Consider the following 69,320-nt stretch of genomic DNA (forward strand, 5'->3'; position numbering starts at 1 on the left):
AGAAGGGTTTTTATTTGCCCAGTTGGCTACAGCAAATAAAGGCAATCACTGAGAAAAGAGCAGAGAGGGAGAAGCGGGGGAAAGGTACCTCATCCTGGCACCTGCTGATTCATGCGGCACTCCAGGACGGTGCGCCACTTGATACAGGCTCCGAAAAGCCACTGCAGGCAGCAGACCAAAGCCCTTTGGGTTTGCCCAGCTGGGGGAGGGCGAGCCCCTCCTCTCTCTTGTGGAACACCAGAGACCCCCTTTTCCCATGTCAGATGGTGACACCGGCTCTCTCCAAGGGACTGGCTTTTTCGGAAACCCACGTGCCAATCTCCCTCGGGGCACAAAGAACCAGTTTGACAGGGGCTTTTATGGATCTTGGCCATTAAGTGGAAGGAAGATATAATTCATGCGGATGTCAGATTTCCCCACCTTTCCTCATTTACATGGTATTTGCATAATGCCAGCAATGCTAGGGTTGCCAACTCTGGATGGGGAAATTCCTGGCGATTTGGGGGTGAAGCCTATGGAGGGTGGGGTCTGGGGATGGGAGGGACTTCAGTGGTGTGTAATGCACATATATTCTGCTCTCTGGAGCATCCATCACCTCCAGGGGAACTGAACGTTGTCGGTTGGCCACCTTGGCTGGCACTGGGCAGGCCAAGTCAAGCTGACTGTTATTTCCTTATTGTTCCAAAGTGTCAGGCTGGGTCTCGTGAACTGCGAAGGCTTCTTTGGCAGGCAAAAGGACCTTTTAGAGAAGCCAGGTTTAAAAAGAGTTATCCTCTAAGGAAAGCAAATCCAAAGGCACCTCCCTGCACAGAGGAGTCTCAGACGTGGCTGGAATCTGTGGGAGAGGAGAACTCCTTTTACAGAGGGTCCCTTTGGGGTTGTATCCTGGGGGCACTGCCCACTCGGCCTGGGCCAGTTGTTGAGAAGGCCAGAAGAGGGGAGAACAGCTGGAGCCATCCTGAGCCATTGGCAGGAGAGAGGAAAAAGAGACAGGCAGAATATCCCGGTTTTCTCTGAGCAGGTCCCCGAGTTCTGAAGTGGATCTGAACTGGGCACCCTTGGGTGGGTTCATGAATACATGAACACATGAAGCTGCCTTCTGTCCCCTTAGGTTCATCAAAGTCAGCATTGTCTACTGTGACCGGCAGCGGCTCTCCAGGGTCTCCGGCGGAGGTCTTTCACATCACCTACCTGCCTAGTCCCTTTAACTGAAGATGCCGGGGATTGAACCTGGGACCTTCTGCATGCCAAGCAGAGGCTCTACCACTGAGCCACGGCCCCTCCCCATCGAATGCACGTGGTGGTCAAGGCATCATGTGCATTCGAGCCGTGATGCCTTGACCACTGCATTCACATCGTGAGTGGAAAAAGTTTAAGAAGCCCTGTTGTAAAGACTGCTTGTGAAGGATGGAAAGGGCACAATGTGCATTGTAATCAGCTTGATTAGAGCAGAGGGGAGGTGCTTTGGGGCAGAAAATGAGCATCTGCTGAGTAAAGATGACAATATGCTTTGTACCTTTGCACCCTTTACAAGCATTCTTTACAACACCCCTCCCACCTTCTAACTGGAATATAATCTCCATTCCTACTTGTATCTGATGAAGGGAGCTGTGGCTCTCAAAAGCGGATACCTGAAAATCTTGTTCTGGACTCGAACCTAACTGTCCGGACAAACACCGGTCAACTTTCCAGAAGCAGGAAAATGCTTCTGCTCCAAGACTACTTGCCGGTCATTCTGCCCCAACACAGAAGAGGGCCCTGATCCAATACCTTTACTAATCAACGGCATCCTTCCCCTCCGGTTTCCCCTGGGATTTATCCACCAGAGCTTGGGTTTCTCGTCAGAAAGCTGGAGATTGCTTGGCCCACAGATGGCTCTGCAAATACTGATCAATATGTTTTTGTCTCCACTCGTCTTCCCCAGCAGCAGAAGGCTTTCCTTCCCGTAAGCGAAGAGGACTCCTTGAGTTGGCGGGGGCCATTGGGTGCACGACCGGACGCACCCCACTTGCCTACTTGCGCTACGGCTGCTTCTGCGGTCTGGGAGGCACCGGCTGGCCTGCCGATGAAGTAGACTGGTAAGAAAGCCAGGTGATGAGTGAGTGAAATGCCTCCTCCTGTCTTTCCCTGGAGAGCCAGTGTGGTGTAGTGGTTAGAGGGTTGCATTAGGACCTGGGAGACCCTGGTTCAAATCTCTGTTCTGCCACCGAAGCTCGCTGGGTGACCTGGGGCCAGTCACACACACTCAGCCTAAACCCTACCTCACAGGGTAGTTGTGGGGATAAAATGGAGGAGAGAAGAACACTGTAAGCCACTTGAGTCCCCATTGAGGAGAAAGGCAGGGTATAAATGAAGTATGGTACAGGTGGACTGTAAGTTAAATATGAGCAGCCAGTGTGAAGAAGCTAATGCGAAAAAAGCTAATGCAATCTTGGGGTGCATCAACAGAGGCATAACATCCAAATGACAAGATGTCATAGTCCCGCTGTACACCACATTGGTCAAGCCGCACCTGGAGTCCTGTGTGCAGTTCTGGAGGCCTCCCTTCAAAAAGGATGTGGACAGAATGGAGCGGGTGCAGAGGAGAGCGACGAGGATGACCTTATTGTTCCAAAGTGTCAGGCTGGGTCTCGTGAACTGCGAAGGCTTCTTTGGCCTGGAGACCTGGAGACCCAGCCCTGCGAGGAAAGGCTGGGGGACTTGGGAACGTTCTGTCTGGAGGAGCTTGAGGGGGGACAAGATTGCTCTCTTTGAGTATTTGAAGGGCTGTCATTTAGAGGAGTGCAGGGAGCTGTTCCTGTTGGCAGCAGAGGGCAGGACTCAGAATAATGGGTTTAAATTATGGGCGGAATAGTACCAGTTGGATATTAGGGGAAATTTTTTTTTTACAGTAAGAGTTGTTTGACAGTGGAATTAGCAACCTAGGGAGGCGGTGAGCTCCCCCCTCTCTGGCAGTCTCAGACAATCACTTGTCAGGGATGCTCTAGGCTGATCCTACATTGAGCAGGGGACTGGACTAGACGGCCTGTATGGTCCCTTCCAACTCTTATGGTTATAAATAAATTCACCAGATTAGCCTCTGCCACTCGTGTGAAGGAGTGGGGAATCGAACCCAGTTCTCCAGATCAGAGTCCACTGCTCTAAACAACCGCTCTTAATTACTGCACCACGCTAGTAAATGTATGTCCAGGAGGTAGAAGAATGGATGGATAGATAGATCAATAGATGGTCCACGTTAAGCATCTCCGCTTTCTTCACCTTTAAAACAGTTGTATACAGCCCTGAGATATAGGTACCTTTTTAAAAGAGTTTTTATACTACAAAAATGTTGTGTTGAATCCTGCTAAAAGTGTCTTAAATAAATTGTCCCTTTCATTTACAAAGCGTAAGAACCCTTAGCAGTTAATGCACCTCTGTGGATGGTGGGAATTTTAGCTTTAAAATGCAGTCCATGTAAGCCTTGAGGCCTTGTCTGCCACCACCCTGGAATGGACAGATGTGTGGAAGAACGGTTCTGATCACATTCCAAGGGGAAGTGAAGAATACGCACCAGGCAGCCCTATAAAGAGACCACATCCTTAAACTGCTTTTCTGTAGATTCCAAAAATACAGGCTTCCATGTAATTTAATGACCGTCTGGCTTCTGCTATTTTAAGTGTTCGTCAACCCAGTTTCCGATCCTTTCTGTGGAATGAGATTGCTACCCTTAACTGCTACGCCGAGAGCGTGGCGAGGCCTTTGGCGCACAAACTCCGGCCACTGTATTTGCAAGCCTAATTACGAGCCAGCTGGAGAATGTGGTGTCCAAACCCGAGATTGTGATCTGGGTCAGGAGGGCAGCTTCCTGTTTTTAAGGTGTGGTGAAGGCCAGCTGGGAATGCCAGCCTCCTCCGGTTAAGCTGTTTGTAGCCAGCTGTTCCGGGTGAGAGTCGTAAAGAGCACGGCCTCTGTGCATACGTGGAAGTTCCTTCTCTGTGGGCATGTTTCCACAGCCTGCCAGGTGTCCGCCTTTAGCACACTCATAACCTGGCACGTTCACTCTCCTTCAACACTTTGGAATAAAAGTCTCTTGCTTGTAAACTTCAAGTCTGAGGCTTTTAACCTGTTATTTTAACCTGTAATAACCCACCCCATCAAAAACAGGAGGGAAAGCCATCAAGGCTCAAGGTACAGCCAAACTCCCACCCCCCACTACGAGTCTTGTATTTTCTGAGAATCAAAGCCAAATAGCAGCAATCCTGAATGCGACCTGGTGCTCAAGAGTTGGCAAAGGCCACAATCCTTGCATCAGCCCTGCGAAAGCCGGCAATGCCCACGCGGCCAGACTACGTTGGCCGAGCCAGTTCCCGGCCGCGGTGAAGCTGGGATTGTGGATTCCGCCCCGGCTTGCCCATTACCAGCTCCTCAATTCAAGGGGTTAATTTTCTATTCAAGAATCAAGCCCGAGACGAACCGAGCTTGAAGCGTTGCGGCACTCCTCCTGCTGCTCACAGCTAGAGGAATTGCATGCGGCTGTCTGTCCCTGACTCCCAAGGGTTCCTAAGGGTGACTGTGTAGGTGAGTGCGCTTGGGGCAGCAATGATGATATGGATGTGCTAAGTGACACTCTTAAGTGAGCTGTATAATAAAACCATTTACTCCCCGTGTGAAACTCGTGCGGCTCACTGACCCCAATCTAGCAGACAGTTACACACAGCCACGTGCCTGCCCCTGGTTATCGAGCAGCAGGGCTGTGCGGAAAAGCTGCCCGTCACCGCACTCTCGTAGACTGAAGCAGGGCTTCAGGTTATGCACTGAAAACATTTAGCAATTGAGGTGCAGATAAAAGAACGCCAGGGATCTTGCGTGGCAGAGTGGGCGTTTGCCAAAGGCAGTGAAGTGGGCCAAACTGCAACTTGAATCCTTGGCTACTAAAATTATAAGATGCTAAAAATAAAGTTTGGCCTGCCTCTTGTCTAGACTACATGCAGCACCTAAACATCTTTCAGCATTTTGGAACCAGCATGATTCCATTTGCCCAAATGATTCAGATGCTTGGCGATGCCTGATTCCGGGTTAGCTGGAACGCTTGGGGACAGTTTTTGTTTTGCTGCTCGGCAGGTGCTGCTTTAAGCATGACTGCTGTTACGGGCAAGCGGAGAAAGCTGGCTGCGCCCCCAAAATGGAGAAGTACCAGTGGGAGTGCGAGGACAACGCAGCCAAGTGTGGTGAGTAAATTCTCTGCTAGAAGAAGACCAGACACTGCCAACATGGGTGACCTCTGGCACATGCGTCTGCCCACGTCAGTGCCTGTTGCGCCTTTGTTCAGATGAGCATCTCCCAGGACACAGGGGCAAAGGTCATTCTCCAAACTTGGGCCAGATTGGGCTGTTGCAGAGGGGAGGGCAGGGCAAGAACTTCACACTACGTGGGCACTAGTCCATGGGGTGGTGGTGGAAAGTGCTGTCACGTTGCTGCAGGCGTACGGCAACCCTCCACCCTTTTTGGGCTCTTGGGCACCTTTGAAATGCTGACGCCGGGTGGTGGGCGTAGCCACAAAATGGCTGCCACAGGAGGCGGAGCCAGCCACAAAAAAAGGTTGCTGCAGGAGGCAGAAACAACCACAAGTAGTCAGGGAATTACGTTATGCATAACTCTAATAGTGACCCAGTAATGATTAAACACCAACCCTTCGATGGTTACGCAAGGCAGAATTTTGAATTTACCATACTCGGAAAGGACTTGTGCCGGCTTTTCTGGCTCCATTGACTCACTAGCTCCTGTGCTCTTGGAATGCCGTTTCTATGAGGACCTGGGAGCACGGTCTCTCTCTCTCCTCTTTTAATACATAAATCCAGTGCCTCTGTGTCTGACATAATGCCTTTTTTATTAAGTGATAGGGATTCCAAGGCTACATTGGCAGTGGCAAGATTTATCTCAGTCCTTATATCCCCCAAACATTAGATTCAAAACTATGCTGCTCAAGATCAGTGGATCAAGGAGCTTCTAAGGCAGAGGGTGGGGAACCTTTTCTCCGCCAAGGGCCATTTGGATATTTATAACATCATTCATGGGCCATACAAAATTGTCAACTTAAAAATTAGCCAATCAAGCCCCAAGCAGGCAGCTGCCCCAGATGACCCCCCATGCGGACAAGCAGGCAGGCATCCAACCGGTGGCGCACTCGCCCACCTGGTGGCACAGGATGGTCTGTTGCACCAGCCGGGCATAGCCATCCAGCCACCCGGCGTCAGCGTTGCTCCTGCTCCGCACGGTTGGGGCCGGATTCTACAGCCAGCTCCTGCTACCTTTGCCTGCAGGGATGACATGAGGACACGCTGGCTAAGAACTCGTCCCTGCCCCCCGCACATTCTGGCCCTGCCCCCTTTAACCCCAGCCCTCTTGTAGTACAGAGGGAATACGTTTCTCCACGGCCCGGGTGGGAAAGGGTTAACAGTTACTTGGGCAGTCCTATCAGCTCCATAGCTAATGACTCTTCTACAAGGGGGGAAAAGGTTCCTTTTCTCTGCAAAACAAACTCACACCCACCTTGAATAGAGGCTATTCCTGTCCGCGGGAGGGGGCGGATCACCAGTCTTAGATCCTTCTGAGCTAGAGATCTGCCAGGACCCACGAAGGGCCAGACCAAATGATTTTGTGGGCCTTAAACAGCCCCCGGGCCTGACGTTCCCCACCCCTGTTCTAAGGGATAAAGGAAAGGAACCCAGTAATGCTTCAACACTTCATGTAGCAGATCTGTTTAACAGGATGCCTTTTCAAATGAACATACTTGTTTTTTTTTTCAATACACACAGCTTCTCTTCCCTCACACAGTGAAGATCCTTGTGCTGTGGTGGCAGCGGCTGCCAAAACGTCATCTTTAAAAAACTGCAGTCGGTCAGATCGCCAACAGCCAATCCAAAGCCTTGCTGGACAAAAGGCCCATCTGGTCCTGCCCATTTTCTTAAAACACTTGGCGGGCGCCAGGAAACATGTCAGCAGACACCCTGGCACTTACAGGCATTACGTTGGGGACCTGTGCTGTAGGGTTTTCAAGCCAGCTGACGAACAGGGGTGGGTTTGGCCATCGCCTGCCTCTCTGTTGCAGCCCTGGACTTCCTGGGTGGTCTCCCATCCAAGGACTAACCTGGACTTAGCTGATGAGATCAGGCTAGGCTGGGCCATCCAGGACAGGGGTGCCCCTGGTCCATAAAAATGCCACAATGCGCTTGCTCGTTGGTTTTTAAAGGTACCCCAAGTCATGCTGGTCCTCAGACGCAGGCAGATTCCCAAACACTCTTCTAAAAATAGGGCCATAAAATCTGCCCAGCAGCCAATTAGCGGCAACCTAACCGAGCGGCCCGATTCAGCTACATCTTGCTCTCGCTTTTCTTTCACAGATGACATCGAAGACGAATGCAAGAAGATGGCTTGCAAGTGTGACCGCGAGGCAGCCAAGTGCTTGGCGAAAGCTCCTTACAACGCCACCCACATCTGGTGGCCGGTGACTCGGTGCGGAACGTCCAGCCCTCCCTGTGAAGACGATTGAGACAGATCACCGCTCGGGCTCGCTGTGGGGGAGACGGGGCTGGATAAAGACTCACTCCTTTGCAAAACAAATTTTTTAAAACAGTACCAGTTGTTTTTCCTATAATGGGACGGCTGTTTTCTCGGCACCTGCAATTCCTGCTTTCCTGGCACATTCAGCCATTCTGAAGAATCCTCAGGCCTAACATCGGAAGAGCCCTGCTGGATCAGACCTGCGGTCCATCTAGTTCCAGCATCCTTTTTCAACCACCTGCCCTGGAGAGCCAACGAATGGGGCATAGTGCCTTCCCCTGATGCTGCTTCCCAGTGCAGCGATTCAGAGGTTGAGTGCCTCGGACTATGGAGGTTCCATTTAGCCACAATGGTTAGCAGTTATTGATGGACCTGCTCCTCCAGTAATCTGTCCAACCCCCTTTTAGAGACATCTATGCTCTGTGCTCATGGCCATCCCTGCGTTCACTTGCGGGGAATTCCACAATGTAAATTACTTGTTGAGTAATATTTTTGAGTAATAAATATTTTTTGTTTGGCACCTGTAGCCCATCGACTTGGGTAAAGAGAGAAAATCTATGTACAGATCTGTGCACATGAGGAAACGCTGAAGGTGCTGGGTAGGTTTAGCCTGGGTATGTTTAGCTTGGAGAGAAGACAGAGGGGATAGGATGACTATCTTCAAAGTACTTGAAGGGCTGTCATATAGAGGAGGGTGCCGACCTGCTGCCTGAGAAGGCTGGACCAGAACCAACGGGCTGAAATTAAATCAAAAGAGTTTCCATCTTAGGAAGAACTTTCTAACAGTTAGAGTGGTTCCTCAGTGGAACAGGCTTCCTCAGAAGGTGGTGAGCTCTTCTTCCCTGGAGGTTTTTAAGCGGAGGCTAGATGGCTGATTCTATGACCCTAGGCTGATCATGAGAGGGAGGGCATCTTGGCCATCTGGACATGAAGTAGGGGTCACTGGGGGTGTGGGGAGGGGGAGGTAGTTGCGAACATCCTGCATTGTGCAGGGGGTTGGACTAGTTGACCCTGGTGGTCCCTTCCAACTCTATGATTCTTTGATCTCTTTCTCCACTCTATGTATAATTTTTAAAAACTCTTATCAGCCCACGCCCCCAGTCATATTTCTCTACACTGACAAAGCACCAGGCTCTGCAGATACAGCTTGCAGGGAAAGCGTGCAGCTGTTTAATCATCCTGGTTGCCCGTTCTGCACTATTTCTAGCTCTGCAGAATCTTTGAGGTATAACAGCCAGAACTCTGCACAGTATTCCCAGTGTGGCCACACCGCAAATCTATACAGGGGTATTACAACACTGGTCATCTTTACTGCCCTTCCTAATCAACGTATCTGCTCACTGAGTTGACATTTTTATCAAACTATCCACGCCCATCCCACCATCTCTTTCCTTTTCAGTATCTACCTGTACTGTTATTAAAGACAACTCGGAAACTCCAGTGGGAACAAATGCCGCAGCTTGGTTGCTCTCGGGAGGGCTACGCGGGTGTCACACCCATTTTGAAGTCACTCCACTGGTTGCCAATCAGTTAGCAGGGAAGATCTGGAAGCCCCCCGCCACTTCTATCACTTCGCAAAATGGAAACGATCAGGACGACATTTTCATGCAGGTATAAGGACTGCTGTCTAATGCAACAGCTCAAGAGGTTGCTTTTATAAATGAATGGGGACTGTAGTCTAATCACAATGTTTATTATATGCACCACCTTCCTTTTTCTGCATCGTCTTCTACCTCTCTGCAGCCCATTTTCTGCATCACTGCATGCCGTGCCTGTTTTGTTTGCATTGTTCTCCAATCCTATTAATATCCTAGCCCTGTCACACTGCTTGCTGGAGGTGTTGTGCTGTATGACTGAATTGTTTTTTTAAAATATATTTTGTAATCCACCTTGTGCCTCAGCAAGAAAAGGCTGGCTGTATAAATGAAATAAACAAAAACTCCCAAAGGATGGTGAGGCAGGACTTTCCTTGGCAGAAGCCATGCTGATTCTTCCTCAGAAGGCTTTGTTTATTCAATGTGTATAATAATCCCATCTTCAATAACAGTTTTTACTTAGAATCACAGAGTTGGAAGGGACCACCAGGGTCATCTAGTCCAACCCCAGCACAATGCAGGAAATTCACAACTACCCCCACACCCCCAGTCACCCCCCACCCATGTCCAGAAGATGGCCAAGATGCCCTCCCTCTCATGATCTGCCTAAGGTCATAGAATCAGCATTGCTGACAGATGGCCATCTAACCTCTTCTTAAAAACCTCCAGGGAAGGAGAGCTCACCACCTCCCGAGGAAGCCTGTTCCACTCAGGAACCGCTCTGTTAGAAAATTCTTTCTAATGTCTAGATGGAAACTCTTTTTATTTCAACCTGTTGGTTCTGGTCTGACCTTCTGGGACAACAGAAAACAACTCGGCACCCTCCTCTATATGACAGCGCTTCAAGTACTTGAAGATGGTTATCCTACCCCCTCTCAGTCTTCTCTCCAGGCTAAACATCCCCAGCTCCTTCAACCTTTCCTCATAGGACTTGGTCTCCAGACCCCTCACCATCTTTGTTGCCCTTCTCTGGACGCATTTCAGCTTGTCTACATCCTTCTTATTTGCCTGGAACAGATGTTAGGCAAAGAAGAAAAAGAAGGGGCTGTTGAGTTGCAACCGACTCATGGCGACTGCCTCCACAGGGTGTCCCAGACAAGAGTTAAGCAGAGGGGGTTTGCCATTGCCTTCCTCTGCACAGCAACCCGGTCTTCCTGGGGGGGTCCCCTATCCAAATACTGACCGTAGCCAGCCCTGCTTAGTTCCCAAGCTCTGAAAAGACCAGGGCTATGCTGGGCTATCTGCTGATGCTCAGCTCACAGACATAAAATTCCTTGGATCTGCCCTAATTTAAAATAATTAAGGTGACATTTGCTACTCTCCAGTCTTCTGGCAATTTTAGCCACACGTTACATATACTGGAAAGCAGCTCAACAATTAACACGTTTCAGTTCTTGAAGAGCCCTCGGGCACCACACAGAGAGACAGCGTGGTGTAGTGGTTAAGAGCCGTGTGCTCTAAACTGGAGAACTGGATTCGATTCCCCGCTCCTCCACATAAAGCCAGCTGGGTGACTTTGGGCCAGTCGCAGTTCTCTCCGAACTCTCTCAGCCCCACCTCCCTCACAAGGTGTCTGTTGCGGGGTGAGGAAGAAAAGGCGATTGTAAGCTGCTTTGAAACTTCTTAAAGGTAGAGAAAAGTGGGGTATAAAAACCAACTCTTCTTCTTTATATGCCATTGTGGTGCCAGACACATATTCATCTTCAGTTTGCCCAGCAGTCCTAGAACATCATCTCACATCCCCTCGGCTGGACTCTGTTCTTCCATCCCAGGGTGTGCACACCCACACATTCCACAGTGGAAAGAGATGAAAAGCATTGATTCAGTTTCTCTGCATTCTTGCTGCCAAGCTTAGGCTGCTCTTCCCATCCTTTGTCATTCAACGGGCCAACTGTCTCCCTGTCTGCTTTCTTCCTTCTGATATATTCCAAGAAATGTGCATCGTTTGCCTTAGGGACTTTAGCAACCTGCTTTTCAAGTATTCCTTCCGCTCGGCCTTCCTGTCAACTTACACTGTTTTGCCGCAGAGCCTATGGCTCCTCTCTGTCCTCCTTTTCCTGAGGGGGGGGGATCCTGACCACACAAGTGACAGCAAGCGACAGCCTAGCCCTTCTTCCTGAGTTATGTGGTACCCCCCAGTCCTGACCAACCTTGGTGCGTCTCATTTCAATTTGCCACTAAAGCTTGCCCTTACTCGAAGCAAAGTATGTTTTCGGCCAGGTCTTCTTTAGATCTAGACTCGTGAAAAGTGATCTGTCCCTGGGTCAACGTTTGTCACAAGGCGTTTTCAGCCTGCTGCGGCACACAACCCACCAGGAACGTGAGGCGACTACCGGCCCAAGGGAAGCCACAAGAGAATACAGAGAAGCAGCCCGAGCCAAGTCAAAATGTCACATTATGCCTGTCCTTATGACCTGGAAGTTTATGGACAGAAATGTTAGAAAAAGAAACAACCCTGTTTAATTCTCCAAAAGGCTCATATGCAAATCAGATCATATTACTACAAATGCATAATCTAGCTCCATTTGTAGGGAATGAGCATTTAAAACAATGTGAAATGAGGTCTGGCTGACATTTGAACAAATGGCAAAGACAGGCGTGCCACTGGAGAGACAAAACCACCACTCCACAGTTGGCTATCTGCATGCAGGGTACCCTTTTTGGCTTAAAATAAGTGATTGTAATTGGAAGTGGACTTAGAAAATTAATATGGCAACAGAAATATCAGGTTGTGCCTTCAATTCATAAAAAAGGTGAGGGGAGGAGGAAGCCCCAAATCAGGTTTGAAATATTTTTTTAAAGTACCCCTTTAGGTGGTAAGTATCCCTTTATGTCTACAAATGCCCGAACGAAATACACAAGCCTTTTTCTGAAACCAGAACCGAGCAAAGACTTGAACACTTGGACTTTTGCCAAGGTTTCCCGAATGATCCTTCTGGAGGCTGCAAAAAATCAGACACCCACCCTTAACGCAGCTGGGTGCTGGGCTGGCCCGAGAACCCACGGTCCGGCGACAAGCCAAGCCGGCCTCCCTGGAGAAAACGGCTCCCCAAACGCTGCTCAGACCACAACAACAAAAAAAGAGACTTCCCCCAAAAGCAGGTAAAAGCAAAAGGGAAAAATCAATGCAGGTTTTATCACCGTAGAAAGAATAAGTCGCCCGCCCTCCCCACAAGCCTCTAAGTCGGCTCAAGACACGGCGCCGCACAGAGGAAGAGTCCGGAAGCTCCCTTGTCACAGCAGCACCTGCGTTTCCAGGCGGCGCACCTCTTTCACCACGAGGTCGATGTTTATAATGGGGTTGAAGTACAAGGCCCAGTAGAAGAGGCAGTTGCAGACAAACTGAGGCATGAGGGGCCAGAAAATGGCCACCAGGAGTCCTTGGGTGGACACCTTCCAGAAGTGACTCCACATCCGGTGCGGGATGGTCCTGTGGAGGGAGGGAGGGAGGGAGACAGAGAAAGCACAGACGGGACATTCGCACGGGATCGACGCTCTTGCCATTCCTACAGCAGCGTTCACCCCCTTGGCCCAAGCCGCTTCCTTTAAGGGAGAATGGCAAACTTGCCCTGAAGAGGACCTTCTCTAAAGAACTTTTTCTTCCCTGAGTGGGAAGAGGAGAGACATGAAGCTTGGCAGACAGTAATGGAAACCGTTTCATGATAACCATCTTCAAGTTCTTGAAGGGCTGTCATGCAGAGGAGGGCGCCGAGTTGTTTTCTGTTGCCCCAGAAGGCCGGACCAGAGCCAACGGGTTGAAATTAAATCAAGAGTTTCCATCTAGACATTAGGAAGAACTTTCTAAGAGTCAGAACAGCTCCTCAGTGGAACAGGCTTCCTCAGGAGGTGGTGAGCCCGAGGTTTTTAAGCGGAGGCTAGATGGCCATCTTTCAGCAATGCTGATTCTATGACCGTAGGCAGATGATGAGAGGGAGGGCAGCTTGGCCATCTTCTGGGCATGGAGTAGGGGCCACTGGGGGTGAGGGGGGGAGTGAGTTGTGAGTTTCCTGCATTGTGCAGAGGGTTGGACTAGATGACCCTGGTGGTCTCTTCCAACTCTATGATTCTATGAAACTTGCCCTGAAGAGGACCTTTCTCTAAACAAAATTTTCTTCCCTGAGTGGGAAGAGGATGGGAGCTTGGCAGGCAGGAACAGAAGCCGTTTCAGCAAGTAGCCAATGTCAGTCATCAGTAGAATAGCTAGATTTGAGTTCGGGGGCACCTTAGAGACTGGCAACATTTCCGGGAGACAGATCACGATGGGTAGCCATGTCAGTCTGTCCTCGCAGTAGAAAAGAGCAAGAGTCCAGCAGCACCATAAAGACTAACACCATTTCTGGCAAGGAGAGCCAGCATGGTGCAGTGGTTAAGAGTGGTGGTTTGGAGTGGTGGACTCTGATCTGGAGAACCAGGTTTGATTCCCCACTCCTACACATAAGCGGCAGAAGCTAATCTGGTGAACCAGATTGGTTTCCCCCACTCCTCCACATGAAGCCAGCTGGGTGACCTTGGGCTAGTCATGGTTGTCTCCAAACTCTCTCAGCCCCATCTACCTCACAGGGTGTCTGTTGTGGGGAGGGGGAGGGAAGATTATTGTAAGCCGGTTTGATTCTGCCTTAAGTGGTAGAGAAATTCGGCATATAAAAACCTAATCTTCTTCAAGGTATAAGCTTTTGCGAGTCACGGTTCACTTCTTCAGATTTCCAGGGTGATTTTCCTTTGGTGAAGGGAGCTGTGATGCCCCAGAAATCTCGCTTGTCTCTAAGGTGCTGCTGTACTCAAATCTAGAAAAGGGAGTAATAACTGCTACATTCAGAAGAAGTCCTTACTTTGATTTAAGCAAAAAGGCCACTGAAAAAGAAGAAAAAATAGTTTCTTAGGAGTTCACGTCACCTGTGACGTTTCTCCAAAGGATCTTTTACAAACGAAGGCAGCTGCTGACCTAGAATCAAAACCAGGCATGCAGGAAAGAGTAAGCCAGCCCCTGCCAGGCCCACCTGACTCGGTTTTGACCTGCAATTCAACATTAAAGATGAACAACAAACACCTGAGGCTGCCTTCAGACCACCTGGGGCCTCCCTTCCTGGGGCCTCCGGACCAGTCCTGGTCATGCCCACCTAGCACCAGAGGCTTTTTTTAACTTGGAGAAGCCAGGCTCAGATTCCACAAAAGGCAGCTTCTTGTGTTCCTGTGTGACCCAAGCCTGTGTCTCCTCCCTGAGCTTCCGGCTCCCTCTGGACACCTACCAAAGAGCAGGCCGGAGACCCCGGCCAGAGAGCAGGCCCAGAACTTACTTCAGTTCCCTCCTTGACCACAGCCTCCAAAAGGAGAAGAGCTCCAGGACAGAGAGCAGCATGGCATTGACGATGATGAAGCGGGATGTCCAGTAATGCACCTCTAGCCAGTCCCAGGCAAACTCTGCAATCAGCTGGTAGGGCAGGAAGGAGTACTTGAACAGGAATTCCCGCCACTGTTTCCACGTGGGCTCCTTCAGGTCCTAAAGAGACAGGATTCATCACAAAGGACACAGCCCAGCGCCTCACACAGAGCAGGCTGACGCTGCTGTCAGAAGCTGCTAACTGGTACTGAAAGAAGGGGCTCTCATAACTGCCCTGGGACATTCGAGAGGTTAAACAATTCCACCAGCCTCTTATTTATTTATTTATTATTTTCAATTTCTAACCTGCCCTTCCCAACCACAAGGCCAGGTTCAGGGTGGGTAACATCACTTAAGCTATACGTCAATAACAATTAAAACCAGTAAACATTTAACAATAAAAACCCATAACTTAAAATCCAATTCAAAGATGGCGCCCAATTTCCATCACATAGAATGAAACAAACTAGCAGGCCACCCTCCCTACACGAACATAAGAACAAAAGAAAGGCCGTGCTGGATCAGACGAAGGCCCATCAAGTCCAGCAGTCTGTTCACACAGTGGCCAACCAGGTGCCTCCAGGAAGCCTACAAACAAGACGACTGCGGCAGCATTATCCTGCCTGTGTTCCACAGCACCCAATAGAATAGGCCTGCTCCTCTGATCCTGGAGAGAATAGGTATGCATCATGACTAATATCCATTTTGACTAGTAGCCATGAACACCCCTCTCCTCCATGAACATGTCCACTCCCCTCTTAAAGCCTTCCAGGTTGGCAGCCATCACCACATCCTGAGGCAGGAAGTTCTACAATTTAATTGCATGAAGAAATACTTCCTTCTACGCTCTCCATACCATATCCATGCAGAGTTAGTTTACAAGGAAAAGGGGTAGGGAGGCCAGCCAAGATGATACCCACGGCTGCCCTAGGCCTGGCCGAATAGTTCTGTGTTATAGGCCCTAGCAAAACTCTGTAAGGTCCCGCAGGGCCCTGATGTCACCAGACAGAGCCCTTCCACCAGGCCGGAGCCAGGGCTGAAAAGGCTCTGGCTCTCGTCAAGGACAGCCGCACATTCTTAGGGCCAGGGACCACCAGTAAGCTCTTCCTCCCAGCAATCAAGAAACGTCCCTCCATCCCACCCAGGAACTGAGCTACCTCCATAAACAGTCAGATGATGCAGGGTGCTCTAGAACAGGAAACACCAACAGCTGTCCGTCAGACAGGAGAGGTTCCAGGCAGCTCCAGGGCGATTCTGAACCCTTGCGCTTTCCCCAGGAATCCTGTTTCTGTCCCCACACAGTCAACGAGCCAGCCTTTTCAGGATGGGTAACAAAGCCCTGACCGGGATGGCCCAGGCTAGCCCGATCTTGTCAGATCTCGGAAGATAAGCAGGGCCAGCCCTGGTTAGTATTGGATGGGAGACCGCCAAGGAAGCCCAGGGTCGCTCTACGCAGAGGCAGGAAACGGCAAAACCACCTCTGAAGGTCTCTTGCCTGGAAAACCCACCGGGGTCACCATAAGTCGGCTGTGACTGGACAGCCCTTTCCACCACCACCACACACAGAAATTGATTGTATCACCTAGTTTATTTACAACCACTCACATGGTGCTTTTCGAAACCTCAAAGCCGCAATTTTTTTTGCCGGCAAGTCACAGATGACTTATGGAAACCTCATAGGTTTTTTCAAAGAAGGGACGTTGGGAGGTGGTTTGCCATCGCCTGCCTCTGCGTCACAACCCTGGTATTCCTTGGAGGTCTTCCATCCAAACACTAGCCAGGGACAATCCTGCTTAGCTTCTGAGATCTGACTAAATCACACTATCCTGGGGTTCTCCAGGTCAAGGCAAGAGGCAAACAGAGGTGGTTTGCCAATGCCTGCTGCTACCTGGTGTTCCTTGAAGGTCTCCCCTCCAAATACCCGCCAGGGGTCAGGGCTGAGTGTGACTGGCCCAAGGTCACCCAGCAAGTGTCCGTGACACACAAGTGGGTACCTGAACTTACGAGTTTCCCAGGACCTGGCTTAACACCTTAACCACCACACCACTCTGGCTCTCCAACGCAACACAAAACCCCCACATCATACCCTACTTAGTGTCTTTTTTTAAAAAAAATACACGTACCATTAAAAGTGAATCCAGAAAGACTGGAAACCTTTGCCCTCATCTCTGATAGAGACAATGGCAGGTGCTGGGGCAACTAACTGGAGATTTTCCTCTTTTGGGGGGAGACGTTTCGGTACTTCCCTCCCTCCCTCAGCCCTGTGCCTGCTGCTCAAGAGCAAACAGCGACGACGTCCCTTCCTAGAGCCCCCCTTGCAGCCGGTCCTCAGCCAGGTTCCAAACCCTTACCAGCAGTTTTGCCAGGACGTCTTCCAGCTCCTCTTCCTGCTTTGGACAGATGGTGTGGATGAAAGGGAGGAAGAGATCCGTGTAATCAAACAGGTACAGGTAGAGCATGGTGAGCCTCGGGGAGCTCTTCAAGGCATAGAGCAGGAACAGAGACTTGCCCGGATGCACTGCCTGAAAGGCAAGCACAGCAGGGAGCATGACCCACACGCGGCGGGGGAAGAGGGAAGGCGGCAGCTGGCCAGAACAAGTGGGCATGAGCAAAACCAAAACTCCTGGCAAGGGGGTTTCGGCGAACACAAGCTCCGCATCACCCGCCCGCTGATTTCTTATGAATTATGCAATTCAACAAGGATAAATGCCGAGGTCTACATCTGGGTAACAAAAATGAGGGACACGCATACTGGATGAGGGATACACTTCTGGGTCAAACTGTGTGTGAACAGGATCTTGGGGTACGGGTGGACCATAAGTTAAATATGAGCAGCCAGTGTAATGCTAAGACAATAGAGGCTAATGCGACCTTGGGATGTACCAACAGAGGCATAACATCCATATTGCAAGATGTCATAGTTCCACTGTATACTGCATTGGTCAGGCCACACCCTGAGTCCTGTGTGCAGTTCTGGAGGCCTCACTTCAAAAAGGATGTGAACAGAATCAAGCGGGTGCAGAGGAGAGCAATGAGGATGATCAGGGGCCTGGAGACCAAGCCCTGTGAGGAAAGGCTGAGGGAGTTGGGCATGTTCAGTCTGGAGAAGAGGAGGTTGAGGGTGGACAGGATTGCTCTCCTGAAGTCTTTGAAGGGCCGTCACTTAGAGGAGGGCAGCAGAGGATTATAGGACTCGCAAGAATGGGTTTAAATTGCAGGCAGAGAGGTACCGGCTGGATATTAGGGGGGAAATTTTTACAGTAAGAATTGTTCGACAATGGAATCAGCTTCCTAGGGAGGTGGTGAGCTCCTCCTCACTGGCAGTCTTCAAGCAGAGGCTGGACAAACCCTTGCTAGGGATGCTCTAGGCTGATCCTGCATTAAGCAGGGGTTGGGATTGGACTAGATGGCCTGTATGGCCCCTTCCATTTCTAGGATTCTATGCAGGCCCCTTCATGGGACAGCACAGACCACCACATGATCCATATGAAGTATGAGTCATGTGAATCCAGTGTGTTGAGGAACAGGCTCTGGTCTTCTCCTACTTTGCCATTTGAGGCCAGAGGGGCAGGTTTGGGGACACTGATATGAACGGCAGAATGAGTAAGGCCAACAGATCTGCCCCACGGGCACCTCCTGCTCTAAATTGAACATATGGTCCTTGTCAACTTCAGCAGGGCCGTGAGAGTCAGCAGGAGGGGGAACCGCTCTTCCGACTCCTCCCTCAGGCTCTCTGAAGCGTCTCAGGCCCAGCCTGCTTGAGGCACCACCAGCATCTTTAACTCCACCTTCAAACTCAAATGTGGGGAGGGAGAATTAGCCAATATTAAATCTGATTGCCAATATTTAAATGAAATTCACACAGCTCAGCAGCCTGTACACGGGGGCGCTTGTGGAGAAAATTCCGTTAGCAACGGAAAGAAGCGGGGGCGATCCCCTGCCGGCTCCTCCACCAAGCTGCTTCAAGCTGGGAGCTGACGCAGCCTGCAAAGAGGGGACCAGAGCGAAGGTTCAGCCAGACGAGACGCTGAAGTTTCTGTGTCAGGGGTCTGTGCTGTTTTTTAAAAGCCACCTACAGGGTGCGCACACAGGTTGTGTGTGTGTGTGTGTGTGTTACGCCTTCCCTTCTGTGTAATTTCCCCAATCTAGACTGGCCCCAGAGAGCTGCTATTTGCTCAGCAAGGAAAACTGGCGTGTGCTGGTGCCACATGTCCATACCAGGTTTCCGAAGGGAGTGGACAGTGGCTGCTACTTTAGATAGGGAAAGAGCTGGGACAGAGAGTTGAACCCCCACCCCACCTCATGCTCCTGATCCAAACTGGTCACCCAAGACTTCCTCAGGAGGTGGTGAGTTCTCCTTCCCTGGAGGTTTTTAAACAGAGGCTAGATGGCCATCTGTCAGGAATGCTGAATCTATGACTTTAGGCAGATCTTGGGAGGGAGGGCATCTTGGCCATCTTCTGGGCATGGAGTAGGGGGTCACTGGGGGAGGAGGTAGTTGTGAATTTCCTGCATTGTGCAGGGAGTTGGACTAGATGACCCTGATGGTCCCTTCCAACTCTATGGTTCTATGATTTTATGACTTTTTAAAAAAGGGCTGGGTCCTTCTGATGTGGAACTTCCGGCATTTCCCCTACCCCTCGGATCCCAGAGGCCTCTTCTCCATGAATCTGCTGGCAGAGGCAGCTCGAGGTATCAGCCCCCCCCCAAGCTAGAGGCTTCTTCTGCACACTTATGTTCTCTCACCTTGTACTCCCAAAGGTTCTGTGGCGGCTTCACACCCAGCGCCTTCACCCGGTCCAGCTCCATCATGATGGCTTTTCTGTGGCTGCTGTTCTCTATGTAGTACGGGGCCTTGGCAAAATCTTCATCTGTTAGCATCAGGAGGAGCCTGGAACATCAACCGCTCCTGTTACAGAAGAATGGCCCCCTGCCCAACTTTGAACAGCTCATGAACCAGGAACCGCTTAGCAGTAAACATAGCTTTCAGGGACAGCAAGCGTCCATCGCACAAGCAAAAGGCAGCCGCCTAGCTCCAACAGCGCTCTAAAAGTTCCACTCGTTCCTAGTAAGGTGACCAGCAGGGGCCTATCACTAACAGGGAAGCTAATTGTGGAGACTTACGTTCGATACAAACACTTTTGCCCCAATGTTCACATCACCTGAGGGACACAAAACCTGCGATAAGCTAGGTGCCGCGTGCAGGGCTCTCCGCACGGCTCTGGCCTCACTGGCCGGGCCTTCCTCACCTGCCGTTCACTCTCTCCAGCAGAAACCTCTCCTTGTAGAGGGCAGCCCAGGGGCCCAGCTGTCCAAGCCAGTGAATCACCTCTTCGGCCCCCCACCGGACCACCGGCTTGTGGACGAGGAGGTCGTCTTCCAGCTCTCTGCTGCTCCAGTGATAGCCCAGCAAGACCACCTGCACAAGAGAGTCCCAAAGAGGCTTGAACGTATTCGTTCATTTAAAACGTTTTCCTGCTGCCTTTCTGCTCAATTGCGGCCCACGAGGCAACGAAGTTAAAAAAAAACATTCAACCATTCAAACAATTAAAAGTACTGCCCTGGATCAGGGCCAAAGCTTTTTCGGCTCTGGTCCCGGCCTGGCGGAAGTTTAAAGTGAAGGATGGCTTTTCCAGGCCAGCGATCCATTGAGCATAATCGATGGAAGTTTAATTGCAAGCGAGATAGGTTAAAATCCAAGCAATCTGTTTCAAAGCTTTCTTCAGTCTCTTTTTACTTCTAATGAGGATCATCATGCACTAAGTATGTGCCAGCAAATTTGTTGTTTCCAGTTTAAACTGAATCAAGCAGTTGTGGTATCTGAGTCATGTGAAGGAGGTGCACAATTTGCAGCCTTCACACGACTCTTGTACTGAAGTACATAGTGGGTTACATATTAGTTATAGGCTGTTACCGCACTTGTATTCCCAGAGATGTATTAAGAGTTTGAAAACGTTATAAAAAATACTGTTTGCACTTTGTTTGGCCCCTTTAGCTGTGAAGACGTCTTCCAACCATTTATAAGCCGTGGTATCCAAAAACCCTTTTAAAGCAATGTTTTTTATAACATTTTCAAATCTTAATACATCGCTGGGAATACAAAGTGCGGTAACCCCCATAGTGATGTTTTTCTACAAGGCCTATGGTTGAGGCAGCAACAGTTAAATTGCAGCTGACCTCCCTACCCTTAACCCTATGTTTATTTATTCTTCCTTATGTATTAGCTGGGTTTTGGGTTTTGCTTCCCCTACCTTTTTTCTCCACCCTTCCCTGTTTGATTATGACTTATTGCTGATTCTTATTAGGGCGCCTTTTGAATTTCAGCATGTATAAGGTTTTAACTTTTATAACGTGTATTTACATTGAATTTTTCTTCCTGTTGGTAACCACCCTGAGCCTGACTGTAGTCAGGAAAGGGTGGGGTATAATAAAAGTAAATAAATAAAAATAATGCAATTAAAACCCATGCACAGCACTAGAAGGAGGGCCAGTCACCATTATTGGGATTATACCAGATGAAATGAAACAGTCTTCCCCTGCTGATGAAAGACACCGACAGAGGGGCAGATGAATCTCCCTGGAGAGGGAGTTCCCAGGAAAGTGTTTAAGGGAGAGTGGGTCTTGTAGCCTAATTGGAGCCTGACTGTAGCCTTCTAAAGAGGGGTTTTTGATTGGTGCTGGGTGGAGCTTGTGTGTGAGAGACAGGGGCTGTGAGTATTTAACTTGCAAACGCTCCTCTTTGCCAGAGTAAAGATGAAACCCAGCAACTGTCATCCTCACCTTTAGGGCCTTTAAAACAAAGGAGGAGGCATTAAAGGCAAGAAATCCAGGAGAGATGGAGAAGTGCAAGACTGCTGGCTCAGCTGTGAGCATTTAAATTGCAAACGCTCCTCTTCGCCAGAGGTGTGAGCCTTTGGCACAAGCCAAAGGGCCAGAACACGAGGGCTCTTGCCCTGTGGCTCTTAGCCTGGGGATTGGGTCTGGGGACCCCATAGGGTGGGGAGTGCCAAAGTTGCAAACGAACAGCAGGGACTCCTGGAGATGACATTTGGAGGCAGCCAAATGTCAGGTGCCCCCGCTAGTGGAAAGGGCAAAGAGAAGCTGGCAAGTGGGCCCAGACCGTGACCTGCCTGGCTCTACCTACCCTGCTGAAGGGGCTACGGCGGAGGGCAGGATTGCGACCCTGGCAAGTCTGATATTTCTCTCCTCCTGCCACTTGACGCTCGGCCCGACTCTTCCAAAAACAGCCAGCAGGGCACTGACTGAAAGGGGCAACGTACCGCCACACAAGTTAAAGCTGTCAGGACTCCGGAGAAAAATCCCCCTCCTCGAGGATTAATCCTTCCTATGTTTGGCACTGTGGAGGCCTGGTCATTCCCGTACTTCTGAAATGCCGCAAGGCTGCGGGAGACGTCGCTGTTTTGCTGGATGTCATCCTTCCGCTGCTCAACGGCGTCTGGGAACAGCTTCTCAATGGCGTCCCTACAGAGGGAAGAATGGCTCAGCGAGGTGCCTTTCAAGATCTCTACGGCCGAGGTGAGAAGACCGGCCATCTCTGCACGACAGCAGCCTTAGGTGCATCAGCAGGACAGCTGGGAAGGGTGTGTATGGCTGACAGGCAGAAATGGGGAGCCCTTGGCCCAAACGTCCACGGCGCCAAGGAGCTCATTGGGTGATCTCCTCCTCTCTGGCAGTCTTCAAGAAGTTGTCAGGGGTGCTCTAGGCTGACCCTGGGTTGAGCTGGACTAGATGGCCTGTATCGCCCCTTCCAACTCTGATTCTACGATTCCTTCAGGTCTCTTGTGAGGACAAGACAGAGAGGAGCCTTATGTGCCCTGGGGTTCCTTGGAAGAAGAGGGGGCAGCTCCAGTTAAAAAGGACCAGGTAATTTTTTTTTGTTGCTGTTAAGTCACAGCTGACTTATGGCAACCCCACAGATTTTTCAAGGCAAGAGACAGAGGTGGTTTGCCATTGCCTGCCTCTGCATCACAAACCTGGACTTCCTTGGTGGTCTCTCATCTAAATACTAACCAGGGCCAACCCTGCTTAGCTTCCGAGATCAAGCTGGCTGGATGTGATATGAAAGACCTCTGTACATGAGACCCTGGAGAGCTGCTGCCAGTCTGAGTAGACAATCCTGACTTTGATGGACTGATGGTTTGATTTGTTATATGGCAGCTTCATGGGTGTTCGTGTGGGGAAGGGAATATAAGTGTGCCACAAACTAACTCATTCTGTTAGCTTCAAGTCCAGCAGCACCTTAAACACTAACAAGGTTTTTGGGGATGTGAACTTTCGAGAGGCAACACTCCTTTCATTTAAGGTGCTCCTGGACTTGAATCTAGCTGTTCTACTGCAGACCAACAGGGCCTGCCCTCTGAAACTATTATTCTGTTAAATCTTTCTCAACCTACTAGAGCCAGTGCAGATAGGAAGGCTAGCTCAGGTGCTCCTTCTAGACCGAGTAAGAAAGGTGGTCCCCGGCCCTCAACGAGGGCCAGGGCTTTTTTGGCCCTGGCCCCAGCCTGGTGGAATAGTCTTCCTAGCGACATCAGGGCCCTGCGGGACATTAAGGAGTTCTGCAGGGCCTGTAAAACGGAGCAGCTCCGCCAGGCCTATAACTGAGGGCAGCCGCAAGTGGATCCTCCATCACTGGCCTCCCCATCTCCCCTCACCACCTTGTTACCTCTGGGGGTTTAATCTGCTTGTCCAGTTCCATGTTGGCTATTACCGTTTTATTCGAATGCCATCTTCTTTTTATAGTTGTTAGGATTGCTGTGTTTTAATCTTGATGTTTTACGGTTTATTTTTAGAGGTGGTTACCCACCCTGAAAATGTGCTGAAAATCCAAGAGCCAGCAATGCCAAGCTAGCCCACCTTTGAGCTGTCTAGGGGGGGGGGGGGGCATTAAAATAAATAAGCAAAGCCATGTGTCTTAGAAACACCAGGAGGCTCCTTGTCATACCCACGCAATCACCTGAGGAGGATGTTGACCTTGGGGAAGCCTTCCCATTTCTCCCTGCACTCCGGGCATTCGTTCTTCTTGGAGGACGCCCACCACAAGGCGAGGCAGTGCCGGCAGAAGCTGTGCCCGCAGTTCAAAGTGGTCGGGTTGATCAGAATGTCATAGCAGCAGTGGCAAGAGAACTCGCTCACGGAGATCTGCTGGCTGAAAGCGGGAGCAGCGGCTGCCCCCGGGTCCAGCTTCTCTGCTCCGCTCTGCGATTTTACGCCTTCCTCCATATTCTATCTTCAAGCAGCCTGGGCAAAGATCTTTTAGATCGTGTGGCACGTTACCAATTCTGGAAAGTGGTAGAGAAAGGTAATTTTAGAGAAGAAGAGTTGGTTTTTATACGCTGACTTTGTCTACCACTTAAGGAAGAATCAAACTGGCTACAATCACATATGAAGAAGAAGAGTTATTTTTATGCCAACTTTCTCTACCACTTAAGGGAGAATCAAACCAGCTTACAATCACCTTCCCTTCCCCTCCCCACAACAGACACCCTGTGAGGTAGGTGGGGCTGAGAGAGCTCTTAATAGAACTGTGACTTGCCCAAGGTCACCAGGCTGGCTTCGTATGTAGGAGTGGGGAATCAAACCCAGTTCACCAGATTAGCCTCTGCCACTCAAGTGGAGGAGTGGGGAATCGAACCCGGTTCTCCAGATCAGAGTCGACCGCTCCAAACCACCGCTCTTAACCACGACACCACACTGGCTCGAACCTGGTCTGATTCCCCACTCCTCCACATGAGTGACAGGCACTAATCTGATGATTCGGGTTGGTTTCCCCGCTCCTCCACATGAAGCCTGCTGGATGACCTTGGGCTAGTCGCAGTTCTCTCCGAACTCTCTCAGCCCCACATGCCTCATAAGGTGCCTGTTGTGGGGAGAGGAAGAAGAGTTGGTTTTTATACCCCACTTTTCTCTACCTTTAAGGAGTTTCAAAGCAGCTTACAATCGCCTTCCCTGGAGCCAGTGTGGTGTAGTGGTTAAGAGTGGTGTAGTCTGATTAAGAGTGGTGTAGTGGTTTGGAGTGGTGGAGTCTGATCTGGCGAACCGGGTTTGATTCCTCACTCCTCCACATGAGTGGCGGAGGCTAAACTGGTGAACTGGATTTGTTTCCCCACGCCTAGACATGGCCAGCTGGGTGACCTTGGGGAAATCACATTCTCTCAGCCCCACCTACTTCACAGGCTATCTGTTGTGGGGAGGGGAAGGTGATTGTAAGTCGGTTTGAGTCTCCCTTAAGTGGTAGAGAAAGTCGGCATATAAAAACCAACTCTTTTTCCTCTCCCCACAACAGGCAGCTTGTGAGGAAGCTGGGGCTGAGAGAGTTCAGAAAGAACTAAGACTAGCCCAAGGTCACCCAGCAGGCTTCATGTGGAGGAGCGGGGAAACCAGTCCAGTTCACGAGATTAATGCCTGTCACTCATGTAGAGGAGTGGGGAATCGAACCAGGTTCTACAGATCAGAGTCCACCGCTCCAAGCCACCGCTCTTAACCACTACACCACACTGGCTCTCTAGGGATGACACAAGACAGGACAGATCCCTCCCCAGGTGAAAACTGAACCAGTCTACTTCCTGCCTCCATCTGTTGTGCCGTTCTAGAATGCCCTCCTCTTTTCAAGTGAAAATGTCAGCAATCAATACACCACATTCCTATCAAGACAAACAAACCCTTGACGTACCTGCAGTCGAGTCAGAGTCGCACACATTTCTGGCCTGAAGAAAAGGCAATCTAAGGAAGAGAGAAAAGCCATTTGCAATACATGAACCAAAGGACCCCACAAAACCGCCAAGAGGTGGCAAATGTTATTTCTCTGCAAGCCAGCAAAGACCTCGATGCGTTTTGAGCACTTAAATTGCTCTTCAATAAGGGAAAAGCAGATCCAAACTGAATAACAACATAATTAAGTATAAACAAGGGCACGAGAAAAGTTTGTCTATGCCCACAGGAGCAGATTCTAATTTCTACTATAAAAAGGGGAAAGCCCTAGAATGTTTACTGTGCTTACTACAAATCTTTATTTCTTCTCCCAGTAAGTTTTGTGCACACAAATGATACTTTTATTTCATTTTGTACTACGTTCCCACACTATCCATAGAGATTATGGTCTAGCCCTGCATAGTTCAAAGGGGCAGAGTGCTGGGAAGGGTGGGGGGGTTGAAGTTTTATTATTATTTATCTACAAAACATCTAGACAGGCCTTCTGCACTCCTCAGGGCCGCCACTCCAGCGAGGCCAGCCCCTCCCCGCATGAGTTACTCCCCTACCCCACCCCCTCTGGCCTAGCACATGGAAGGCACCCTCTGAGCCAGAGATGACTGAAACAGGACGCTGGGTGAGGCAAAGTGCTTTCTCCTGTCACATGTTCAGCACCTCATCTGACACCCGTGCTCAGCACAATGGTCAAGAAACAAGAAAGGGGGGGGGAACGACCTAACCTAAAAAACCAAGAGGTGGGTACCCAAGGTTGGGTGCAGAAAGGTATAATAATGTTATATAGAAATATATATATATTATAAGGCACTTGTTAAAAACACTGAAAATGATAAAACAAGGCTCAATAGCAACTAATATGTTGATAAACTTAAACCACCCACCATGTGCGTTTCGGCCAACTGGCCTTCATCAGTGGTCAGATGAAAACCCAAACAATATACGAATGTATCACACTGTCTAAACAGAATGATAAAGGCCCAGTTTTTATCAGGTCGATACAAGCATGCATGCTCAGCACGGCAGACTAATATAACCCAGACTAGACCAGCTTGCTGATATCCCACCTTAGTCGGCTTGCAAATTTGAAAATGGAAATATGCCCTACATGCATACCTGGGCTTTTATAATACTGTCTAGATATTGTGATACGTTTGTGTATTGTTTGTGTGTGCGTTACACGGGTTTTTATCTGACCGCTGACGAAGGCCAGTTGGCCGAAACACATACGGCTAAAGCTTATCAACCTTTTTAGTTGCTACTGAGCCTTGTTGTATCACTTTTAATGTTTTTAACCCTGACGTAAGCGCCTTATGACAAATATATTTCTATATAACATTATTTTAACTTTCTCCATCCAAGCCGTACACAGCAGCCAGGCACCCCCTGTGGCCGCCATAGCCAACCACGCACACCCTTAAAGGGGGGAGGGCTTGGATCAGCCCCTGCTTGTCTCCCTCCCCGAGGAGCTACTTTTCGACGTGCAGGGTGTTTGGCCTCGGGGGAGGGGGTAGGCTAAAGCATGCGTCCCCCACCCCCGCCATCCTTGCCGCCCCGTCCCTCCGCCCGGGTGCTCCTACCCTCCCGTCCCCTCGGGCGCTTCGTGGACCCTGACCCGGGCGGAGGCGGCGGCATCTCCATCCCCTCCGTCGAGCCCCGCCGGCTCCCACTTCCGGCCGCGCGTGCGCACTGGCCGCCGCCGCTGACACCGCCCCTCCTCCCTCTTCCGCAGGGGACCGTAGAGCGCACGGGACTGGCGAGCGGCGCACTTCTGGCTCTGGGTGGCGCTGTCGAGCAACCGCCTGGAGGAGAGCGAGGAGCCATGGAGATTGGAGGGCTAGAGCGGTCATCTCTGGCCTCCAGGACAAAACGAGCCGGAAGTCCCTGGGAAGACCCGCGTCCCAGGCCAGGGAGACCGTTGGGCTGATCTCCAGAATAATGGGAACGGTTACTGCCAAGCACCGTTGCCAACTCTGGGTGGAAAATTCCTGGAGATTGTGGGGGGGTGTGTGTGTGGAGTAGCTCGGGTTGCCAGCCTCCAGGTCCTGGGGGGAGAAAAACGGCACCTCTGTACTCGTCCCAAAAGGTTTAGAAAAACAGTACAGGAAACTGTATATACACAAAGTGCAAATATTTATAAGCTACTGAGGTGAAACATAGACCATGTACGTGACATATATGTTGGAAATAAAAAGATTTATTTCTTTAAACAGATTTAAGTTTTGAATAAAAAGAAACCCAACCTCAGGATTGAAAGCAAGAGATTTTTAATTATTTTTGCGGCAAAAATAATGAGAGGAAAGATTTGAGCCAAAGGCTACAAAATGAAACTTTTCCTTTAATAAGCTTTTCCTAGTTTTTTATATTTATACGTTTTAGAATCCCTTTGTTTTTTCAAATTTTAAGAGCCATTATAATATCTCCTCCTCCTAAGTTCATCCCAGTTATGATCTCATCTTCGTGGTCACATGTTGTTTTTTTATACCACCATGTTCCAGATACGAAAAATTACCTGCTTTGTTTAGCTTAAGTTAGACAGGACTATTTTCTACTGACTTATATAAATAACCACAGCTTACAAATATAATAGAAGAATAACATTTTTCTAATATGCTAGAATTAAATTAATTAAAATCTTACACATCCCACATATACACAACACAATTATATACAATATGTACGGTTCACACAAAAAAATGTAGAGAAATTTCCAAAGGTCTCAGCTGAGTGCCAAAAATATAGAGAGGAAGTTCCAAAGGTCTCAACTGAGTACCAAATGAATGCTAATATTGTAATCCTTGTGTAAAGTTGATATAGAGCCACAATCATCGATGGATACGGCCGTTTCAGATCCACAGCAGTGGAAATCTTTCTTCAGTCCTTAATACAAAAGTGCTGTTACATATTCATCATTCCTTCCCACACAGGGTAAGTATAAGCAGTTACCATCAGACATCAGTAAAGTACTTCCTCTCTATATTTTTGGTACTCAGTTGAGACCTTCGGAAATTTCTCTACATTTTTTGTGTGAACTGTACATATTGTATATAATTGTGTTGTGTATATGTCACGTATATGGTCTATGTTTCTCCTCAGTAGCTTATAAATATTTGCACTTTGTGTATATACAGTTTCCTGTACTGTTTTTCTAAGCCTCCAGGTACTAGCTGGAGATTTCCTGCTATTACAACCTCTCCAGCCATTCTGTGGCCTTGAAGCCCCTCCCCTCCCCAAACCCCGCCCTCCTCAGGGCCCCGCCCAAAAAACCTCCCGCCGGTGGCGAAGAGGGGCCTAGGAGTAGGGTTGCCAACTCCAGGTTCAGAAATATCTGGAAGTTTGAAGATGAAACCTGGGAGAGCCCGGCTTAAAGAGGGGAGGGACCTTGGCAGGGTGTCACGCCTTGCAGCCCACCTTCCATACTCTCCTGGAGAAGTGGAATCACTGCTTTAAGTAAATAAATAAGTGGTTTATGTATAGGGTTGCCAAGTCCCTCTCTGCCAGTGGTGGGAGGTATTTGGGGTGGAGCCTGAGGAGGGCGGGGTTTGGGGAGGGGAGGGACTTCAAGGCCATAGAGTCCAATGGCTAAAGTGGCCATTTTCTCCAGGGGAACTGATCTCTATTGGCTGGTGATCTATAATAGCAGGTGATCTCCAGCTACTACCTGGAAGTTGGCAACCCTGTTGTCAGGCCTAGCCTGTACAGGAAATGCCAGGCAAGGTCTGACCGAAGATGTTTGTGCTTACTGCAGCTGCTGGCCAAGGTCAACTGTAGCAACTGCCAACTTGTGTTTTGACTCTTGTGTAAATCTTACCTCAAGGGGAGGGGGGTTCTCATGGCATCCAATGCTTTTGATTTCATATATACCCTGTACCATGCTCTTAGTTCTCATTAGTGCCATCTTGCTTCTAGCTGCTGTAAACCTATGGATCTTCCAATAAATCAACTTTCTTTTGGACTACTTGTCTATGGATGTTGTTTATGGGATTGTCATGGGACAAGTGCTTACACCTATTTATGTTGTCTGAAGATCAGCTGTAATTCTGGGAGATCTCCAGGCCCCACCTAGAGGTTTCCAACCCTAGGGTTGCGCCTAGGAAGCGCAGATGCCACAGAGTCCACCCTCTGAAGCTGCCGTTTTCTCCGGGGTGTAAGCTCCTGACCCTTCGAACCAGAAATCACCACAGAGTCATATAGAGTCCAAGCAGATGGCTTTTACTGGTCAAAAAGGCAATACAGTGCATACAGGGGACTATGGCAGCTATGAGAGTCTCACTAGCTGAACGATAATATAAGGCAGTAAATGGCGGGAGATTATACAGCATCAGCACACATAAACAGAGTACACTTTCCCAGGAGCAGCATTCCCAGGCCTTGGTATGTGTGGTCGACCTTGAGGCTAGACAGTACAGTACAGACACAGAAACAATACTGAAACCGAGATAGCAGCCTGACATCCTGCTCCCCTTAAGGCCCCCTCCCAGTCTGTAAGGGGGACGGTCTTTCCGGATAGGCAGCATGAAAGGTATCGACGAGTTTGGGGGCGGAGACATCTCGTGCGCGAACCCATTCGTCGTAGGCAGGGGGGAAGTGTTTCCAACGGACTAAATACTGTAGGTTTCCATGGTGAACACGAGAGTCAAGGATTTTGGAGACCTCGAAGTGCTCCTCCCCCCCCACCATAATGGGCTGTTCGGGAGGCGGATCGGGATGCCATTGCGGAGAGGCAATATGGGGCTTCAGGAGGCTAACGTGGAAAACGGGATGTACACGCCTCAGGGTTTTGGGGAGAGCTAGTTCCACTGTGACAGGATTTATGACTCGTGTGATGGGGAATGGGCCAATGAACTTAGCATTGAGCTTAAGGCACGGACGGGTGGAACGTAGATTTTTGGTGGAAAGATAGACCAATTTACCCACTCGCAGCTCGCCCCCGGGGGAACGATGTTTATCAGCTTGTGCTTTGTATTTGCGCTTGGCTCGGTCGAGATTGCTAACGAGCCAAGGCCAGGTGGTACGGAGGGTGTGTGCCCAGGAAGCAGCATCAGGATCTCCCTCCCCCTCCACATCATTTCTGGGAGTAACAGGACCGAAATCCTGTCCATACACTGCAAAGAATGGGCTAAAACCTGTAGATTGATGCACAGCATTATTGTAGGTAATAGTTCTACCCAGTTATCTTGGTGGTAGTTAACATAACAGCGTAAATAACATTCAAGTACAGCATTGACACGTTCAGTTTGTCCATCGGTTTGGGGATGGTATGCAGTAGACAACCCTTGTTCTACCCCCACCAACTTGAGAAATGCTTTCCAAAACTTGGAAACAAAGCCACTGCCGCGGTCACAGATTATTTTGCGCGGAAACGAATGTAATTTGAAGATATGTGATACGAAGAGGCGGGCCAGTTTCTGAGCAGAGGGGATCCCTGCGCATGGAACTAAATGGATTTGCTTGGAAAACAAATCAGTAACAACCCATAATACAGTTTTCCCCCCGCTGAGAGGGAGATCAGTCATAAAGTCCATAGCAATCACTTCCCAGGGTTTGCTGGGTGTTTCCAGGGGTTGCAGTAACCCCGGGGGTTTACCCTGTGATCGTTTCACTGTGGCGCAAACAGGACAACTGCGAATAAAAGAGTCAACATCGAAACGCATTCCCCCCCACCAAAACTGTCTGCGCAACAAGTGGAGAGTCTTTAGAAATCCAAAGTGTCCAGCTGTTTTTGCTCCATGAGCTAAGTGTAAAACGTCTTTTCGGAGTGCTTTGGGTACATATAATTTTGAGTCCTTGTACCAAGAGTCCCCCTGTTCTATTACTCCAGGGGGTAGGGTGTGATTAGAGCGTTCTGAAAGGCAGTGGTCCAGAAGGGTTTTTAAAAAGGATTCGGAGATGGGAACCTTGGCGGGTACCCCCCCCCCCGCTACAGTGGTTTTAGGACTTGCGATGGGGGTAGTGCTTACGTGCGGTGGTGCGGAGATTGCAGGCGGCAGGGCAGCCGGTGGGGTTGGAGGGGTGGAATCGCCGGTTCGTTGTTGTTGCGGAGGCGGTTGGGTAGTCGATTGGGTTGGAGGAGTTGGAGAGCTGGGTCTGGGATGTTGTTGCTGAGATCGAGTTTCCACGGCTAGTACAGGCAGGGCTCCTCTTTGCGTAGGGGTGAACAGAGAGTCGGTTGGTCTCTCGAGTTTTACCGGGTACTGCGGCAAGCGGGAGAGGGCATCTGCGAGAACGTTTTGTTTTCCAGGAACATGCTTTAGGACGAAACGAAACTGAGCGAAGAATTCCGCCCAACGTTGTTGTTTCGCCGACAGTTTATGGGACCCTGTGAGGGCAGCTAGATTTTTGTGATCGGACCAAACCTCGAAGGGAATTTTGGAACCCTCCAAGAATTGTCTCCATAGAGTCAGTGCATGGTGAACGGCCGCTGCCTCTTTCTCCCAAATGGGCCAGTTCAATTGTGCGTGCGCAAATTTTCTCGAAAAGTAAGCGCAAGGGTGAAGGAGACCATCCGGACCTTTCTGGAGGAGGGCCCCTCCCATAGCTACATCGGAGGCATCGACTTGCACAATAAACATTTGGTTTGGGTCTGGGTGCTGTAGTACGGGTTCGGATGTGAAGAGACGTTTGAGTGCTACAAACGCGGCTTGACATTGATCAGTCCACAGGATTTTTGCAGAGGGCAAGGTAGACGCGCTTGCTTTTCCTTTGGTTTTTAGGAGATCAGTGATGGGTAGAGCCACTTGGGCGAAGTTAGGGATGAACCCTCGATAAAAGTTCGCAAACCCCAGAAACTGTTGTACTTGCTTGCGGTTGGTGGGGGGAGTCCAATCGAGAACGGCTTGGACTTTGACAGGGTCCATGCGAAGACCTTGGTGGGAGATAATGTATCCTAAAAATGTGAGCTGGTTTTGATGGAACTCGCATTTAGCCAGTTTTGCGAAGAGTTGGTGATTGCGCAGGCGCTGCAGAACTTCTCGGACCAGAATTACATGCTCTTCTATGGTTTTTGAATAAATAAGAATGTCGTCCAAATAAACCACTACCCCGCGATACAGTAAATCATGAAGGATTTCGTTGATAAGTTGCATGAAGACCCCCGGGGCCCCTTTTAATCCGAACGGCATTACGAGGAATTCATACATCCCAAAACAGCTAGAGAAGGCAGTTAGGTGTTCATCTCCTTCTCGGATGCGGACTCGGTAGTAAGCTTCCACCAAGTCTAACTTGGAGAATACCCGGCCCTCCTGTAATTGTCCCAAAATATCAGAAATTAATGGGATAGGATAGGCGTTGGTTTGGGTGACTGCATTGAGCTTTCTGAAGTCAATGCACAGACGAAGGTCGCCCTCCTTCTTTCGGACGAAAAACGCAGGGGCCGAGTTCGGGGCATTCGATGGACGAATGAACCCTCTGGCGAGGTTTTTGTCTAGGAAGTCTCGGAGGACAGTACGCTCGGAGGCGCTCATGGGGTAAATCTTGCTTTTGGTTAATGTGCAGTCCTTGACCACCTCAATTGCACAGTCCGAGACCCGGTGGGGGGGCAAGGCATCACATTCTTTAAGGTTGAAAACATCCGCAAAGTCCTGATAGACTTTAGGTGGGATTGGAGGTGCTGGGACCTCGGAGGTTAAAGCTGGGACGGGCGGATATAACAGCGCAAAGTTTTGCCGGTGTTGGTCGCACATGGGACTAGCGAAGGAGATAGTGTTTGTTTCCCAGTTAATACTGGGACTGTGTCCTTTAATCCAGTTAATACCCAAGACCACTTCAAAACGGATAGGGGCTATAGTGAAGTCTATTTGTTCCCAGTGGGAGCCAATTCCCATTGCCACCCCTATGGTGCGGTGATCAACTGGACCCCCCTGGAAATGGCTCCCGTCCATTTGGGCAAATTGGACAGGGGCGGGTAAAGCCTCAGATTCGGCTCTGAGTGCAGCAAAAGTGGCTTCGCTTATGAGAGTGCGACAGCAACCGGAGTCGATGAGTGCTTTGACGGGTAGTTGGGGGCCACCGTTAAGGTGTTGTAAAACTGCATCCACGTAGACGGTGGAGTCCACTTCTTTGATTTTGGTAGGAGCATTTGGTTTAACAGGAGGATCTGGAGAGGTCTGTGGAGACGCTCCATTCACCACAGACCGGAGCCGTTTTTTGACAAGTTGAGGGGAGATTCCAGGTTTAAGGCTGGAGAATTCCATGGATTTTCCTCATCCGAAGAGGGAAAGTTGTCCCCCAATGGGGCACTTGTAATCCGAGACCCGGCGGGGTCGTTTGTAGTAGGCAGGGAGGCTGGGTCTCCAGCATGGAGTGCAGAGGGTGTGGGTCTTCCCGGAGCTGCGCTGCGGGTGGCCGCGGTGCCTCTGCGTGGTGGACGACCTCTGGCTCGGGTTATCGTGCTGGGACGAAATAATCCATGGCGGTGTGGGCAAACAGCTGCAAAGTGGCCCATTTCTCCGCAATTAAGACAGGCACCTCTCTGAAATCGGGCTTCACGTTCCTGGGGTGGACGTGGAGGATTTCGTGGGACGGGCGGTGGTGCCTTGGATTGGGGCTTTTGGGTGCCTTTTTCCTTGTGCTTTTGACGGACTAGAGAAATAAAGCGTCGGCGGCTTTCCACTTCCTCGGCCAATAGAATCCAGTCTTCAAGGGTATCGGGATCACCCCGCATATATGACCAGTTCAGAACGTCAGGGTGCAAGGCTTCCCTGAAATGGTGAATTAGGGTGGTTTCGGGCCAACCTACAATTTTACTTGCTAGCCGTTGAAATTCATCGGCAAATTCTCGAACTGTAGCAGAGCCTTGTTTTAGTTGTAAGAGTTCCGTTTTGGCTCTTTCCCCCAGGAAGGGGTCCTCAAACCTCCTTCTCAGAGCAGTCATGAAGTTGTTGAGGGAACGGATAGCACGAGAGCGGGTGTCGAACTGGAGGACCATCCAGTCAGCTGCTTTACCTGTCAGAAGGGAAGCTACATAACGCACCCGGCTATCCTCCGTGGGGAAAAGCTGTCCTTGTTCTCGCATATAACTGTCCACTTGATGCAAGAAACAAGGCAGAGTCTCGAGAGATCCGTCGTACGTAGTCTTCAATTTGAGTTGCTTCCAGGGGCCGGGCGCAGGCTGTCCCGGATGCACGGGTGGTCCGGGAGGAGGAACAACGGGAGCTCCGGGAGGCAGGGGTGGAGCAGGCACATTAGCGGGTGGCTGGGGTGGCTGGACGGGCACCCCCTGACCCGGTATCGGAACGGGCTGTGCCTGGGCTATCAGGGTTTGTTGTAATTGCCTGTTATCCTGAAGCATACGTTCCATTAGCTCTTGGAGTTGATCGACACGGTCGGAGAGCTCCCGGTTCTGGGCTCGTAAGAGGTGAACCTCCTCACTTGGGCCACCAGTAAGATGAGGTTTACTGGTCCGGAAGCTCGTGGCCCATTGAGAGCTGTCTCCATATAGATCCTCGTCTTCAGACTCTCCTGAGTCTCGACGTCGGTCAGCCAGACGGCGTGCGCGTTGGGTCGCGCGCGACGGGACAAACGCCGGGGAAAATGACAGACCTGATAGCCCTTGTACAGTGTCCTTGGGACGCGTATCCATTTTCGCCCGATCCCTAACCCTTGCTGTTGCCACCTTGGCTGCTTCAGCAGCTTCTCTCTCTCTTGCGACCTTAACCGCTTCGGCGGCTTCCTTATCCGCAAGAACTTTGGCGTTCTCAAGTCTTAGGGCAGCCTCCGCCGTAATGCGCGGTAAAAGTTCTGTTTCCAGGAGTGAGAGTATGGGGTCGGGTTCCCCGCCCAGCAAGGGTTGTATTCGAACCGCCAGTGCGGGTGCATCGGCTCCAAAAGTCGAGGTCAAAGCTTGAGCCAAGGTGGTTACCGGGGTGTCCTTTGTACATTTCACAAGGAGAAGAGCGGTGCGAATAGCGACCCGCTTGGCTTCAGCCTGACAGCTGGCCGCATCCGGTATGAGGGAAAAACCCTCTGGCGGGGCTCCTGCCATGGCAGAACTAGAGGAAAGAGTCTCTCGAGAAATAAGATTATCCAAAAGTCCAGTTAGTACTTGTAAATCCTCAGTTGCCAACCGGGCATCGTCCAGCAATTGATCCAAGTCTTGAAGATCTAAACGAGTATCAGTATCCTCCGTCGTTAACATCCAGAGAATCCCTTTTATAGATTGCCACTGTTCCTGTACCAGGTCCCTCAAGCGGCAAACCTCTAGGGTAGTCCTGAAGAGTTCAGCGACTATGTCCTGTACCAGGGTGGGATCCTTCCGAGAGGAATCCAGGGTAGTAGGTCACTCGGAGAGCCTCGCAGCTCCCATCCAAGTGGCAGGCGAAACCCCCTGGGCTCCAGCCTGACAAATAGTACAATGAAGAAGGTGAGGGTTAGCTGCCATAATGTAAGCTCCTGACCCTTCGAACCAGAAATCACCACAGAGTCATATAGAGTCCAAGCAGATGGCTTTTACTGGTCAAAAAGGCAATACAGTGCATACAGGGGACTATGGCAGCTATGAGAGTCTCACTAGCTGAACGATAATATAAGGCAGTAAATGGCGGGAGATTATACAGCATCAGCACACATAAACAGAGTACACTTTCCCAGGAGCAGCATTCCCAGGCCTTGGTATGTGTGGTCGACCTTGAGGCTAGACAGTACAGTACAGACACAGAAACAATACTGAAACCGAGATAGCAGCCTGACACGGGGGAACTGATTTTTGTCATTTAGAGAGCAGCTGTAATTGTGAGCAATCTCCAGGCCCAGCTGGAGGTTGGCAACCCTGCTAGCAAGTCATCTCTTTGCTCATTCGGGCTGCAGGAGAGATGCCAGGGAAATGGCTGCCTTCAACATTTCAGTCACTGTGAGGAGAGACAATGTCTGTGTTTTGCTTCCTTGCCAAATCCAGGCTGACTCCTAACTGCAGCGCTCTACGCTTCCATGCTTGCCGGGCATTAAGCACAGGAATGTCTGGCAAGAATCAGGCAAGAAACTTCCTAGGGTTGCCAACCTCCAGTTTGGGGGCTGGAGGCCTCCGGAATTCCATCTGATCTCCAGGCTACAGAGATCAGTTCCGCTGGAGGAAATGGCTGCTTTGGACGGTGGATTCTATGGCATTGTATTCCACTGAGGTCCCTCCCTTTCTAAACAACACCCTCCCCAGGCTTCACCCACAAATTTCTGGGCATTTTCCAGGCTGGAATTGGCAACTGTAAACAGCAGTCAACGGCAATCCAGTTAGGGCTCAATGGCAGTTATGGCTTCATCTAACATGACAGGCGATACATCCGTTGAACATCTCCAGGGTGATGTTATCTGGGTGATATCAGCTGATGTTCGCAGGACTGGTCAGGGACTAGAAACTCCAGGCCTGAAAGTTGTTGCTAGAGTCAAAATTCATGACTCAGAGGCCACCGGGCTCCTGTTGATTTTTGCTGCTCCTTCTGTTGCACCCCCTTCTGCTTTGCATGGCCTTTGGACTCCACACTGATCCCCGCCCCCTGTATGTCATCCAGGTGGGACCCAAACCATGTCTCTACCCATCTCAGCCAGGCCTCTGTGCTCCTTGCAACCTGTGCCACTGCACTGCAGAAGAAAAAGCAGAATGGAGGCGCTGTGGCAACACCATGGGTCTATCGGGGCTGCGATATCCACACCAGGGTGAGATGTCACTGGACTGAGGTGTCAGCGCAGGACATAGGCCATTCAAGAGGCCTCCAGCCCCCTGCTTTTCACCAAGGACAACAGCTGGGAGGGCTGGATCTAGACAGAAAACCCTTGAGGCTTCCCTGCTCTGTCTAGGTATTGGGCCACCATCGGACCTCACCTTTGGTCCTCGGACCCCCATCCTTGGCGGCTTGGCCCACTGCCCTTTTGTGGACACATGAAGCTGCCTTATACTGAATCAGACCCTCAGTCAATCAAAGTCAGTATTGTCTACTCAGACTGGCAGCGGCTCTCCAGGGTCTCAGGCCGAGGTCTTTCATATCTTCTTACCTAGTCCCTTTAAGTGGAGATGCCAGAGATTGAACCTGGAACCTTCTGCATGCCAAACAAATGCTCTTCCACTGAGCCACAGCCCGTCACCTTCATCCCACATCCTTGGAGACCTGGATCTCTGCCCACTTTGGATCTCACTGTCCAGAGTTAGGTAGCTGGCTATGGCAGAAGACGGGAGATGTGGTCAGTAGATGCAGTCCAAGGTCAAGCACAGATAATTCTGAGTCCAAAGCATCTGTCAGGGCCCAGGGCCCCAGGCAGGGTCGAGAGCAATCAAATTCAAAGCCAGGTTACCTGCAGAGTTTGGTCTCCAGTAGTAAACATAGTCCAAGAGAATGACTAGTCCAAGAGTTCAGTCCAGGTCATAGGCACACAGCACTTAGAAACAGGTATAGCTGCTGTTAGCGCAGGGTGGTATCACAAGTTGTTCCCACACTGGCCTGGATGCAGGTGCCTGCTGAAATAAGCCTAAGGTGCACCAGCTGTTACTTGTTCCTCTGACTCAGCATTCCCTGCTGGATGTAGCCATTAGCCTCATCACTGTCAGCAAGGAGTGCTCTTAGTTGAGCTTGCAGTCTAGCACTTCTACTCGTGTAGAAGTGCTCTGAACCTTTGGCGCCTCTGCTGAAGCAGCCTTGGGCTCTCTGGTGACCCTGCTTGTGGCTGGCCCTCTGACACAGGTGAGTCCCCTGCTCTATGTAGTTGTAGTCATTGGGGGGGACTCATCTGTTTGTGCCTGCTCAGCCTGCTGCTGTTCCTCCTTTCCCCTGCCTGCTACTTCAAGGTCCTCCTTGTCTGAGGAAGCCTCAGCAGGCTGCCCCACAACAGCGTCAAAACAGGAGAGGGGAAATCCAACAGGTGTGGTCAGGTCCCATCTAGAAGAGTCAGGTGTGCAGAGAGTCCAAAGTATAGCACAGCTACAAAGGTAGGCACACAAGTGGTGGCAACATGTTGCTCACACACAAGGTTTTCTTTGCTGGCTGCTTAAGTAAGATATTATCTTACTGGGACAGATAAGCCAGCTCCAGCTAATTAGGTTGTTCTAACATTCCAAGCCTGGTGTAATTCATCAGCCCTCAGTGCTGCTGTCAGGGATTGATCTATGCTGAGCCAACAATCTTGCGTTTCTCTATCTCTCCTGGATTTCTTGCCTTAAATGCCTCCTCCTTTGTTTTAAAGGCTCCGACAATCCTAATGGTGAGGCTGACAGTTACTGGGTTTCAGGCACAGCTTGAGTTCCTCAGCTGGAGGGCCAAGAGCACAGTGCCACTGTTTCTGCTTGCGACTGCTTCTCTGTTATAACTTCTGCCTGTGAGTTCTCCTCTGTTAGCAGCCCAGGGCTGGGAGTGACCTCTTCCTCCTTGTCTGAGGAGATGTCAGCAGGCTGACTCATGACACTCACCTTCAAATGCCATCCATGGAGACTTGGCCCACTGCCCACACTGAACCTCACCTGTGAGACTTGGCCCACTGCCCACTTTGTGTACCTCGCCCTCCCGTCCTTGGCACCCTGACTCCTGGTACCTTCCATCACTCTCTGGCTGTCGGGGTACTTTCCCAGTCCTCCTAGGTCCCCAGTGGTGTTTGTCTAGTGTTGGGAGTAGGGTTGCCGGGTCCCTCTTCGCCACTGGTGGGAGGTTTTTGGGGCAGAGCCTGAGGAGGGTGGGGTTTGGGGAGGGACTTCAGTGCCATAGAGTCCAATGGCCAAAGCTGTCATTTTCTCCAGGTGAACTGATTTCTGTCGGTTGGAGATCAGCTGTAATAGGGGGAGGTCTCCAGCTGGTGCCTGGAGGTTGGCAAGCCTAGTTGGGAGCCTTCCAGGTAGGTGGGAGAAACTCCCAACCACCAGCAGGGCTTCCCTTCCCCCAGCGTCTCTCGTACGTGGCCAGCCAGCTTCTGAACTAAACTTGGCTTCTTGGGGATGCCAGAGAAGTCTGTAGATCTCATCTATTCTGAGCACAAACCCAGGTCCCCTTTTAGCTTGGTGGGAGGAACTTGAGCTTTTAGGGAGGAATCACTGCAGTGGCTCAGAAACACAAGCGAGTTCGAACGGGAGCCTGTGATCCAGACACGGGACCAGATCTTCACACACCACACCCAGAGTGACTGGAAGGAGCACAAGATGGTGTTGGGGTGGGCCCAGAGACTCTTGCTGGTCATCCTGATTCTGGCCGGGGTCTGTCTCCAGGGCATCCAGCTGCAACAGGCCAGACCAGGGGAGCAAAGGAAGCCTTTCTTTGAAAGATTTCGGCGCCTGGAAGAGCAGGTGAGCCGTACTCGCCCCTTTGTGCGGTTGGGGTCAACAGAGAGTTGGTTGGTGGAGTCAACAGAGAACTGGTTGGTGGTAGGATTGCGGGAACTGGCCTTTTGAATCAGCGTAAACAACTTTCTGGTGCTAACATTCAGGTTTTGAAAATTCAGACTTTTGGAGATACTCGTTTTGAAAAAAAGGTTTTGAATTAAAGTCCGATTACAATTTTTTTGTGCATTTCTTTTTGTTGTCAGGTCACAGCCAACTTACGTGACCCCGTGGGGTTTTCAAGGCCAGAGACGTTCAGAGGTGGTTTGCCATTGCCTGCCTCTGCGTAGCGACCCTGGACTTCCTCGGTGGTCTCCCACCCAAGTACTAGACAGGGCCAACCCTGCCTAGCTTCCGAGGGGGTGCTAGCCTGGGCCGTCCGGGTCATGTTGAACAGAGTGAAGCATGGGGGGGGGGATCTGGGTCCCATTTCAAGTGCTAAAAATGCATTCAAAATACATTTGCTTTCAACACAGTTCCCACCCTTTTAGTTCCTGCCAACATATTGTCTGTCCCTCCAAGTATTATTTTGGCTGGCCTTTGTCCATAATTTCTCAGAATTTTTTTGTATGATTTCTTAAGATGGCAGCTCTTTCTCCAGTGTCCCCCCCCCCTTTTACATTTCTAGCTAACACAAGGTGTCATTGTTCAGCTCAGCCAGCTAAATTTCGTTTTATGTTTGGCTTATGATTTGGTGCTTTAAACGCAAATCTAAGTCCGATGGTCAATTTGAAGCGGCCGACAAATGAGACCTTAAAACCTGATCTGGCTGGCGGGAATCAACAGAGCGGAGACTCTGGATTCCTCCGTATTGACCCCGCCCGCGTGAAAGGTGTGGTCACTGGAGGCTGCTGGGGTTTCCCCCCCTTGGGGTGTTGACGCAGCAGGTTGTATGTGCACGGCACTGTACAGAGAGACCGGTCCCTGCCCCGGGGAGCTTACAGTCTGAGCCTTGAGACAAGGGAGTTTCAGAGGGTGGCCGTGTTGGTCCACAGTAGAAGAGCGAGATTTGGGGCCAGGGTTTGGGGTCCTAGACACCAACAAGATTTACGGGGTATGCGCTTTTGAGAGTCAAAACTCCCTTTGTCAGAGGGAGGTAGAACAGAGACAGAGGAGGAGGTGGGAATACCCAGGCGTGACGGTCTGGATTCTTATGTGTACTTACCAGACGCTAAAGAAAAGGATGAGAACGGGGTGGAGAACCCCTTGGAATTGGGGGGCTCTCCCTGTGTGGGTTTCAGGGGCCCGAGGATCACAACACCAAACGAAAGCACCCTGGGGGACAGGAACACAGATGTGAATGGTGCCTGTGGGTTTCTTTGCTGGGGGGTTGGCTTTTACGGCACTGGAAACCGGGAAAGGGGGGACTTACTGGCTAGCTCCAAGCCCCAAAGGCTATCAAGTGGCCTGGGGTCTCTGCCCCCACCCCAAATTGCCCACAACAAGCAAGGATAAATAAAGCAGGGCAGCATTGTGTGTGTGTGTTGAGGGGAGAGAGAGCCATCTTCTCTAGCAGGAGCAGCATAAGGAAGAGATGGCTTTGCAGAACTCTCAAAACTTTCTTTTGACTTTCTTTTCTGACGGCCAGATGGCAGCCTGGGGAAACGCGGAGATTTGTCGCTTTCTTAAGGAGGCGTGAGCAGGCAAGCAAGGCCCCAGAGCCTCCATAAGACAGCCCTGTCAAACACACGGGGATCGGCCACTGGCTGAATGCGTCTGGATGCCCCTTCGTTCAGTCCGAGCACCGTCCCCCAAAGGAGCTCTTTCGGGGCAGCCCTCTTAGACACCGGGCCGTTCTGTTCCCCCCTAAAAGCCAGTGTGAGCCAGCAGCCACATCTGCCCTGCCAGAGGGGGCAGCCACATCTGCCCTGCCAGAGGCCGTTGTACCCGGGGATTAGCCATGACCTTCTTTCAGAAGGCATTCGCACAACAACTGCTTTATGCTGATGTGCGTGATGGGTATTTGAATGGGACCGATGAGACAGAAAGGATGGGAATCCCTTTATTAGCCTTGGTGCCAGGCACGTGACTTCTCTTTTTCTCTCTACCAAGACTAAAAGCAGCGGGGGGGGGGGACATTTTCAGTCTGGGAAACAGTCTGAGTGGAGAGAATTTACAAACTTATTCTGCAATCCACCCCCCCCGCCCCCCGTGGCTGTTTTTTGGAGCCAGAAAACATACTGGGAGTTCCAGTTGTGGAATTCTAACGTCACGTTCAGCTTGACCCTAATTATACCCAGGAACGATTTCCAGTTAATGCTATAAATAACTTGACTCCTGTTCAATAAAATATCCCCTCCTAAATATAGTTGGGCTAACTCATAAGCTCCAAAGAGGCTGGTGAAAAAACATAGCCCCCCACACCCTGGTCTTGGAGGTCCATTCACACATGCGGATCTGATGCTCTGGACTTGTACACATGGGGCTGCCCCATTCATTCACAAGGAAAAGGGAATTTGAAGTGAATGGAATGGGGGGGGGAGAGCATCTTCTCCACTTAAATTAACTGTCCACTGACAGTTGGGGTACCATTTGCATGCACAGGGGTTCCCCGCAGGGGGCAATCACTTCCCAAAGTTTGCAGATTCAGTTGACCATACATGACCGGGGCACTTTCTTTTTAAGCCCCCAAATGGCCACACGATAGCCAAGGGCATCAGCCACAACCCTGTTCAAATCTCTTCAACCATGAATTGTCTGGGTAGCCTGAGAGAGTTTTCCTGTGCTTTGACATTCAAACCCAAGCAGTTCCTTTGGGCGCATCCAATGATTGGATCCAAATCATCCAATTTTCAGTTCTTTCTCTCTTTTGTTCCCCTCTTTTTCCAAATGTGTTCACTTCGCAGGCTACCTGGATGGGACAGTGCCTGAATGCATTGATGCAGAGTCGGATGCTTTTTGCATCTAGATCTTGGGCCGTTTTCCCACGTGAAAGAGGGCAAGCAAAGCTTGTTATCGGACACAATTTGATTTCTTGATCACATTCTTGATCACAAGCTGTGTGTGTGTGTTAAGTGCCGTCAAGCCGTTTCTGACTCATGGTGACCCTAGGAATTAGCGTCCTCCAAAATGTCCTATAGCCTTGCTCAGGTCTTAAAAACTGAGGGCCATGGCTACCTTTATAGCAGGGGTGTCAAACCAATTTGTTACAAGGGCGGGATATAACATAAATGTCATTTGGTAGGGCATAGAATTCAATGCCAGGTACCGGAGATACAAACTTTATAGAAGACACAAAGCCAATTAATGATATTATTTTCTACCTTATTTTTTACTTAAAATATGAACGTGCTTAAACAATAGCACTCTTACAGTGTTAAGATTGGGAGCAGGGGGGTGGCTGCCTCGACTGGCTTGTGGGCTGGATAAGAGCGCTCAAGGGGCCGGATCTGGCCCCCAGGCCTTATGTTTGACACCCCCTGCTTTATAGAGTCAATCAGTCTCATGCCGGCTCTTCCTCTTTTCCTGCTGCCTAATCTTGCTGGGCGTAAAATGCAGAGAACTGGGGAAGGCAATGGCAAACCACCCTGTAAAATAGTATGCCGAGCAATTGTCATGATGCGACGTCACCCCATGAGTGACTTTTACCTAAAACAAGGCACTTTGAGATGTCACAAGGGAAAACAGTGCCCCATTCTTTTAGCAGAGAGCAAGGGGCGGGCGACGTTTTAAGTCTTCTCCTGGCATAATTGCTGTGGGAAACGTGCTCTGCAAAGATTATTTCAATGCCTAACTTTTCATTCCCCCCTCCCAGTTCCGCCGTTTTCAAGAGGTAACCCTGATGCGCCTCCAAGAGATTGCAGCCAATTACAACATTTCCTACAACATAGACGCCAGCTTCGCGCACCTGCAGAGCAGACACGACGCCCTGGAGTTCGCGGCAAACGCGACGCACGCCGCCATGCAAGAGGAGCTCCAGCATCTGAAAAGCTGGGCAAAGAAACTGCAGAACAGAACCAAGAAGGCAGACCGGAGGCTCCTGGCCCTGCAAGAATCCTTGCAGGAGAGGGAGCAGCAGGGCGCCGCAGAGAGGCAGAGGCACGAAGCCCTCCTGTCCAACCTGACTCAAGAAGTTGCAGAGGGCCGGAGGGACACCCAAGCGGTACGGGCCAGCCAGGGAAGCCTGCAGAGGGTGCTGGAGAGCCTGCAGGACGCCCTGAAGAACCAGGGAGCCAAGCTGGCCGAACTGGAACAGCTGGTGAAGAGTCCCCCTGGGCACAACGAAGTCCTCTTGCCCAGCCCCCTGGCGGCAGCTCCCCTGCTGGACCGGGACCCCCCGGAGAAGGAGCCGGAGGAGGCCGGCGGACAGAGTCCGACCTTGAAGAAACTGCGGGCCAAACACCGGCAAAAGAAGAAACTGCAGCAGGAGCACCGTCGCCTGGCAGCCCAGGTGCAGAACGGATCCCTGCTGGGCCAGAAGCCACATCCGCAGGGGACGGAGCCGGAGTCGCCCCCTCGGCCGCAGCCTCAAACACTCAGGCAGGAGCGCCCAGTCATGGACAAGGCCTTTGAAGATCGGGAGGGGCCCAAAGCCCCTCGTCCCCCAGGAACAAGTAGGTCTGGCGGAGCGGGGGCTCCGAAGGGCTGCATGCTCCATCTCTTGGGGGGGGGGCATGTGTGTGCCGCAGAGAGGTCCCGCCTGAGGATTCCCACACAGGAAACGCTTTCCAGCAGCAGTGGTTTGGGTCCCTGGACAGGGCTTGCATCACCCCTAGCTCTCCCTTTTGGCCGTGGGTATCCTCTCCCATGTGCCCTGTCAGCAGGGTGAGAGACTCAAAACAGATAAAAGGAAGTATTTCTTCACGCAACACATAGTTAAACTGTGGGACTCCCTGCCCCAGGATGTGGTGATGGCTGCCAACTGGGAAGGCTTGAAGAGGGGAGTGGACATCTTCATGGAGGAGAGGGCTATCCGTGGCTACTAGTTAAAATGGATACTAGTCATGATGCACCCCTATTCTCTCCAGAGGAGCATGCCTGTTATATTAGGTGCTGTGGAACCCAGGCAGGATAAATGCTGCCGCAGCCGTCTTGCTTGGGGGCTTCCTGGAGGCACCTGGTTGGCCACCATGTGAACAGACTGCTGGACTCGATGGGCCTGGGTCTGATCCAGCAGGGCTTTCCTTATGTTCACCCCACCCCAGAAGGAGAGCACAGCTTCCCACTATCCCCTTTCCGCATGTTTTTCCCCTTCATCAATCTCCCTGCGCCCTCTTCTGATGTCGAGGCGAGGGACCCGCTTTCCTTACACTGAGAGCCACAAAACGTTTGCAGCAGCCCAAAAGCAGGGGTGCTGTGGTCGGTAGCTCATGGACCACTGGTTGTGCCACACCTTACGTTACCAGGCAATTTGCTAGCAAGAGTGGGCAGTGCCCTGTGCCCCTTCTGGCTGGCACCCAGGCCACAGAGGCCTGGGCTGCTAGCCGAGGAGAGAACGACACACAGCCCTTGCCTTTGTTTACTGCCTCTGATCTATTTTGATATTCAGAGAGGTCAGGCGACAGGGCCCTGACCTGGAGGGCCCAAGCTAGCCTGATCTTGTCAAATCTTGGAAGCTAAGCAGGGTCAGCCCTGGTTAGTACTTGGATGGGAGACCACCAAGGAAGTCCAGGGTTGCTACACAGAGGCAGGCAATGGCCAACCGCCTCTGTTTTGTCTCTGCCCTAACCTGGATGTCCTAGGCCCGTGTTGGCAAACCTATGGCACGCGTGCCAACTCCGGCACGCGTCGCCTTCTCTGCTGGCACGCACGGCTCAGCTGGGCGGGGGCCCCTGCCCTCCCAGCCGCCAGCTTTGAACTGCTCGGTGCTGGCTGCAGGCAGCGCAGAGAAGTTCAAAGGCCCCACCCCCCTCCCTGGACTCTCCGCCGCCCAGCCTTTCCCTTCTCCCCCCCTCCCCGGCCGAAAACCCCTTTGCAGAGCGCACGAGGCGGCCCTCCAGCCCCCTTCCCTTTCTCCCTCGGTGCCTTCCATGGGCAAAAACCCTTTTCCTGGGTCGCAAGGCAACTGCCCTGCAGCCCCCTTTCCCCTCTCCCTCCAATACCCCTTTCCTGGGCGCGCAAGATGGCAGCGCACTGGCCCAGAAGCCTCATTCTCCCCCCCCCCCCGCCAGAAGCCCCTTTCCTCAGCTTGCGAGGCTGCAGCTGCCTCTCATGCTGGCCCAGAAGCCCCCTTCCCCACCAAAAACCCCTTTCCTTGGCGCACGAGGTGGCTGCCGCCCTACTCACCAGCCCAGAAGCCCCCTTCCTTCCCTGGCCAGAAAGCTCTTCCTTCCTTTCTTCCTTTCCTTTTCCTCCCTCCGTCCCTCCCTGAAAACTTTCCTGATTCCAGCAAATGCCTGCTAGGTCTCTCCTGGACTTCCTCAAGAATGGAGAAGACAGCCCTCCCACAACTGGTAGACTGCCTCTGAATGTGAAGGTACCACTATGGATGTCTGGTTCCCAGCTATATTAGGTCTAATGCAGTTTTTGTTCTAATGCAGTTTTTGCAGGCAGCGTGGCACAGTTCAAAGGCCCTGCCCCCTTCCCTGGACTCCCCGCTGCCCAGCAGGGAGTCCAGGGAAGTTTTTTTTTCTAAACTAAAACCTCAGTATTCAGGTTAAATTGCCGTGTTGGCACTTTGCAATAAATAAGTGGGTTTTGGGTTGCAGTTTGGGCACTCGGTCTCTAAAAGGTTCGCCATCACTGTCCTAGGCCAACCTGATCTTGTCAGGTCTTGGAAGCTAAGCAGGATCAGCCTTTGTTTGTACTCTGATGGGAGACCACCAAGGAAGTCCAGGGTTACTACGCAGAGGCGGGCAATGGCAAACCCCCTCTGCTCCTCTCTTACTTTGACCTGGATGGCCAAGGCTAGCCCAATATCATCAGATCTTGGAAGCTAAGCAGGATCAGCCCTGGTTAGTACTTGGATGGGAGACCACCGATGAAGTCCAGGGTCGCTACGCAGAGGCAGGCAGTGGCCACCTACCTCTAAACATCTCTTTCCTTTGAGTCACCATCTTGTGTTAAGTGTATTAAGTGCCGTCAAGTTGTTTCCGACTCATGGCGACCCTATGAATGAAAGTCCTCCAAAATGTCCTATCTTTGACAGCCTTGCTCAGATCTTGCAAATTGAGGGCTGTGGCTTCCTTTATTGAATCAGTCCATCTCTTGTTGTGTCTTCCTCTTTTCCTGCTGCCCTCAACTTTTCCCAGCATGACTGTCTTTTCCAGTGACTCTTGTCGTCTCATGATGTGACCAAAATACGACAGCCTCAGTTTAGTCATTTTAGCTTCTAGGGTCAGTTCAGGCTTGATTTGATCTATAACCCACTGATTTGTTTTTTTGGCAGTCCACGGGATCCGTAACCCTCTCCTCCAACACCACATTTCAAAGGAATCTGTTTGCTTCCTATCAGCTTTCTTCACTGTCCAGCTTTCACACCCATACATAGTTATAGGAAATACGATGGCATGAATTAATCTAGTCTTGGTGGCCAGTGACACATCCTTACACTTCAAAATCTTTTCTAGCTCCTTCATGGCTGCCCTTCCCAGTCTCAATCTCCGTCAGATTTCTTGGCTGCAGTCTCCCTTTTGGTTGATGGTGGAGCCAAGGAATAGAAAGTCTTCAACAATTTCAATTTCCTCACTGTCAACCTCCTTGAAGTTGTGTAATTCTCCTGTAGTCATTACTTTTGTTTTCTTTATGTTCAGCTGCAGTCCTGCTTTGGCACTTTCTCTTTTAACTTTCAGCAGTAATCATTTCAGGTCTTCGCTATTTTCTGCCAATAATGTAGTGTCAGCATATCTCAAATTATTAATGTTCCTCCCTCCAATTTTCACTTCACCTTCATCTAAATCTAATCCAGCTTTCCTAATTATATGTTCTGTATATAGATTGAAGAGATAGGGAGATAAAATACATCGTTGTATTGGAAACCATTCCGTTTCTCCATATTCTGTTCTAACTGTGGCTTCTTGTCCAGAGTACAGGTTGCGCATCAAAACGATCAGATGTAGTGGCACAACCATTTCCTTTAAAACCATCCATAGCTTTTCATGATCCACACAGTCAAAAGCTTTGCTGTAATCTATGAAACACAAGCTGATTTTCTTCTGAAATTCTCTTGTATGCTCCAGTAACCAGCGTATATTTGCAATATGATCTCTAGTGCCTCTTCCTTTTCTGAAACCATCTTACTTTAATTATATTGTTCACATGGCCAATTCGGCCCTGAGCAGTGTCACACTGAGATCAAAATAAGAAAAAAGAAAAAGTAACTATCTAACTAGACCTTAAAGAGATTAATATTTTTTAATCTTAATTGCCTGGGAAATAAATTTGGCCGCTGCCAATGTAATAGTGAAATCCACCCCTGCTAAAATAACCCTCAAATTATCCAATTTGGAGACAGATTCCCGGATAAAAGGCTGTATCCATCTGTCTCTAGCCCTTTGGGTCACCATAAGTCGGCTGTGACTTGGTGGCCCTTTCCACTTCCACAAGAATATAGGACCCTTTCTGTTCAGTTGACCCCAGTCTCTGTTCCCCGCTGTTAGATTCAAGTCCAGTAGCATCTTGGAGACCAGCAAGAGATTCAGGGTAGAAGCTTTTGAGGCTCAAAGCTCCCTTGTCAGATACCAGAGAGCTTTGGCTCTCGAAGGTTTACACCCTGAAACTCTTGCTGGTCTCTAAGGTGCTCCTGGACTCAAACCCAGCTCTTTTACTGCAGGCCAACATGTCTTCCCTCAGAAACATCCCTCACTGTGTAACTGAAACCTGTGTGTGTGTGTGTGTGCTGTCAAGTCACAGCTGACTTATGGCGACCATGTAGGGTTGTCAAGGTAAGAGACGTTGGGTGGTAGTTTGCCGTTGCTGGTCTCTGTGTGGGCTGAGAGAGTTCTGAGAGAACTGTGACTGGCCCAAGGTCTCCCAGCAAGCTTCATGTGGAGGAACGGGGAATCGAACTGGGTTCTCCAGATTAGAATCCGCTGCTCTTAACCCCTACGCCACATGTGTTTGGTGGGCTGAATGAAAAACACTGCCTGTGAGGAACATCTGTGGGGAGAAGGTGGAGGGAGGTCTTCGGGTCCCAATCCTGCCCCGTGTCTCCTGCTCATCCAATGAGGGGAATGACTGCCCCCCCTCTCTCTCTGTCCCCCGCAGTCTGCAACGTGGGTGCCATGCTGGTTTTCCCCAACGCTTCCACGGAGAACTTTGCCACCTTCGGGCTGAGCTTCCACACCAGCCTGCTGGAGCTCAGCCTCTGCAGCTGGGTGAGGACCGGCGCACGCTACCTGGGCACCATCCTGTCCTACGCCACCGAGGACAACGACAACAAGCTGGTGCTGCATGGCAGAGACGCGGCGCCCCGCAACGCCGTCCACTTTGTCATCGGAGATCCGGCCTTTCGGGAGCTGCCGGTGGGGCGGCTCCTCGACGGCCGGTGGCACCACCTGTGCATCATCTGGTCCTCCATCCAGGGCCGGTACTGGTTCTACGTCGACAGGAGGCTGGCTGCCATGGGCTCCAGGTTCCAGAAGGGCTACGAGATTCCCGGGCGAGGGTCTCTCATCCTGGGCCAGGAGCAGGACACGCTCGGTGGGGGGTTTGAACCCTCCGAGGCTTTCGTGGGGTTTCTGGCCGGTTTGGCCATGTGGGACCGTGCGCTGTCGCCAGGGGAGGTATCCGGCATCGCCACCGGGAATGGCCTCCCTCGGGGCCCGATCCTCTCTCTGGCGAACGTCACACAGCTCAGCGGGGCCGTGCAGAAGGTCAGCTGCACCTGCCTCGAACACTGCCTGTGAGGCACTCCAGGAAAAACCCCACGTGAGATGTCAGGGCGGACAGGTGGGAAGCTGCTGGGGGTTTGGGGGCAGTGCCTGGGGAGGGAAGGTTTGGGGGAGGAGGGAGCTCAGTGGGGCTGGGATGCGGCAGACCACATCCTCGGAAACTGCAGTTTCCTGCTGGGGGACTGATCTCTGTAGTCTGGAGCTCAGCTGTAATCCTGGGAGAACTCCAGTCCCCTTCTGGAGGTTGGCAACCCTGCTTCCTGGCCTCCTCTCCAGAAGCAAGATACTACAGAGATCCCCACTGACGGTTGCTTCAGCCTCGCACGCAAATGCCTCTCCCAGGTGCACGTTCAGAAGCCGGGCGGGGGGGCCAAAGGGCCAGGCATGGGGCTGGGTGAGCAGGGTGGGGGTTTGCAAAATCAGCAAGGAGGCAGCGCCCTGGGGACTCAGCCCAACTAAAGCATCCCTTCCGAACCTGTCTGAAGTTCAGGCCGTCATATCTGGCACGGAAAGACGGCCCTTCCTTCCCTGCCATTCAGCTCTCCAGCCGGTTTGGGTCATGTGTCCCTCTAAGGGCAGGCTTGTTCACACAAGCCAGGAGATGTGTCGCAAGAGACCCCGCACAGCTGTGGAGTCACCGGGGCCCCGGCCAAGGAAGCCACGCGCATTAGCTGCACCGTTGCCAAAACACGGTCAAGGGAGGCACAGCAGACACGGCCGGTGCTCCCGTTCATGACGACGGTAGGGCTTCTGGGCACACCCTGAGAGAGTTGCCCCCTGGGGTAAGAAAGAAAGGGCCCCCTGCCCGTTTAGTCATGGCTGGTCCAAACTCCCTGTAGTCTTTCAGAAGAGCCCAGAGCATTTGGCTCTTTCCTGGCTTTACGAGGGAGACGGGCGGGCCAGGCTGGGGGCTCCCCCATGCCCTGAGAGGGCCTTCCTTTCTCAAACCTGTCAACTGGGCCACTGTAGTTTGTAATGAAAAGCAGCCATGGGAGGCTGACAGGAGGGGATGCATTTTAAGTCAGCCCACTTAAAATGCCCCCCCACGGCTGCTTTTCTTCCCATATGTGGTCCCCGTATTGTCGTCATGTTCCCCCCCCCTCCATGGGAGATGGATGGGGAAACTTTCTGCACCCTCGCTGACGCTCCATCCCTGCTCTCAGCAGGCACCTGGGTCTGCTTTTCATTAAAAAAAACCAGGCCTAGAGGAAAAATCGGGGGGGGGGGGTTCCGGTCCTATGCCCTTTGGTCCCCCCCATCCCATCCTTTAGCCTTCCTGCTTTTCATTTCCTCTCTTTCCGCACAGGTGCCAAACTGTGTCTGGTTGCAAACTGCGACTGTTTGCAAACTGTTTGCACAGCTGCCAAACGGCGACTGTTGTCCTACAGGCTTGCTATTTTCATGACCAGGATGTCATAAGAAGAACTCCAAGGACAATCTGGGGAAGGATCGTAGTAATAAATTCCTTCTGGTCTAAGCCACCACGTTCTCCTTTTCCTTTTTTCCCAACCAAACATCGCTGCGAGTCTGGCCGGTCCCACCATCGGCGTCCGTCTGGCTTTGCAGCAAATTCAGCTCGGAGTCTCAGGGCACTGCAGGTACATCCGCGGAAGCCGTCCGGCTGGGCGTCCCCACCCACTCACCCCTCCTCTTGTTCCCCAGGCCAGAAACAAATGAGGGGAGAAGAAAACAGCCATGATGGGAGGGGGGGTTCAGAAAGGGAGAAGGGCTTCCCACAGGTTCAGTGGCGCCGGGCACAGACTACCAGGAAGGTCCCAAGTGTGAGTGACCCAGCGCCCTCTCGTCGGGAACGTTTTCTCTGCAGTTACTGGATGGTTAGGGAGAAGTGCCTGGCCATGTGCAGAGTGCCTCTTCTCACCCTTGAGTGAGACTCAGCTGATATGGACCTGGGACCTGCCAAGCAGTGAACGTGGTTGCCCAAGGGAGAAATGCCAGCCCCACACCACTGCCTGCCAGGCCCACCGGCTTCGCTTCCAGGTTGCTGGCCGGGCGTTTGCCGATCAGGCGATCTCAGCAGGTCCAGGAAGAACCTGGTCAGGGTGGAAAGTGCCGTGACGGGGCATGAGCCAGCGGCACGGAGGCCGTGAGTCACCCGTTGCCGTTTGTCTTTCCCTGCTTCCTTCCACTCCCTTCTGCACTGTGAGGCCGTCCCGAAGGCCAGCGGGGCAGAGAAGGAAGCCCCAATGATCACACAGGAGCACAACCAAGCTAGAGGAGCCCGAGACCCTGCTGCGCAGATGGGGGTGCAGCAGAGAGGAGCAGGGGCCAGTCCTGAGGGCTCTGGGTCCTCTCCTTTCTCCTGCATGGCAGCGGCCGGTGCTATTTGCCCTGGGGAGAACCTAATGTTGCCGGGGCCCTCTTCACCACCAGCGGGAGGTTTTTGGGGTGGAGCCTGAGGAGGCCGGGGTTTGGGGAGGGACTTCAGTGCCATAGAGTCCAATGGCCAAAGCAGCCGTTTTCTCCAGGGGAACTGATCTCTATCGGCTGGAGATCAGTTGTAATAGCGGGAGATCTCCAGCTAGAACCTGGAGGTTGGCGACCCCAGGAGAACTTAACCCTGTTGAGAAGAAGGATGGGCCTAGGGTTGCCAGCTCCGGGTTGGGAAATACCTGGAGATTTGGGGGGTGGAGCCTGAGGAGGGCGGTTTTTTGGGAGGGACTACAATGGGATATAAAGCCATCAAGTCCACCTTCCAAAGTGGTCATTTTCTCCAGGGGAACTGATCTCTGTCGCCTGGAGATCAGTTGGAATAGCGGGAGGTCCCCAGCCTCCACCTGGAGGCTGGCAAATCTAGATGAGCCACCTGCCCACCATGGCAGGACATGAGTCTTCACTAGGGTTGCCAACTGCCAAGCAGGGCCTGGAGAGTGCCCTGACATTACTAATTGTTCTCCAGACAACAGGGGGAGAAAATGGCTACTTTGGAAGGTTGACTGTATCACATTATACCTTGCGGTGGTCCCTCCCCTCCCCAAACCCCACCTTCCCAGGCTCCACCTCCAATTCCTAGAATCATAAGAGTTGGAAGGGGCAACAACACCTTTGTTAGAAGGTGCCGTAGAGGCCATCTAGTCCAGCCCCCTGCACAATGCAGGATCGGCCCAGAGCATCCCTGACAAGTGCTTGTCCAGCCTCTGCCTGAAGACTGCCAGAGAGGGGGAGGCTTACCACCTCCCTGGGCAGCCCGTTCCACTGTCAAACCATTACTGTAAAAAATTTTTTCCCTAATATCCAGCCTAACATCTTTCCGCCCACAATTTAAACCCATTAAATTAAGTGACAGCCCTTCAAACACTCCAAGAGAGCAATCATGTCCCCCCTCAACCTCCTCCAGGCTAATATCCAGGAATCTCAAAAGAGTTTCCGTCTAGACATTAGGAAGAATTTCCTAACAGTTAGAGCGGTTCCTCAGTGGAACAGGCTTCCTCAGGAGGTGGTAAGAGCTCCTTCCCTGGAGGTTTTTAAAGAAGAGGCTAGATGGCCATCTGTCAGCAATGCTGATTCTGTGACCTTAGGCAGATGATGAGAGGGAGGGCATCTTGGCCATCACCTGGTCACTAGGGGTGTGGGGGGGGGGAGGCAGTTGTGAATTTCCTGCATTGTGCAGGGGGCTGGACTAGATGACCTTGGTGGTCCCTTCCAACTCTGATTGTATGCTATGAATTTCCCAACCTGAAGACTTTTTTGTATACACAGGTCTAGAAATCATACTAGAGAGAGAGAGATTTGCTATCATTCTCTCTCTCTCTCTCTCTCTCTCTCTCTCTATATATATATATATATATATATATTAATACTATTAATATTAATTATCTATCTATAAGTGATATCCAGTCTATCTTTCACTCTCTATGTATCTGGTCTATCTCTCTACACCTATTGTGTTCGTCACGAGAACAAAGCGAGGCTCAGCAGGAGGGGCGTGCGCACCCCCCTGCGACCCCGGCGGAGCGACCCGCGCCAGCCCCGCGCGCTCCCTCCCCGGGACCAGGCGGGCGCGGGGACTACAACTCCCGTGATGCCGCGGGGCGGGGGTGGGGGCGGGTCACGTGGCGCGGCGAGGGCCGGCGGGTCACATGACCGGCCGGCGGGCCCGCCGCCTTGCCTTTCCCGGCGGGGCGATGGCGAACGTGGCGACGCGGGTGTCGTGGTCCGGGCGGGAGCGCGAGGCGGAGGCGGCGGGCGAGACGACGCCGCTGCTGCTCAACGGGACGGGCGCGGCCCCCAGGCCCCGGCAGGTAGGCAGGCGGGCGAGAGGGGCGGCCGCGGCGGAGCCTCCCCGGGCGGGAGCAGTCTAGCCCTCCCCGGGCACAACTCGCTGGGGAAGGCCGTCCCCTCCGTGGCCTGAATGCGGGGCGGGAGGGGCTCTTCTGCTCTGCTGGGGAGCAAGCGGGGCCTCCATCCCTTGGGGGAATGGGGACAATAAAGGGACCCCTGGGCATGTGCAGAGTGTCTGCCCTCCCCTGGGAAGGAAGGGAGTCAAAAGAGGTGGCTGCCAGGGAGGCTGGGTGCCAGCCAGCCCTCCCTCCTTCCCTCCCTCCTCATCAGGGACTAGCTGCTAGCTGAGGGTGCTGCCTTTGGGTGAGGGCTCTGTGTCGGTTGTGCCAGCCTGGTGCCCATATACCCACCCAAGCTCCCTGGAGGGAGTGCGCCCCTCCTGCAGAGGGGTAAGGAGGATCTTGCTGCCTGTCCCTGTGTGATGAAGCAGGGGGCCCCCTCTGCAGATGGCAGCAGGGTCAGGCGTGGGTGCCTGTGGCGTGCACCTGGGCTGCAGGGGAGAAAAGAAGATGGCAGGGAATTTGGTGGCAGGCAGGAAAAGCAAGGGGGCGTATGGGGAACCCACGTGGGACAGCAAAACTGGGGGTCTGATGCCTCCCTGTTCACTGCCCCCGTTTGGGCTCTCGTTTGGGAGCCGGAGGAACAGCTGGTTGCAAAAGTGGGGCAGTTGGCCCGAGGGTTGCGGAGGGAAAGGCGTTTGCTTCTTGCCACGTTCAGCCCAGGAGACGGGAGCCCAACGACCCCGTCCTTGCTGCCGAAGGCCGGCTTTATTCCGGCAAACTTTGCTCTCCTCGCTCGAAATGTGTCTTCTTTGCCCCGGCGACGAACCTGGAGTTTCTTCGATGCTTGTTTTTCTAACAATCTGACCTCTTGAAGCAACATACAGCCGGCGTTAAAAAAGAAAACTGGAATCATAGAGCTAGAAGGGACCTCCAGGGTCATCTAGTCCAACCCCCTGCACAATGCAGGACATTCACAGCTGCCTCCCCTTCACCTCATCCCCAGTGACCCCTACTCCATGCCCAGAAGATGGCCAAGATGCCCTCCCTCTCATCATCTGCCTGAGCTCACAGAATCAGCCTTGCTGACAGATGGCCATCTAGCCTCTGCTTAAAAACCTCCAGGGAAGGAGAGCTTACCACCTCCCGTTCCACTGAGGAACCGCTCTGACTGTTAGGAAGTTCTTCCTGATGTCTAGACGGAAACTCTTTTGATTTAATTTCAGCCCATTGGTTCTGGTCCGACCTTCTGGGGCAACAGAAAACAACTCGGCACCCTCCTCTCTATGACAGCCCTTCAAGTACTTGAACATGGTTATCATATCCCCTCTCAGTCTTCTCCTCTTCAGGCTAAACATACCCAGCTCCTTCAGCCTTTCCTCATAGGACTTGGCCTCCAGACCCCTCACCATCTTTGTTGCCCTCTGGACACGTTTCAGCTTGTCTACTTCCTTCTTAAATTGTGGTGCCCAAAACTGAACTCTAGGTGATGTCTAACCAGACCCGGGTTCACTTCCCCACTCCTCCACATGAGCGGCGGAGGTTAACCTGGTGAACTGGATTTGTTCTTCCTAATGTCTAGATGCAAACTCTTTTGATTTAATTTCAACCCATTGGTTCTGGTCCAACCTTCTGGGGCAACAGAAAACAATTTGGCACCCTCCTCTCTATGACAGGCCTTCAAGTACTTGGAAGATGGTTATCATGTCACCTATATATTATAGATCAGAGCAAAAGAGACATAATAATATAAAGTAGGAGTTTAAAATTGTCCTGCGCTGTTTTGTGGGACAACTTGGAAACAACTTTTAACAGTCGGGGGAGCCTAGCCTGGCAGGAGAGTCTATAGATGGGTGCCCTCCCCCCCAGTGTGTGTATGAGGGGGCAATGCCAATTTGTGCCAGAGGGCCTAATTCTTCTTGCCACCCTCCAGCTAGGAAGCCTTTACTTTACCGCTGGCCGCAACCAGCCTGCCTCTCACCTCCCAGTTCCCAGCTTCCTTGAGGTGTTGAAACTACAAACACGGAGGCTTTACCCTCAACAGACTTTTTATCGTTTTCAATCTTCTCTTAAATCCCAAGCATTTGACTCGCGGGCCCGCCCGTCTGCTGTGTGGTGGAGCTGGGGTGAGGGGAGCCCAGAGGAATATCCTCAATTCCTGCCTTGTGATCTGTCTCTAGGGCAAGCCCCACCCCCAAAGCAGCGTTGAGCTGGGCATTATCTCCAGGAATGTCACATGCCAGTGAGCCGTTCCCGGGCTGCGCAGATGTTAGGCCTGCAAAGCGTCTCCACAACCAAAGGTGCCTCTGTGCTGCCAGTCTGTGTGTCCCCCCCAAATCTCATGGGGGGTGTCTCTTATTCAGCTCCTGCTCCCTTTAATTGCCAGAATAAGTCCGTACTCAACCTGGCTTGTGTTGCTGAAACAGAGCATCAGGAGGGGCTCGTTCTGGTGTGCAACTGGCTACCCTGCGGCGAGAGCCAGGCCCCTGGCTGCTTTGCTTGACCCAGAAGTGTCAAGTGCTGGCGGGCCAAATAAGTATACGTAGGACCTTTTGCCACCGAGTGATCTGTTTTGGACTTCATAGCACGCCCCCCCCAGTACAGTAAGGTTCCTCTTTGCAAGAATTGGAGCTGGCCATGAATGTGTCGAGGAGGGTGCCACCAGGTTAAGCCTGGCTGGCGTGGGGAGACTTGGGGGCTGGCAACATAAAGCCCCCTCCCTGGGGGGGGCTGTTTCGAGCTGGTTTAGGTGCAAAGATGCAGTGCGCAAACTCTCCTTTGCTGCAAAGAAACAAGGGAGGGGTCTTTGAAATTCTGCTAAACGCTCTCTGGACCCCTTGTATCGTCCTGTTCCGCTTGAGCGGAATGGAAGTGCCGTACGTGGGGCAGAGGAGAAGGTGGGGTCAGGGCCTTTGGTATGGCTGGTGACAGCGCTGGGGGAGCGTGTGCCCGTGGAGAGGATGCCCAAGAGGGTCTTGCACAGCCATTGGGGCCAAACAGCCCTAAAAACTGCAGCCCTGTCTCCACTGGGAAACGTGGAAGGGCTCCCCGTCTCCCCACGCCTTCTGGGGTTCTTACGTGGCCTGAGATTTTTTTATCCTGTTGAGGACATTTCAGAACATGGCGGCTGCCGTTCACATGCACCTACCCTGGTGGCTTCCCAGCCTGTGGAACAGCCCACCCGAGGTGGTGAGGAAGGCCCCCCCCCCGGCTTCTATCATTCCCCAGAAAATGCACAACCAGAAACTCAAAGTTAAATTGTGGAACTCCCTACCCCAGGATGTGGTGATGGCTGCCAACTTGGAAGGCTTTCAGAGGGGAGTGCACATTCATGGAGGAGAGGGCTATTCGTGGCTACTAGTCAAAATGGATGCTAGTCATGATGCATACCTGTTCTCTCCAGTACCAGATGAGCATGCCTATTATATCTGGTGCTGTGGAACACAGGCAGGACAATGCTGCTGCAGTCGTCTTGTCTAGGGGCTTCCTAGAGGCTCCTGGTTGGCCACTGTGTGAACGGACTGCTGGGTTTGATGGGCCTGGGTCTGACCCAGCATGGTCTTCCTTATGTTCATACATGTGCAGAAAGGCATTTTTATAGGGGGTTAGAACTACAGCAGAATGGAACAGATCAGCAGGTGCTTTCCTAAGGAAATTGGAGCGGAGTCTCTTGCAGTGTTTCTTCTACATACCACCTTGCTTTTCCCGCATTGTGTCGCATCTTTGTCACCCACTGTCTATATTCTGATGGGTTTTTTTTTTGTCTTTTCATTTGGACCGTTGTCCAATTCTGTAATCCTAGTCCGACTGTGCTCTTCATTGGGGTTATCCACCGTCTTGTCGGATTGTTTTGCATCCCATAATACGCCTTGCGTCTCTGTAAGAAAGGTGGGCCATAAAGGAAGTAAATAAATATAGGTGTCTGGGAAATGTACAGGGGAGCCATTGTTTGAGAGTGGTTAGCTGCAGAAGCAAACTGGGGGGTGGGGGGAAGAACGTGTAGGGGTGTCGTTTTTTCTGCTAGAGGCCATGATGGCCCATGCCTCTTCCCAAGGCCTCCTACTTCCCGGATGCCCCCTTCCCGTGAAAGAAATGGAGGCTGCTTGCATAATGGTCTGGTGTTTCTTGCCCCTTCAGCTCACGCCATCCTCGTCTGCCTCGCGCCTTGGACAGCTGAGCGATGTATATCTTGACGAAGACTCCGAACTGGTGAGTGAGCGGTGAAGGCTTTTGGGCGGACGGGGAGAGAACAGCTTTTCTGACCAGCAGTTGATGAGCGCCCTAGGCAGACTGCTGGCCCAGGAAGTCCAAATGGTTTGGGCAAGGATTGTGAAGGACGTGTTGCTCTTGTGTCCCGCAGGAAATGGATGCCCCCTGCTCCCTTCCCCACGAGATCCCACACAGCGAGAAACTCCTGTCGCTCAAGTACGAGGTGAGGGGCCCCCTTCTTGGGAAGAAACTTCCCATGTGCATTTTGCACAGTTGAGAATGGGGGGCTGTTGCTGCATGTGGGAAACTACCCGGAGGGACTGGGCCCACAAAGGTACCACGGGGTGGTGCAATCCTGGAAATGCTCCTCATGGCTTGCTGGGCAGACGGGGCATTTCTCACCCAGAGCTTTTCTCTCGCTTCCTGTTTTGAGCTGAGCCTCTTCCCTCCCTCCCTCTTGCCGATTGCAGAGCCTGGACTATGACAACTGTGAGAACCAGCTCTTCCTGGAAGAGGAAAGGAGGAACCACACGGTGAGTCTAGCTTAGAAGTTCTGCGAGGGCAGGAGGTGGGCCACTTCTTTGGCAGCCCTCTGCCCAATCCTGGGCCCTGCAAAGGGAAGGCACGGAATTCACCCAACTTTCACCCCATCCATCACTTTGACTGTTTCAGGTTTTGCCACTTTTACAAGCCACCAAAACGGGCCCGGACGCGCTGCCCTCGGCCGCTGGCAATCTGTCAGCCCCTCCCCCCAGTCCTTTTCCTGACTCCTCAGCCTCCCTCCCTGTGCCCTTCGAAGCAGAGCTTTGCCACCCTGTGGCCCAGTTGCTTTCTTGCTCACTACAAAAAACCAACCTGGAGATTCTCATGACTCTAAATGTTGGCCTTTTCGGATCTTGCCTTTTGCCGTCCTTTGGGGTCATGGTGCGGGCTTGCTTAACAAATGATCCAGGTTTCACCTCAGACCTCCCTTTAGTAATGAAACAGGTACTTAGGGACCATCTTGAACTGCGTGGCAATGCCAAAAGGAAACGTGTACCCTCTTTGTGGGGACGAAGCACCCCATCTATTCCAGTGCTCCCAGACTATTTAGAATTCTTAACCATGCCAACCTGTTGAAAACTTTTCTTCTTGGCCAGACTCAGTGTCTTGCCCCTCAATGAATTATTTGACAGATTCCTAGATAGCCCTAGAATAGAATTCTAGAATTCCTAGACTAGAGCGCCTGCCCACGTGGAAAGGCAAAATCAGAAACACCCATTTTTTTATTCAGTTGTGATTTATACTCTTCTATGAGATCTTCTCATATTACTCCATTGATTTCACTCTTCCCTGTTTGTTTTATGACTATTGTTTAATCTATCTGCTGTCTGGTATAGATAAGACTGTTAACTCTATCCGTAGTTTATTATTTAACAGCCGATTTGAAGAAACGCCAAAAGTTATAAGCAAGTTACGCCTAAATGCTTATGTGTATACAGAAATGCTCATTTGCATACTTTTTGCCCTGGAACCGGAGCTTAAGAAATGGCTCGGGGTGGGGGACATGGCCTCTGAGAGTGCTTCTCGCCCCATAGGCCTTCCGGACGGTGGAGATCCGGCGCTGGGTCATCTGTGCCCTGATTGGGATTTTCACCGGTCTCGTTGCCTGCTTCATTGACATCCTGGTGGAACGCTTGGCGGGGCTGAAGTACAAAGTGGTGAAGGGAAGTATCCTTTGCTGGTGCTGGTCGTGGAACCGCTGAGTAGCGGAAGAAAGCTTGTCTGGAAGGAACATACCAAATGGCAACTGGTGGGTTTTTTTTTTTTTACATTTCTCTTTGTTTTCTAAAACAAAAGGAGCCAGTGTGGCGTAGTGGTTAAGAGTGGCGGACTCTAATCTGGAGAACTGGGTTCGATTCCCCACTCCTCCACATGAAGCCTGCTGTGTGACGTTGGGCCAGTCACAGTTCTCTCCGAACTCTCTCAGCCCCACCTAGCTCGCAGGGTCTTTGTTGTGAGGAGGGGAAGGGAAGGAGATTGTAAGCCGGTTTGATTCTTCTTTAAAAAGGTAGAGAAAATCGGCATATGAAAACCAACTCTTCTTCTAACCGTGAAAAAGAGGGCTGCATTCTGCCTCTCCTTCCCAGTATTTGTTATGTTACAAACCTCTCCAGGCTAACAGTGTGGTCCAGTTGTAATTGGACCAGAAACAGGCTCACTTTGTGGGTATCAGTCTGACCGAGCACATGACGGAGCCCTCCTGCAGGCCTCGTAGGGGGCAGCGAAGGGAGCGAAAGAGGTTTCTTTCCTCCGTCACATCAGATGAATCTCGCCCGCCTCAATGGTTTGAAGAGGTTCAGGGCTTGATATCACCAGTCCAACCGGTGATGTTAATTTGGCCCTGAGCAAAGTGGTTTTGGTGAGGTTCTCTGCTGATAAAATCTGTCTCATCCATTCCTTCTTGGAGGTTGAGCTGAGAGCAGATCTGGAACTTGAGGGTGTCGGAAGTGCCTGCTTGTCTTTTTGTTACGGACAGTTTCAGGTTGATCCTGCCTATGGATGCTGACAGGATTCCTTGGGAGTGGCTGACATTGGTTCTCCCTTTCTGGGGAGGCAGCATGGGGTAGTGGTTAGAAGCAGTGGACTCTAATCTGGAGAACCGGGTTCGATTCCCCACTGCTGCACATGAAGCCTGCTGGGTGTTCTTGGGCCAGTCACAGTTCTCTCCGAACTCTCTCAGCCCCATCTGCCTCACAAGGTGTCTGTTGGCGGAGGGGAAGAGAAGGAGAATGTAAGCAGGTTTGAGTCTCTCTTAGGTGGTAGAGACAGTCTTATCTGATACTCTAACCGCTGAATGCCACGCTGGCTCAGATCTGTGCTTGTCCAGATAATTCCTCCCTAACCCTGGTAAACTCAGCCATCTGTCTCCAGGACAATCGAAAGCAATTTTAGCCTGTCCCATGCCAGGACTGAACAAGCTCAGAAATGTCTGGGAAAACTTGGGGTGGGCGGAGGGCTGTGATGAGCAAGACTGCATGGCAGAATTTGGGAGGCAGCTGAATTGGGTCTACGCTGCAGGTTTGATGGTAACGTCTTGGAATACCAGAGTTTTGCTGCACAAATCTCTCCCCGGGGATTGAAGAAAGAGCATTTGAGATGGCATGAGAACAGAAGAGACTGTCTGACGTCGCGTGATGTTTCTGCATGGGTTGGAGCCCCCTTGCCCAAATTGAAACGAAGCCCGGGCATTTGGGGCTAGATTCTTTAACCCCCTTTCTTCAGATATTGACAAGTTCACGGAGAGAGGGGGCCTGTCTTTTTCTCTTCTGCTCTGGGCCGCCCTGAACGCTGCAGTCGTGATGCTGGGCTCCGTGATCGTGGCTTTCATTGAGGTACGGCACCTCCTCTCTCCGCCCGCATCTGGTTCTGCACCCCCGGCTTGGCTCTCGGCAGGCCCTTCTTCACTGGGGCTCTTTGCTCCCTTGCTTTGGAATTGCGTGGTGGTGTTTTCCTGGCGCAGGTTTTATCTTCAGTTCTCTGCTGTTTTGTTTTAATGCTCCTGGTTTACTTTTTATCCCTTGTTTATATATTGTGTTGCATTTCATAGCTTTGTATTTTTACCTTTTTAGTGAGTGGACCCTTTTTGGATGCTCCGAGCGGAGGGGCAGTCTGTAAATATTTTAAATGACCCCAGAACTGGCCGTGGCGTTTCTCAGCGGCGGTGCTGTCGCTGTTCTCGGCAAGGGGTGCCCCGCTGCTGTGCCAACTGAATGACAGCCTTGTGCCTAGTGGGTGGGGCCGTGGCTCAGTGGTAGAGCCTCTGCTTGGCATGCAGAAGGTCCCAGGTTCAATCCCAGACATCTGTAGTTAAAGGCCCAGGCAGTAGGTGATGTGACTGATCTTTCTTTCTTTTCTTTCTTTCTTTCTTTCCCTTCTCTTAGACCAAGGTCTTGAACAAAAAACCCATAAAACTTAAATAAGACCCATCTCTAAAAACACCCTTCTTGGTGTGACTGATCTCTGCCAGAGGCCCTAGAGAGCCGCTGCCAGTCTGAGTATACAATACTGACTTTGACGGACCGAGGGTCTGGTTCAGTATAAGGCAGCTTCATTTGTGTTCATGAGTATTCAAATATGCTTCCTCTGTGTTTGTAGCCGGTGGCCGCTGGTAGCGGAATCCCACAAATCAAGTGCTATCTCAATGGTGTGAAGATCCCCCACGTGGTCCGGTTGAAGGTAAGAGGCTGTGCAGTGCAGGGGGCGGGGAGGGGGGTCAGCTTGTGCTGTGGAGGCTGCCTCTTGCCCCCCCCCCCATCTCAGCTTGTGAGCTCCAGCCTGTCAGGCAATCCTCTCCCAATGCTGGTTCCCAGACAGCGGAACAGGTTGGGGTGGGGTGTTGAGATAACATCCATAGAAAGGTGTCAGTGATAGCCAGTGCGGTTAGAGTGGTCAGACTAGGATCTGGAAGAACTAGGTTTGAATCCCCACTCTGCCATGGAAGCTGATGGGGTGACTTTAGGTGTGGTGTAGTTAAGAGCGGTGTTTGGAGCAGTGGAGTCTGATCTGGAGAACCGGGTTTGATTCCCTGCTCCTCCACATGAGTGGCGGAGGCTAATCTGGTGAACCGGGTTGGTTTCCCCACTCCTCCATGTGAAGCCAGCTGGGTGACCTTGGGCTAGCCACAGCTCTCTTAGAGCTCTCTCAGCCCCACCTACCTCACGGGGTGTCTGTTGTGTGGAGGGGAAGGTGATTGTAAGATGGTTTGTAGAGAAATTTGGCATATAAAGACCAACTCTTCTTCTTCATACGCTGCCAGTCCAACTCACCTCACGGGGTTGTTGTGAGGATAAGATGGAGGAGGAGAATGACTTGAGGAGCTTTGGGGGCCCCCGTTGGGGAGAAAAGGCAGGGTGTAAATGAAGTAAATAAAATAAACCTGTTTTCCTTGGCCTCTTCCCTTGAAATCGAAGCGTGTGTTTATTTGTTTGGGGAAATGCTAAAAGGTGAGACACGGGCTCTCCTTCTGTCAGGGCCGCGCCATGCCTGAGCTCCCAGCCAGTCGGTGAGGGCTGCTGGGCCGTGTGCCTTCTCTTGCAGACGCTGGTGGTTAAGGTGTGTGGAGTGATTCTCTCGGTCGTCGGTGGCCTGGCTGTCGGGAAGGTGAGGAGGAAGTCACCAGCGTCCGGCTTTATTCAGCAGCCCTTTTTTGGCGGTTGCGTATGGCGTTTCCCAGCGTGCAGCTGGCCAAAGTCCCTCAGTGTGACTCCTCAGTCTCTTCCCAGCTGGGTTCGAGAATACACTGTTGCTTCACCCGCCCTGGATAGTAATTTATTTATGCCAGTCTTGGATCCTGTCATGAACGCCCGAGACAGAAGGCAGCACCATGTGCTTGTCTCCCAAGCGACTTGTGGCTCCAAAGGGGATGTCAGCCTTCTTCCGGGGTCTCCTTTTTCAGCCTGTGGGCGCCTTCAGAGTTCTGACAGAGTGCAGTGGGCGCAGCCACAAAATGGCTGCCATAGCGTCCCTTCAGTCACAGAGGGAATATCCTTGTGCTGTGGTGGCAGCTGCTGCCACAGAAACAGTTTTAAAAATCTGCACAGCAGTCAGAAGCGAAAGCCCTGCTTGGTCCTTGCTCACTTTCTGAAAACACTTGGCGGTGGCCAGGAAAGGGGCTGTCGGGCGCCATGGCACCCTCGGGCAACAAGTTGAGGAGGACCCCTCTCCACATTCCAATTCTCTTGCCTTTAGGAAGGCCCGATGATTCACTCCGGGGCCGTCATCGCAGCTGGTATTTCTCAAGGGAGGTCCACCTCCTTAAAGAGAGACTTCAAGGTGAGTCGCTTGGTTAATTGCTGCACTTGGCATGATGAATGAGGATCGGCTGAGCTGGATTTTCTTGGCTCACGCCCAGTACGTGCTGTTCTGGGGGTTGGGCAGTCTCCTGCAGTGCTGTGCTCTTGGGGGATGCTCCGGGTTCCTTCAGAGAGAAAGTAGCAGGGTCAGGGTGGCATCGATGCATCCAGGGTCATAATCCTTTGGCACCAGTGTTTCCAACGGTTCTGCATTTACGGTTTCACTTATTAATTGACATATTTATATCTTGCCTTTTGCGGCTAAAAGTGGCTTGCAATGCCAAATTTAAAAACATGCAAAATAAACTAAATCCCATACCACTACGTGTTTGAATGCCCTCTATATGTGGAACCCAGGGCTAAATGTCTTGCCAGGTTGGTTTCTGGCCTAAACACTTGTCCTAGTGCTGAGACATTAGTATTTTTGTTAAAAGACACCGATGGGTTTGTTTCTTAGAGGACCTCCCTGTATGCTCTGGCGGCAAAGAAAATAAGGTCCAACATGGTTGCTAAGAGAGCTGATCCTTCGAGCTGATTTTAATGGTTTCTGGGTCTCATTGGCCGATTGGGCCGCCCCCACTGCAATTTTTAGCTATTATTGCTCTATATGCATCAATTTAGCATAGTTTTGTTATGTATATTTATTATCAATCTAGCAATTTTTAATTTAGTATTTTCCTTTTATTATGCATTTGTGATATTGTTGACATGTTTGTAATGGCCTATGCCCGTATGCAAATAAAACCATTCATTCATTCATTGAACTAAATTCCCAAGCAAATCTCCTCCCCCAAAAAATCTCAGCTGCAGGCTACACCCTGTTATAAAGCCCTAGGAGATAAAAGGTCCTGGCAGCATCTCCTGAACGCTTCTAGAAACGGCGTCCTCCTCACTTCCTCAGGGAGCGCGTTACCGTAATCCAACTGCAAGGTGACAAAGCGTGCGGTCAGCGTGGCTGGATTGGCCGACTAGGAAAGGAGAACCAGCGTGGTGTAGTGGTTAAGAGTGGTGGATTCTAATCTGGTGAACCGGGTTCAATTCCCCGCTCCTCCACCTGAAGCCTGCTGGGTGACCTTGAGCCAGTCACAGTTCTCTCTGAACTCTCTTAGCCCAAGTGGAGGCAGGGAATGGCAAACCACCTCCCAACATCTCTTGCCCTGAAAATCCTTCAGGGTTGCCATAAGTCAGCTGTGACTTGACGGCACACACGCACACACACAGGCAAGGAGAGAGCTGGCACACTGGATGCAGCTGGTAGAAGGTTCTCTTAGCTCCGGCACCAGCCTATCTTCCCAACAGGAAGACTGGGGGTCCATGTGCCCCCCCCCCCAAAAAAAGCTCTTGTCCTGCTCTGCAAACGCCAAGTCCATTCCATCCAGGACAAGATGATCCAGTCCTTCCAAAGCTTCAGCCTTCCCAACCAGTGTTATTCTCTCCTGTCTGGATTCAGGCAGCATGGTGTAATGGTTAAGAGCGGTGTTCTCTAATCTGGAGAACAGGGTTTGATTCCCTGCTCCACATGAGTGGTAGACTCGGATCTGGAGAAACAGTTTTGATTCCCCATTCCTCTGTGAGCGGCGGACGCTAATCTGGTGAACTGGATTTGTTTCCCTGCTCCTACCCATGAAGGCAGCTGAGTGACCTTGGGCTATTCACAGCTCTCTCAGCCCCACCTACCTCACAGGGTGTCTGTTGTGGGGAGAGGAAGGGAAGGAGATTGTAAGCCGGTTTGATTCTCCTTAAAAGGTAGAGAAAGTCAGCATATAAAAACCGACTCTTCTTCCTCTTCTTCAACTGGTCGTCTCTCTGAGCCACCTGTTATTGGCTTGGATGATTGAGCGCTCCTGTTTTTCACTGTCTTTTCAGGGTACATGGCATTTTAGAATTCAGTGTTTTATAGCTGTTTGGTGTGTGTGATTTTAATGTGGCACTTCGTATTTTTCTTTTCGAGTTGCCCAGGGTGCTGTTTTCAGTTGAGGGGCAGGTAGAAAACCCTCCAAACGAACCCATCTGATTTGGGGCTTGGTGTACTTTTTCAGATCTTTGAGTACTTCCGGAGAGACACGGAGAAGAGGGACTTTGTCTCGGCCGGAGCCGCTGCGGGCGTCTCGGCTGCCTTTGGAGCCCCCGTTGGTAAAAGCATCACCACTCCCTGCCTTTTCCAGACTGCCCCCTCTCAGCGGAGCTGCCCCACTGTTATCTCCCCAAAGGGCGTGGGGGGGGCGGGAGACCAGGAAAGATCTGAATCTCTTGCTGGGCTCCCTCCTCCACAACTCTTCCCAGGGTTATTGGGAAGCAGGAGGACAAAGACCCCTACTCACCCTTTTAAGTGCTGATCAGAAGGGAGGGGACCGCCCCTCTCTCAGGGCATGCCCCCTCTGATAAGGCGCCAAAATTGGTCTGCTCATCTATTAAAACATTTACTTACTATAATATTTAAAAACATTTCCAGTTAAACCAGAATAAAACAGCCCCCCCCCAATCTTTCCCTCCTTTAAAAGATGCCTGCCATTCCACCCCCCAGTGCGGATTTGTTTGGCAAGCTCTGCTGTGAGCGTCTCGGAGAAAAGTCTCGCTTGGCAAGTGTGGCTTCCGAAGCTTGGGACAGAATGGCCCCGTTCTTGGGGGCCCTGGCGGGGGCTGCTGGCCCCAATCCCCCGATGTCACAAAGTCATCTGCTGTGGACTCGGGAGCCCGGGTGTGTGTACCTCGAGGGGTGCGGGCACTGCCTCACTTCCCTTTTTTTCCCTTGGCTAGGCGGCGTGCTGTTCAGCTTGGAGGAAGGCGCTTCCTTTTGGAACCAGTTCCTGACCTGGCGGATTGTGAGTCTGACCTTCCCATTGCCCGTTTGGGTGATTGTTCGGGGGGGGGCAATAAGCCAGGCACGAGCCTGCTGCCACTTGTCGTGGGCCGTGAACGCTTTGCCGCTTCTCTTCCTGCAGTTCTTCGCTTCCATGATCTCCACCTTCACCCTGAATTCCATCCTCAGCATCTACCACGGCAACCCGTGGGACCTGTCCAGCCCGGGCCTCATCAATTTTGGCCGCTTTGATTCCGAGGTAAAGGCCGCACCTTCGTCAGGTTCACCTGGCAGGTGGGAAAACCACCTTCCTCCTCTGAAAATGGGGTAGAATAGTCCAGTGCCTGTCGGGAGACGCTGTAGCCGAGGGGGGGGGCAATATTGGCAGTCTGCCCGCAGAGAGTGACCATTATCCTTTGGCGGTATGGCTCTCCCAGTCCCTGGAGCTCACACCGCCTTCTGTTGTCTTTCTGGTCCTCTTTTGCCTTAACAGAAGATGGGATACACAATCCAGGAAATCCCGATCTTCATATTCATGGGAGTGGTGGGTAAGAACGCCTCAGCCTTTTAGAACAGCATGATTTGGGAAGTCTTTGCGCATATCTTGGTGCCGCTCTGGACTCTGCTTCGAGGCTTCAACATTGTGTGTGCGTGTGTGTGTCCTTGGAAGCTTTACAAGCGGGGGGGGGGGTGTCCCCTGGCCACGTGAGGGGCGAGGCTGTTGCTGGCTGGAAATGGAGACTGGTGCGACTGTGCAGCTGTTACCAACCGAAATAGCTCTCTGTGCGCAGCTTAATAATTGTCCTTTTTTTCAGGGCGGGGTGTGTGTGGTCTCTTTGCTGTGTGTAGATCATGATGGGTACCCGTGTTAGTCTGCCACTAGCAGTAGAAAAGAGTAGGAGTCCAGTAGCACCTTAAAGAGAGATTTAGCTGTCTGTGCTCTCAACACTTCCTAGCTGCCATTCCACATGGAATCCAGCATTTTATTTCCTAAGAAACCCCCCGTCCTGGTTGGGCCTGCCTCTGGCCCATAGTGTTGTGGAGGTCAGGGTATGACTGGATTTCCTGGGTGGAGCGGCAGTGTTTCGTGCTCGCAAGGATCCAGGCTGTCTGGTGGTTAGAGCAATCAGACTGGGGCCTGGAGAGACCAAGATTCGAACCTCCCACTCGGCCTGGAATCTCTCTGGATGAGCTTGAGCCGGTCGCTCTCTTTTGGCCTAGCCTACCTCACAGGGTTGTTGGGAGGATACAATGGAGATGGAGGAGCAGGAGGATAGAACATTGCAGATGGATTTTCCTGGCTACTGATTCCCCCGGGGAGATGGGGAAGAGGGTTTCCTGGCCCCGGCTAGAGTCCTTTTTTGCAAAGAGGTCTTGTTCCCTAGGGATGGGCTGTGCTCACACAGGGTTGCGGCCTCTCCAGCGGGTCCTCCTGCCTTTCGCCCGCCTCTTCCCTCCTTGCCCGTGAGCAGCCATGCCTGGCTTCCCCCAGCTCTCCCCTTTCTCCCGGCTGCAGGTGGGATTCTTGGCGCCCTGTTCAACTCCTTGAACTACTGGTTGACCATGTTCCGGATCAGGTGAGGATCTCAGCCTTGGTGCCCATCGAGGTGGGAAAGTGACCCCCATCCTTTCGCTTCCGCCCGGAGTTGAGCATTTGAAAAACGTTTGGGAGCAGTCTGCTCACAAGCTGCTGGAGCTGAGTGCCCCCCCCCAAATCCCTCCCACCCTACTTGGTGTTGGGAATTGATTCCACTGTAACTTGATTCCACTGCCGAACAGGTCTTACTGTAAAAACTTGTTCCCTAATATCCAGCCGGTACCTTTTTGCCCGCAATTTAAACCCATTATTGCGAGTCCTACCCTCTGCTGCTAGCAGGAAGAGCTCCCTGCCCTCCTGTAAGTGACAGTCCTTCATATACTTCAAGAGAGCAAGCCTGTCTCCCCTCAACCTCCTCTTCTCCAGACTGGACGTTCCCAGCTCCCTCAGCCTTTCCTCGTAGGGCTGGGTCTCCGGGTTTGAGGACCTGCAGGTGCCCACGGAAGGCTCTGGGACCATGGGGAGAAAAGGACAGAAGGACCCAAATCAACAAGCAAACAGAGTCTCCCAGCTGAATAAGCTGGGTGGTCTCTTGGCACTTACAGCTGCTCGAGGCGTAAGGCTTCTGGAGAATGTCCTTGGAATTAGAGGATCGTCTCTGTTAGAACAGCCCTGACCTGGGTGGCCCAGGCTAGCCTGACCTTGTCAGGTCTCCGAAGTTAAACAGGGTCAGCCCTGGTTCGGACTTAGACTGGAGGCCACCAAGGAAGTCCAGGGTCGCCCCACAGAGGCAGGCAAAGGCAAACCCCCTCTGAATGTCTCTGGCCTTGAAAAGCCTGCAGAGTTGCCATAAGTCGGCTGTGACTTGATTTCACTTGCTGCCACCACTGTCAGTTAGAATGGAGACCTGCCTTTGGGCTCCCACAAGCCAGAAAGTCCCACCAGCCAGAAATGGCTCTCTGGAATGGAGTTCAATGCTGCGGGGGGGAGGGGGGGGAGGCAGTTTCCTTCTGGTGCCTGATAGGTGAGTCTCTCTGGGCAGGACGAGTTCTCCCCCACCCTGTAGCCAGAGACAAAGAAGATATGCTTTTTCTCTGGGCCTCCAGGGGTAGCTTGGGGCTGGCTAATGGGGTGGGGCAGACTTTTGGGCCCCTTGAAGCTCTTTCCAGCAGGCTCAGTGGGGGGGACTTTTGCTTTCCTACATCATCTGTAGGGTCAAGGAAGGAAATCTTTCCCTTCCCACAGGATCCTCTCTTGATATTAGATAAGGGAACCTCCATGTTCAAAGGCAGTCAACCTCTGGATACTAGTGCCTGCAGGCAACATCAGGGGAAGGTCCTGGTCTTCCAGGTCTC

The 69,320-nt window shown here is 51.6% G+C and overlaps 3 protein-coding genes across 3 annotated transcripts in view; 2 read left to right on the forward strand and 1 right to left on the reverse strand.

Moving 5' to 3' along the window:
• Positions 1–12,368: 12,368 nt before the first annotated feature.
• BFAR (bifunctional apoptosis regulator) lies at positions 12,369–23,754 on the reverse strand. The gene is made up of 7 exons (XM_056866228.1): positions 23,489–23,754; positions 21,792–21,993; positions 19,761–19,930; positions 19,258–19,402; positions 16,863–17,033; positions 14,429–14,631; positions 12,369–12,564 (listed from the first exon to the last, which is right to left on the reverse strand). Exons 1-7 carry the CDS (start codon positions 23,752–23,754, stop codon positions 12,369–12,371), a joined length of 1,353 nt encoding a protein of 450 aa, XP_056722206.1.
• Positions 23,755–39,340: 15,586 nt separating this feature from the next.
• PTX4 (pentraxin 4) lies at positions 39,341–49,302 on the forward strand. The gene is made up of 3 exons (XM_056866275.1): positions 39,341–39,484; positions 43,272–44,070; positions 48,662–49,302. The coding sequence occupies exons 1-3, from the start codon at positions 39,341–39,343 to the stop codon at positions 49,300–49,302; spliced, it is 1,584 nt and encodes a 527-aa protein (XP_056722253.1).
• An 8,646-nt stretch (positions 49,303–57,948) lies between these two features.
• CLCN7 (chloride voltage-gated channel 7) overlaps positions 57,949–69,320 on the forward strand; it is a 25,766-nt gene continuing 14,394 nt past the window's right edge. Inside the window, exons 1-12 of the mRNA XM_056866281.1 lie at positions 57,949–58,017; positions 58,265–58,327; positions 59,372–59,504; positions 61,059–61,168; positions 61,932–62,012; positions 62,874–62,936; positions 63,525–63,608; positions 65,668–65,761; positions 66,386–66,450; positions 66,571–66,687; positions 66,922–66,976; positions 67,945–68,005. Coding sequence (XP_056722259.1) covers positions 57,949–58,017; positions 58,265–58,327; positions 59,372–59,504; positions 61,059–61,168; positions 61,932–62,012; positions 62,874–62,936; positions 63,525–63,608; positions 65,668–65,761; positions 66,386–66,450; positions 66,571–66,687; positions 66,922–66,976; positions 67,945–68,005 — 995 coding nt within the window. The remainder of the gene's footprint in view (positions 58,018–58,264; positions 58,328–59,371; positions 59,505–61,058; positions 61,169–61,931; positions 62,013–62,873; positions 62,937–63,524; positions 63,609–65,667; positions 65,762–66,385; positions 66,451–66,570; positions 66,688–66,921; positions 66,977–67,944; positions 68,006–69,320) is intronic.

Source organism: Euleptes europaea, chromosome 21 (genome assembly GCF_029931775.1).
Source record: "Euleptes europaea isolate rEulEur1 chromosome 21, rEulEur1.hap1, whole genome shotgun sequence".
Lineage (NCBI taxonomy): Eukaryota > Metazoa > Chordata > Lepidosauria > Squamata > Sphaerodactylidae > Euleptes > Euleptes europaea.

What these genes read in the sequence shown, in the direction of transcription:
- BFAR (XM_056866228.1), bottom strand. Translation starts at nt 23,754, where the DNA reads ATGGAGGAAGGCGTAAAATCGCAGAGCGGAGCAGAGAAGCTGGACCCG. An exon ending in CTGGAGAGAGTGAACGGCAG is followed by an intron (nt 19,403 to 19,760) that starts GTGAGGAAGGCC and finishes TTGATGTTCCAG; the next exon opens with GCTCCTCCTGATGCTAACAG. An exon ending in ACGTCCTGGCAAAACTGCTG is followed by an intron (nt 14,632 to 16,862) that starts GTAAGGGTTTGG and finishes CTGTCTCTTTAG; the next exon opens with GACCTGAAGGAGCCCACGTG.
- PTX4 (XM_056866275.1), top strand. Translation starts at nt 39,341, where the DNA reads ATGGTGTTGGGGTGGGCCCAGAGACTCTTGCTGGTCATCCTGATTCTG. An exon ending in TTCGGCGCCTGGAAGAGCAG is followed by an intron (nt 39,485 to 43,271) that starts GTGAGCCGTACT and finishes CCCCCCTCCCAG; the next exon opens with TTCCGCCGTTTTCAAGAGGT. An exon ending in CCCTCGTCCCCCAGGAACAA is followed by an intron (nt 44,071 to 48,661) that starts GTAGGTCTGGCG and finishes TGTCCCCCGCAG; the next exon opens with TCTGCAACGTGGGTGCCATG.